General features: G+C 38.1%; 1 protein-coding gene across 1 annotated transcript; it reads right to left on the bottom strand.

Moving 5' to 3' along the window:
* Window positions 1–27,350: 27,350 nt before the first annotated feature.
* On the bottom strand, window positions 27,351–47,663 carry cnr1 (cannabinoid receptor 1). Its single transcript, XM_039748005.1, has 2 exons — window positions 47,455–47,663; window positions 27,351–33,204 (listed from the first exon to the last, which is right to left on the bottom strand). Exon 2 carries the CDS (start codon window positions 33,144–33,146, stop codon window positions 31,719–31,721), a length of 1,428 nt encoding a protein of 475 aa, XP_039603939.1. The 5' UTR covers window positions 33,147–33,204; window positions 47,455–47,663; the 3' UTR covers window positions 27,351–31,718.
* Window positions 47,664–72,089: the final 24,426 nt, after the last annotated feature.

The raw sequence follows: 72,089 nt of genomic DNA, 5'->3' as shown, positions 1-72,089 counted from the left end.
GGTCCCACTTTGGCGATGTCCATAAAAAGCTCAAGGTAATGCTGCAGGAGAACACAAAAAATGACAAACAAAAGTAAAAACGCTTTGAAACAAAATTTAAATGTGGCCATTGAATCCTAGGGCTTCAAAAACCCCAAAATGAGGTTTAGAGACCTAGTAACCATTTAAAAAGTGAAAAACAATTGTCAAATTATGACAAAATATATAATTAATTCATGCAAAAATATGTACATGTCAAGAAACAATGAATCATGGAAATATACAAATTAAATATTATTAATGGATGGGCTTTTAAAAGGGATTTTTAGATTTTGTCTTTCCTTCTTGATGAAAATCTTCATGCACAGCAGTTCTTGTTGTTAATGAAATGATGAATTTTATGCAGATATTTTACTTTTTGTTCTGTTATCATGCCTCCGCAAATTTTGGAGAAATTATTAAAGTTTTTAGCAATCTCCAGTCAGTCTGTTTTCTTTCTGTAGGTTAATTCAAGCCTTTTTAAAGGTGGTCTTTATGATGCACACACATTAATGAAAATGGATTGCCTTATTTATGTCTAATTCTTAATGGGCCGGTGTTTAATATAAAAACACTTTAAGAATGTCAAAGTGCTGGGAGTAACTCTCTTCCCATTTCTTTTTCTTCTCCATTTATCTTTATTCATCTAATAAACTCATGAATTTATGTACTTTTATTAGTTTTGAGTTTTACTCCGTTGGCCATGCTCTCTTTCTCAGGGGTGGGGGTTGATTTGTATTCAATCCAATTTTTTGTTAAAATTGATCTAGTTGTATGGAATGATTACTGATAAAATCAACAAAATTAAAAAAAAAAAAAAGAATGTCAAAGTACTAGCAATCAAAGGAATTTAAATGAAGTCAGAATGTAAAATCTAAATAAACTCATGATCACTTAAATCTGTGGTATCAATAAACATCTTTATTGATTTGTAAATAAAGTTTAAATTACATAATTATTCAGTCCTTGGATTGCAGATAGAGAGACTGAAACCATTAGACATTCAGTTATCAACAAGAACTGACTTAAAATTGAGAAACTGGTGAAACAAAGGTCTTCAGCCATTTCTGTGTCAAAAACACAGAAGGCCGTCTAATGTTTTTATGGCTGTCGATGTCTTTAGTTTTCCTCTTTTTAGAGTTTGGATGGACTTTTCCTGATGGGCAATTAATATTCTCTGACTGCCTGCTTAGCGTAGCATGCCATTCTTGAAGAAAAAGTCGCACTTCTTTGTCTTGAGCTTGATTCCACTCTGTTTCACTCTCTGTGACACACAAGGTTTCACAGTGTTAGTAGGCAGCACTTGAAAAAACCCACCATCTTGTCTTGATCTCCTTCTTCTTCTTTCGACTGCTCCTGTTAGGAGTCACCACAGCGGATCATCTTTTCCCGTATCTTTCCGTCCTCTGCATTTTGTTCTGTTACACCCATCACCTGCATGTCCTCTCTCACCACATCCATAAACCTTCTCTTAGGCCTTCCTCTTTTCCTCTTCCCTGGCAGCTCTAGCCTTAGCATCCTTCTTCCAATATACCCAGCATCTCTCCTCTGCACATGTCCAAACCAATGCAATCTCACCTCTCTGACTTTGTCTCCCAACTTGAGCTGACCCTATAATATCCTCATTTTTAATCCTATCCATCTTTGTCACACCCAGTGCAAATCTTAGCATCTTTATCTCTGCTACCTCCAGCTCTGTCTCCAACCCATATAACATAGCTGGTCTCACTACCGTCCTGTAGACCTTCCCTTTCACTCTTGCTGATACCCGTCTGTCACAGATTACTCCTGACACTCTTCTCCACCCATTCCACCCTGCCTGCACATTTTTTTTCACCTCTCTTCCACAATCCCCATTACTCTGTACTGTTGATCCCAACTATTTAAACTCATCCACCTTCACCAAATCTGCTCCCTGCATCCTCACCATTCCACTGACCTCCCTCTCATTTACACACATGTATTCTGTCTTGATAATTTCACAAAAACATTTTGTTTCTCTTTCCAGAAAGTTAGTGAGCAAATTGTTGATCAGATTAAAACCTGTCACCAGTCTTACCTTTAAGGTTTGTGTCTCTCCAAGGAAATAAAAGTTTTAGTGGCTAAGTGAAACAACAAAGGTGCCATCATTCATAAAAAAATAAGGCTTTTTGATTCATTTTTAAATAGTATGCTGTTTCCTCTACACTCACTAAGTTTTTTTTTTGATTCAGCCAAATGTTTTGGGTATTATTTTGCCAATATGCCCAATAAATATAGGACATCCCTTTGAGATGCTAAAAAAGTGATTTTTTTTGTGTTCATAAATGGTACTTTAACCAAATTTTTAGCCTTTATGTGTATTCCCTGCAGCTCTTACCTATGTGACTTACAGATCATAAACAAATTAATAATACGTAAACAGAGGTCAATGGCCTATCACTGCTGCTGGTTCACTTCATCTGAAAGGACTAAACTTCAGAATACTTTGGCACAGGCCAAGAGCCACTTTAAGAGCTGCACTCCTGCTGGGACTTCCCAGATCATTACCTTTGAAAGGGCTGTAATTCAAACAGAGCAATATGACTGAGGCTGGTAATCTCATCTTCAATTCCCAGGCAGTGGCCAGAGGCTGGCAATGTCATTGTTACCCCTAAAGGAGCTGCACAGTTCTAACAGAATGAGCACAGCACACAGTTGAATGAATTTACAAAATGTACTCCAACAAGGCTAGATCGCTGCCTTTGAAAGAGCTACATCATTTGAATAAGCACAATGATATCAGTAATCAAGGAAAGTTTTAATTAGGAAATATTCAAACTTATGGGCGGCACGGTGGTGCAGTGGGTAGCGCTGCTGCCTCGCAGTTTGGACACCTGGGTTCGCTTCCCGGGTCCTCCCTGCGTGGAGTTTGCATGTTCTCCCCGTGTCTATGTGGCTTTCTTCTAGGTGCTCCAGTTTCCTCCCAAAATCCAAAGACATGCAGGTTGTCTCTAGTGTGTGCTTGGTGTGTGTGTGTGCCCTGCGGTGGGCTGGCGTCCTGACTGGGGTTTGTTTCCTGCCCTGCACCCTGTGTTGGCTAAGACTGGCTCCAGCAGACCCCCATGACCCTGTAGTTAGGATATATAGTGGGTTGGATAATGGATGGAATATTCAAACTTTAATTTAATCATTACTTATGCTTATTTGAAGAGAAAATAGGCATAAAATATTAGAAATCAAAAGTAGAAGAAAAGATGCAACATGAACGATTCAAGTCAATGTCCATACAAAAAGCTTTGTGTCAGTATAACCAGGAGAGAGATATAGAATTCCATGTAATTTAAAGGATCCAACCTCCTTAAGCCAGGGGTCCTCAATCATGGTCATGGAGAGCCACAGTGGCTGAAGGTTTTTGCTCCAATCTAATTGCTTAATGAGAAGCACTTATTGCTAAAGTAACACTCCTGCTTCACTTTAGTTGTCTTGTTCGTTAAGATTTTGAACGCTTATTGCTTATTTTAGTCTTAAACAGCTGTATTCTTGGATTTTAATTGCTCCTAATTAGCAATAACATGCAAATGACCAAAGAGACCAGTATTTCTCCATTTAGCATGTTACCATTTACACCAGGGGTGGCCAACCAGTCAGAGACCAAGAGCCACATTTTTTACTGTGTTACCGCAAAGAGCCACATCATACACATGCGCACACATGAACATCACCCATCCCTTCCTCACACACACACCCCTCTGCTCAGCCAGATTTATTGTAAATGTCACATACCAACATGATAATGACAGAAATTGACTCCTACAGTACTAAAACCACAGGCCAGTCATTTTCAACAGTGAACATTGTGTGCACTGTCTCACACACACAAACTCTCAGTTCAACCAAGTCCACAAACAAAAATATAATAATTTACAATAGCGTTTTTCTTTTACTATTCATGTTGCTTAGTGGGACTTCTGGCATTCCTTGCCTTGAACAATCCTCTTCAAATCTGGCTTGTATTCCGTTGTTGCCACTTGAAGCAATTCTTTTACATGGGTGTTAGTCAGAACAGATCGATGCTTTGATTTCACGTGTTTCAAGGTAGAAAACACAGACTCGCAGACGTATGTTGATCCAAACATTGACAGTATCTGTTTGACATTGAGGTATTTTTCCATTGGCACACTTTTCCAGAACTCAATAGTCCCTTCCCTTAAAGCAGGTTTCAGTCGGTCCTCCTCACAAAGATTGATCATCTCCAACTCAGCCGCAGCCTCATCTGTGACTAGCGGGGCTTTCAAACAGTCAGTCTCTGCATTAAATGGGTCAACGAGGAACATAATCTGTGACCTTTTCAGCTGTAGATCACGGAATCTGGTCACAAAGCTTTCGGGCAGGTTTTCAACCAGTGTTGCATATCTGGCTCTTTGCTTATTCAGGGCGGCACTAGTGACTTGCCCGCTGGCTTTTAGAAGAGTGGGAAAATACGCTTTACACCAGGTCAGGCAGCATTTTTAACTTACCCTGCAGGGTCAGGTTCAGTCTGTCCAAGTGACACAGCATGTCGACCAAAAAGGCCACATCCATAATCCACTTAAGGTCAGAGAGCTCGGGATAGTCCTTGTCCTTCTCTTCCATTAACAGTTTCACGACATCCAAAAGCTCAAAGAAGTGAGAGAGTACTTGGCCTTTTGACAGCCACCTCACAGTGCAGTGCAGCGGCAGGTCACCTGGAAGCCCTTGGTCCAGTTCAGCGATGAGATTCTTTAAATTCCTGTGGTTAAGCGCATGTGTGTGGATGTAGTTGACGATTTTCATCACAGGCTTCATGACGTTGTCTAAATTCAATGATTTGGACACGAGTTGCTCCCTGTGGATGATGCAGTAGAAATACCAAAACTCGGGAAATGTTTGGTCAGCTTTGCACAGCCCCACAAGCCTGTTCACTGATCCGATCATGGCTGGCACTCCATCCGTGGCTATTGCAGTTAGTTTCGGTATGGGCAGATTTGCTTTCGCAAATACTGTACAGCCATCATTGTTTCTTTCACATCTATGCCACGGGTTCTGTCTTTTAATGGCACAATATCAAGGAGTTCTCCTTTGATCACACAATCGTTTGACACATATCGTGCAAATATTGCCAACTGAGGCTTGTCTTGTATGTCACAATTCTCATCCAATGCGACACTAAAATACTCACATGCTTGAAGGTCAGAGTGCAACTGTGATTCAATAGCCGTGTTAATGTCTGATATTCTGTGTTCAACAGTGTGGCGGGACAGTTGGACGTCTGATACCATGCGTTTTAGTTTGTCGTTTTCAGGAGACAAGATTTCAACAATGTCACTGACGCATTTTTTAACGAACTCCCCTTCATTGTATGGCTTTTTAGCCCGTGAAATGTTCCAAGCCAGTTAAAATGATGTGAGCGTTACGATTTCTGAGTGCTTTGTAAATTTTTGGAAAAACTGTATCTGCTTTTCTGCCTGAGTTTTCAAAGTGACCAACTCATGCTTGCGAAGTTCAGTCCCTTTTGAAAATTCCTGGTCGATGTTATCATGGAGTGAGCTGAAGTGGCGCTGAAGAGTTGAAGCTTTGAAATGCGCTAATGACGCCTGACATATAAGGCAGAATGGCTTGCCATTACGTTCAACAAAAAAATATAAACTCTCCCACTCTGTTAAAAACGTCCTGTGTTCATCTTCATATTTTCGTTTTGCTGTACATTTTATCCCTGCCATTTTGAGAGCGAACTTGACACAAATTGTTTACTTAAATGATCTTGCCCCTACTAGGAAACTTTGCGGTATTTTCATGTCACACACATGCACATTTGACGAAAATACTGTAATGAACTCAAGCGAAGCGAACACGAACATTAAAATAAAAAACACAAACACAAACTTCGATATGAACGTAAGAGCCGCATGAAACCAGGCAAAGAGCCACATGCGGCTCAGGAGCTGCGGGTTAGCCACTCCTGGTTTACACCTTTGAATATTTATCATGCACTATTGGCTTTAATGAAATAATGAAATACTTGGAAGGAAAATGAAGAGAAAAAAGTGAAGGCCTGAGAATTACTCCTTCACATCTTTTGGATGATATCCTTAGAAAAGGGAAGAAAATCTATCATATGAGAATTAACCGACATAGCAGAGTTAAAGCGCTAACAAGCCATGAAATTAAATTATTGGCAAGAATTGCTTTCTGATTAAGCAATGTGGACGAAAACAGACAGCAGGTGTGGTTATAAAGCAGCTTTATTTTTCAGAGTCACGGTGAGAAGAGTTTCAGAAAAGCTGACAATCAAATATACATGACAGCGTCAGAGCTCTTCTGAACCCCGTCTGTTGGGTGGGGTCCAGTTTTATACCCCTAGAATGCGTGATTTAATATCATTATAAAATGCAACAGTCAACACTGTATTATACACAATCCTTGAGCCCCTTCAATGTCCCTTATGCAACTTGATTTCTTGGCCCCTTTTGTTATGGCGTTCAGATGCAAGCTAAGGGAAAACGTGATAAGGCAGACTCATGTGTGGAATGCTCAGACCTTGAGTCCTTTGCACAAATATTTTTCTGTTTGCTAAAACAAAGCATGCTATTACATATTTTTGTAAAGCTTACTTCTCAGACATGAATTAGTACAAGGGAACAAAGAGAACATTCGTCTTCCACAGCAACTGGGTTAGAACAAAAACCTGCAGCCACTGCGGCCCTCCAGGACTGTGATTGAGGACCCCAGCCATAATCCAACTAAGGCATTCACTAAAAGAATGCATCATCATGGCACTGTTTCTTTGTTGGAACACATTTTGCTTTTGGACCACACAATGTTTTTGGTACATCTTCTAAACAGCCCAAATCATCTCTCTCTCGCATACTAACGCTCCATTTCTTATATTAGAAGCTGCATGTCATTCCTCCATTTTATAAAGACATATAGTATGTCCCCCTCTCAAAAGCTTTTGAGTCAGCTGCTTCAATAGCTAACTATATTTTCTTTAATACTTTAATGTTTCAGCCAGCATTTCTTTCCTGACTATACAGTTTACAATACAGTTTATTTTTGTATAGCCCAAAATCACACAGGAAGTGCCGCAATGGGCTTTAACAGGCCCTGCCTTTTGACAGCCCCCCAGCCTTGACTCTCTGAGAAGACAAGGAAAAACTCCCAATAAAACCTTGTAGGGAAAATGGAAGAAACCTCGGGAAAGGCAGTTCAAAGAGAGACCCCTTTCCATGTAGGTTGGGTGTGCAGTGGGTGTCAAAAGTAGGGGGTCAATACAATACAATATACAGAACAGAACAATTCCTTAAGACAGCATAATAATAAAAATTTTAGAAGTACGGTTTCACAGTAGATGATATGACATAATTAGGTTTGGATATTTTTAGAGTCCTGGAGACCTCATCCATCTAGCTGCCTCCACATTTGGCCATGCCACGGCTGAAACGTTGCTCGATGAAAGGACCCCTCTTTCCCATGATTCCTGTGATCCTCCATCATGGATGACTTTACCATAGGCAGGCAAACAACTTGGCAGGTGGGCCGTGGCACCAATGGCCACATTTGGGTACCGAGAAAGAAACAGAATATGTGAGGGTTAGTATTCAAATATAATTATCATGTTACTTATGTTATAGTGCTAATGACTAACAACAGAGATGCAGTATGTACAGTTAATCAGCAGCTCTAGTCAGGATATGCTAAACTGAAGTAGTGAGTCTTCAGCCGGGATTTAAAGGCTGAGACTGAAGGGGCATCTCTTATGGAAGCAGGAAGACCATTCCACAGTTTAGGGGCCCTGTAACTAAAAGCTCGACCTCCCACTGTTATTTTATTAATCCTTGGAATCCTAAGCAGACCGGCATCTTGAGATCTTAATGTGCTCAGGTTTGTAAGTCATGATAAGTTCAGACAAGTAAGCGGACCTTGGCCATTTAATGCTTTATATGTTAAAAGGAGGATTTTGAAATCTGCCCTAAACTTAACTGGGAGCCAGTGTAAAGATTTAAGAACTGGGGTTATGTGTTCATATTTTCTTGTTCTTGTAATAATTCTTGCAGCGCATTTTGGATTAACTGGAGGCTGTATAGAGAACAGTTTGAACAGCCAGTGAACACCGCATTGCAGTAGTCAATCCTACTAGAGATAAATGCATGAATTAATTTCTCACAATCCTGTTTATTTAGAAAGCCTTATTTTCCTAACATTTTTAAGATGGAAAAAACATGTTTTGGACGACTTTGTAATATGCGCTTTAAATGACATGCTAGATTGCGGGCTGATTCAGTAAAATTAATTGGGATTCCAACTGAGTTAAATGACGACAAAATATTGCTGTGATCAGCGTCAATTCCCTCCAACAATTAACATCTCTGTTTTATCTGTATTTAAAGACAAGTAGTTCTCATTCATCCATTCCTTTAATTCACTAACACAACTAATTAAAGACAACATCGGAGAAACTTCATTTGATTTAAATGAAAGGTATAACTGGGTGTCATCTGCATACGTGTGAAAATTAACATTATGTTTCCTAATGAGAGATCCCAGTGGAAGCATGTAAAGTGAAAACAGTAAAGGTCCCAGTACTGAGCCCTGCGGACACCATATTGAACTTCTGTGTATAATGATGGAGTACTGTCTGCACATTTCTGTACATACTGGAATCGATTTGATAAATAAGAATTGAACCAAGCGAGCACGGGCCTGTAAGCCCAACATCGCTTTCTAGCCTGTGCAGTAAAATAGAATGGTCAATGGTGTCAAATGCTGCACTTAAGTCCAACAACATAATTACAGTGGAATTTCCTTCATCAGAGGATATCAGAATGTCATTTACAACCCGTGTTAGTGCCGTTTCTGTACTATGACCAGTGCGAAAGCCAGACTGGAATTTCTCAAATAAATTGTAATGCGTAAGGTGTGACTGAAGCTGACTGGCGACTACTTTCTCTAGTATTTTAGAGAGAAATGGTAAATTTGAAATAGGCCTATAGTTATTTAGTATGTGTGGGTCTAGGTCTGACTTTTTAAGTAAAGGTTTAATGACTGACACTTTTAGTGCATCAGGTACGTGCCATGCAGTAATGAACTATTGATAATGGTTAGAATAGGCTGCAAGAACATCCATTGCACTTTTTACTAGTTTTGTTGGCACTGGATCTAGGGAACAAGTAGTGGGCTTCATTTTAGTAATTAAAGTTAAGACTTCCTGGTGAGTTACAGGATTAAAATTATTAAAGTGCTGAATGCAATGTGACAGGGTCTGCTAAGCTAGTATTTGGTTTGTACTGTGATGCTGAGATCTGGGATCTTATATTTTTAATTTTCTCATTGAAGAAGTTCATAAAGTCTGTACTGCTAATATCTGTTGGTATTTTGCACTGTTGATCTGAATTCCCATTTGTTAATTTAGCCACTGCTCTAAAAAGTACCCTAGGATTTTTATTATTGCTATCTATTAATGTAGAATAGTATTCTGAGCGAGCTTTAAAGAGGGCCTTTTTATATTTATTAACACTCTCTGTCCATGCAATTTGAAAGACATGTAGCTTTGTTGTTCTCCATCTGCTCCAGTTTTCGACACTCTAATTTAAGAGCTCGAGTATTTTCATTAAACCAGGGAGAGTTTCTATGTGCTTTGATCACTTTTGTTTTAGGGGAGCCACTGTGTCCAGAGCATCTCTCAAGGTCACATTATAATGTGATATTAGCTGATCTAAATTGTTTTCCACGTTTACATTTGATGTTAACTGATCTAAATGGTTTTCCACAATTACACTCGACTTACTCAAGGTATCTATACATTTTGAAGCAGAATTACAATCTAGATGTCTCACTGTCTTTGTTTTAATCTGCGAGTGCGCAGCATGGGCAGAACTAAATCAAACGTAATTAAGAAGTGATCGGAAATAACTTCATTTAATGGAGTAATATTTAAATTTTGAATTTCAACTTTGTAAGTTATAATTAAATCTAATGTATGGTTATGATTATGAGTTGGACCTTTGACAATCTGACAAAATCCTACTGAATTTAACAAATAAGTAAAACATTTGCTAAAAGTGTCAGTTTCCACATCCATGTGTACATTAAAATCCTCCATCAGAACTACGTGATCATAATTTATAGCCAAATCAGACAGAAGGTTGCTAAATTCAGTCATGAACAATGAATATGGCCCTGGTGGTCTGTAGACTAGCACTATAATTGTGTTGGAATCTGTTTTAATATTTAAAATGAATGCCTCAAAGGATGTAAAGTTGCCTAAATTTTTAGGAGTGATTTGCATTTTGTTACAATGAATTATTCCAAGGCCTCCTCCTCGACCAGAATCTCTAGACTTATGAAGGAACGAGTATCCATCTGGTGACGCCTCAGCTAGGGAACAGTGTCACATTTACTAAGCCAGGTTTCAGTAAGAAGACACAGATCAGATTTTGTACTTAATATTATATCATTTACCAAAACAGCTTTAGTGCCAAGAGAGCGAATGTTCAATAAACAGCATTTAAAACTGCATGGTTCTTTCTGAACTGCTGATATATTTTTGTTTTAATTTGAATTAAATTTCTATTACAGATGCCCCTGGTGGAGTGTCTGGTTTTATCCCTTGGTCTAATTATACACCTTATTTTTGGTTATCAATTAATTTATGGTTTGTATCAAGACTAAATTTACTGGATGCCCCACAACAGGGATTATGGGTAACAGCTTCAGGAAAATAACAGGTGGGATAAAGAACAGCCTGTGATTTAAGATCACATGACTGCGGCCTGGATGGTGCTCTAATCAGTCAACCAGGCAGTTTTGCTGCCATATTTTGGGATAATACATAAGATCCCTCCAGTTAGGATGAAGACCATCTCTTCTGAAAAATCCAGGCCTTTCCCAAAAATCATCCCAATTGTTCACAAATGCTATGCTTTTATTTGCACACCAGGTTTCTAGCCAGCAGTGAAAGGAATGCAATCTGCTATAAATCACATCCCTCTATATAATCTTGGTAAGGGACCAGATACAATTAAATTCCGACATTTTGTTTTAGCTTTGGTGCATAGAGAGATGAAGTTCGCTTTAATATCTCAGATTGCTGTAAATAAATATCATTAGTGCCGACATGCAGCAATAAGGTAGATACTTCATCGTCGGCAACACGGTCCAATGCGGCCTTTATGCCAGAAATCTTGGCCCCTGCAAGGCACTTAACATTAACTGCTGGTTTAACATAGTTTGGAATTCTAACATTCCGCACTATGGAATCGCCAATTATGAGCACTTTATTATTCTCAGTTTCCACAGGCGCTGGAGAGCTGAGAACCTGTTCTGGGTCCGAATTGGTGACCTGGGCGCTGGGGGACTAAATTTTGGATTCTTAGACCCCGTCTTACTGTTACCCACTCGCCCTGTGGCTGAATTGGTGCTGCTGATTTCGGCCTCGCACTGACTACAGTGGGACCTGGAGAGACTGAAGCCGAATCAGATGTAGCCGAATTGTCTAAACAAACCGAGTCGATCCAATTTTCGGTTTGCCTAATCGCTATCAGATTCCTAACGCGGTCCTCCAATTCGCGTATTTTCCCGACCAACTCTAAATTAACTAAACATTTTTGGCAGGTGAAGCTATCTGCACTGTCGGCCGGAAAACCTGAGCTGTACATACTGCAGGACACACAACATATAAACGTGCCCTCGATGGGCAGAGAGCAGATAGAACTTACATTAAATGTTGAAGTCATCTTTGCCGTTTTTATAGGTGCTTCGGCGCTTTCCGTGTTCAGCTGAATCACCGTCGCTTTAAGTTTCCACCACCCGCTGAGCGATCGACTTTAATTTCTCACTGCCGGTTATTTCTACTGGCCAGCTGCCGGCTTTACCTCAGGTGAACTTGCTCGGGTGCTTTCGAAGGGCTACGTGCCTGTGGGAGACGCCGCCGCTCTCTGCTTCCGCTCGCTGATCCGCTCTCTGCTTCCGCTCATGACTAGGGTTCCAAGTCATGTTTCTGGTCTGCCTTGTCTAATTTTGTATCATGTATTTGTATTTATGTTCCTTTTACTTATCATGTATATCTTTCGTTGTGTTTATTATTATGTGAGAAAGGCCTAGGTTATGTCCCATTTGTTTTGTAGGTGAATCCCCAAGGAGTGTGGCCACTGCCAATCACTGCCAGGAACAGCCCTCCACCAAATTTATGTGAGGGCTTCAATAGTTCCTGGTGGTTCGTTTGTTTCAAACACAGTAGGGAATGGAGAGTTCTGTGTGAGTATCTGTGCATTTGTTTTTGCCTTTTTTTTCTGGATTTTTGAACATCTGCTCTGTTTTTGACCAAGCCTCTGGATTTCACACTGGGTCCATGTTTATTGATTTTTCGAACATTTGCACTGTTTTTTAACTTCAGTTTTTGAATTCTGTTTCGGGACCTTTTTTCTGTATTATCTTACCTTCAGGCAAATCCTTTGTGCTCTTTGGAGCTTTTGTGCTTGCACAGTTTTGTTAAAATAAACCTTTTATTTTTTTTTACAGATTTTGCAATACCTCTTTTAATGTCTAGTTGGGGTATTAACAGTGTTGTCCCCCTTCTAGTGGGCAATTAGTGAAAGTGTTTTTTGGTACTTGCACTTTTGGGACTCCCGGGTCATGATAAATATGGTGTCTCGATGGCAATTTTTAGTACAGTGGAACCTCTAGATACGATCACCTCTGTATACGAGAAATTCAAGATAAGAGGAAAGTATAAGTGAAAAATTCGGATCTAAATACGAGCATTGGCTCGCGTAATGAGCCACGAGCCAGGCTGTGGTTATGCGTGACGCGTTTCCCCAATCCGCCTCGACTTGGGGATTCACCCAAGCTGACGCTGCCAGCCCATCAGCTCACTCAGTGTTCCTTGTTCTCCCGTAGCGTGAGGATCTACGCGTTTGTGCGCTTGTGATTTCATTGTTTCGCTGTAGCAGTTCGCCGTATAAGCGTATCCAAAAATATTGCGGACATGCAGACGGAGAATAGGAGACGATTGCCCTCAAGAGGAGTACTAGGTTGTTGTACCGTGTTAGCCATTATGAATGTAGAGAAAAGCCAAGCAAAATGACACCTTTTATTGGCTAACTAAAAAGATTACAATATGCAAGCTTTGATTACATCTTGCCTAAAGAAGAGGCCTGAGTTGCCTCGAAAGCTTGCATATTGTAATCTTTTTAGTTAGCCAATAAAACGTGTCATTTTGCTTGGCTTTTCTCTACCCTCAAGAGGAGAGAGAGAGGCGCGTGAGCGAGCAAGAAGGAGAGAGATAAGGAGAGACGAGTGAGCAAGCAAGAGAGATAAGGAGAGGGAGACACGCACAAGAGAGAAGAACCATCAGCTCAGTTATGATCACATGACGCTCAGCAGACAGTGTATCCAAACTTATTTATCAGTGGTATTTGTTAGGAAAATTTATTTTTATGTTGATATTTTTTGGGGTGCGGAATGGATTAACTGGATTTCCATTATTTTCAATGGGGAAGTTTTGTTCTAGATACAAGAAATTCGCTATACAAGCTCAGTGCTGGAATGAATTAAACTCGTATCTAGAGGTTCCACTGTAATTGACATTAATAAAAAAGGTAAACAACAAAGAACCCAAAGGCCTTCATTTCACATCTTCTTACATGCATATACACACTGGTTAGTTTATCTGAATCTTAATATGGATAATAACACTTCTTCCTAATGTTTGCTATACATTTGCATATTTCCCAGAGTTATTGCCTAGTCTGCGTATCTATTTTGTATCCAAGAATTCAACACTCTGTTCAAACACATTGTTTATCCCCAATAATTTGTTTACCTGATGGTTCAGAAAAAGAGCATCATTTTTTCTAGCGTGATCTCAAACTTCTCAAACTTTTAGTTTTCATTCAATTCCTTCACATCTCCATTTTTATTTTTTGTTTTAAATATAAATAATTAAATGTAAAGTTAATTTTCCATTATGAGCTCTGTAATGTAGCTATAGTCTTGGTTACAGAGTTTATTCACTTAAAAGGTATATGTCATCCAAATAAAACACTCATATTAAACAATATAATCTTATTTATTAAACTAACAAAAAAAATCAATTTCACCCTTATAACAATTGGCCACATGGAGTCTAAATATATTTTTTAAAAGTCAGTAAATCTCCCTTAGTCTATTCTAATTGGTGTACAATTTCTCAGTAAGGGACACTCTTCTCCCTAAGAGTATTTGAGTGATGAAAAGTTTTCCACACTTGTATTTGAGAGCAAAGACATGTTCAGCTTCTCTTATTGATGAAGCCCTGATAATTGGCCATTCCTTGTTCACAATAAGTCAATAACTACATCCGACATTTTTCAGCAAATCCCATATTAGAGATACAAGTAGGGAGGTAATATTCTTCACTGAAATAATATAGGAGGTTATTTGCTGTATACAAAGACATTTACATTACTCATACATATGACAACTATAAAGAATATAAATAAATCCAGCATTTAAAGCCAGCCTTATATAAGGTACTGTGTTACTTGTATACTTTAAACGGCATGTTATGCACTGGCTGGAGATGTATTGCTATGTTACAATGCTACCTATAACCACTTTCACACTGAATGTTCATAGACAACTCAAAGCATATTTTATTTATGCTGCTGAATAATATGTGAACAGTCCTTTGCTTGCAAAAATTATGTCTGCTTCAATTCTTCACTTACCTTGTACACTTTTTATTTTCAGCGCCTTTATGGTTTTTGGTATTGAAATGCTGATTAATATCACTGCATCCTTCATGGGATATAGAACATCTACTTCCTCATGATTGACATATCAGTTTGCTGTTCTTGAAACCAAAAACATATTTTTTCCAGAAATTTAAATTCTCTCTGAAGTTCTTTCTTACCAAGTACAAAAGCATACTTATATTGATAGATTAAGCACATGGCTAAAACAAGCCATCTCAGGGCTAAGAGCCTTGATATTGCATTTGTACAGCTCCCAATTTGCAAGCTTCTCTTCATAAATATATAATATCTGATTGGTCTGACAGTTCCTGTTTTGAATAGAATTGATATGATTGGTGATTTTTAATGCACTTATAGATGTATGCTACAAAAGTGGTCTTTCTACAACAATTCGCATACTGCACTGTTGATGAACTGAGGAAAGAGCCATGCTTAAAATACAGAACATGTTTAAATATTTAAAAAATAAATCAGGGCACCAAAATCGTGCAAGAAATATATGACTGTCCCAAGAAATACAGGTCGTCTGGTAACCCTGCATAAAAGATAATAGTCAGGCAGTATGTCTTTGGTTTGTAAATGTATGTGAGCACTTACCGACATAATCTACTTACCTTTGTCTTCAATCACAAGATGGATAATCAGAACATGACTTCAGGGTCAATTTCCCTCTCAGTGAATCCTACATGCAATTATTAGAATACGGCAATGTATGCCATTTTGACTGCTTTCTTACTTTTTAATGAACCAATTATGTAATGTCCCACTTCTGTCTTAAAAACAGAACAAATTCAAAAACCCTTCAGCAATTGTTGATCTCTGTTTTTCCAATGAAGAATACAGAACCCTTCAGTGTGTATCTTATAGTCCAATCTAACTACTGAATAATGATTTTAAGATCCTGGTGCAAGATTTATGTATAAACCAGAGAAAATGCTCAATTCCATAATGTATTAAGATCAAGCTGGGTATTGTTAAGGTAGTTAGCTGTTGTCTAATCTTCAACAACTATTTGATGAAGCTATATATTTTAAAACATTCTTGTTTAGCATGTGTCACACACGTGCGCATGGGAGACAGCTAAAGAGTGTGAATGAGAGTAATTCCATGGCAGACCAGGGGGTGGTGGAGTGTATTGACCCTTTCCCTTTTTCCACTGCAGACCGATTATGGGAAATTCCGCCTGGTCCCGACGATACCACTTCCAGGTCTGGGTCCAATGATATCACTTGCAGGTCTGGGTCCAATTATATCACTTCCAGTTCCAGCCCTGATGATGTAATTTCCTATCCTCTGCTTTAAAACTGCCATCTTTGCCTCATCAAGACAGTTCTGTTTTGTACTCGAACCTGTACACAATTCAACCAATTTTCAGCCAGTGAAAATTATACGGGTGGCTACTCCAAATCTTTTTTGGCTCATTGTCTCGTCATTGACACATGGCGCCAGACAGGAAGAACGGAATAAAACTTTCAGGTAAAAATGTCACTCTCCTATGTACTTCTACTGTCTACTACATTCTTCACCTAGCATATTGCAAACATTACCTTGTTGGTGAAATAGGTAATGACTATGCTTAACAGGTGATTTTCAACTTTCAGTTTAGGTTTTTACTTAAAATTGAGTCTATGCTTTGTCACTTGGGCCTACCTTTACCTTCTCCTGAGTTTGTTCTTCAACTGAACACTATGCTTCATTGGGGCAGATAATATAGAGTGCCTATGCCCAGCAAATCACTGTTGTATCCTGAAGTGAGGCATAACATTCTGATATACGAGGAGAGACACAAAAATTACCGGATTGTTAAAAAAAATATATTTATTGATGAATTACAGCATTCTAAACATTGTCACCTTCTATATACTCCCCCTCCTAATCTCTACACTACTCCATATGTATCTTCCACTGATTGAAACAGTGCTTGAAGTCTTCTTGCTTGAGGCTGTTCAAGAGGCTTGCCGTTTTTGTCTTCACTTCATCCATTGAAGAAAAATGTGTTCCCTTCAGCTTACTTTTGAATTTCGGGAACAAGTAAAAATCACAGGTAGCTAGGAGGATGATCGAGGACAGGAATGTTTTTGTCAGTCAAAAACTGCTTTACGGAAAAAGAGAAAATTCACAATAAATTTGATGTTGAGTCGTTGTTCGATTTTTTTCACCTGACATTATCATGGCAACTCGTGTCGTGATTGTTGTGTAAATACTGACTGGGCCATTCACAGCATATACCTAGCTGGTCGGCAGTTTGAGAGGGCGCGTAGGAGGGAATATAGTTCTATGATTCACGTCGGTTTTCCAGGAATGCCCCAAGCTCAGTCAAGTTATTTTTGTGCCTTACCTCGTATTTTTTATGAGAAATGTGCTAGCATCTTTATCATAATGTGGCTGCTGAACCACCAGGAACCTCCAGTGAGATAGGCCAAGGGTTACTCTCTTTTAAGATTTGTAGCAACTCTTTAACACACTTCAAATTGTTACGACTCAGATTCACCAGTTTGCATTGTTTGCATGATTTCAAGGTGTCTCAGCTTGACAAATTTTAATTTTGAACAGTTGAACACTATAAATACTGTTCTAGTCTTCTTCAGTTCCTCTTCTAATACTATCATTGGACTCTCATAAATGATCTGTAGACAGTGTATACTTTTGCAGAGTCAACTCCTAAATTCCTATGAAGCTCATAAGGGGTAATGCTGACCAAGAATAGTTCTGACAAATGTCTGTTAGTACTGTTTCACAGTCCAAATTCAACTTCTGCTCAATGCTTGCAAGAAACAGAACACTTACTCTAATGAGACTGAGACCTCCTTCATCAAGCAAGTTGCCAGCAGGTCTAATTTATTCTGGTTTTGAATTTTGCAACCAATGATTGTCCTTGTGAAGTTTGTACATTCCACTTGTGTCTTTGTGGGTTATTCAGTTTCCTTTTGCATCTCCAAAAACATGCATATTATTATGAATGTTAAGCCAAAATAGACAAGTCAAGTCAAGTTGTGGAGCATGCACTGGTACAGTGTGCCGCCGCACCCACTACATGATGAAACAACTCGGGATCCCGGTTTGCAACCCCACAGGCAGACACGCAGTCCAGTCCCACCCTCCGGGAAATTACCCTCTATCTGCTGTAGCCAGGGGTTACTTGGGTGACCCCTTGGCCTAGTCCAGCACACCGGTTCTCAGCAATGAGAATCTGTGAGATGGATCTTCCTCAGGGAAACGCGCCACATGGCCCTAGTGCCGTAACTGACGCTCCCTCATAATGCAGGTAATGTGCCTCATTCGGGACTCCATGAGCAACTGCTCATTTGACAGAAAGTCAAACCAATGGTACCCAAGGATTTTCAGGAGAGACACAGTACCAAAGGAGTCCAGTCTTCGTCTCAGGTCACTGGATAGTGTCCATGTCTTGCAACCATATAGCAAGACAGGAAGCACCAGGGACCACATGTATAACGCCGTGTGTAGAACTCACACTATAACATGGCGTATGCACAAAAGCGTACGTACAGAAAAATCCAGATGCATAAATCTGTGCGTACACAAACTTTCATGTTCTTCCGCTACATAAATCCTGGTCAGCTTGAAAAGTAACACACGTGCCTGTGCCTGCTGTCCTGCCCCAACTCCTCCCAGAATTACACCTCTTTCAATATGCAAATCAATATAAATAGCACTTAAGCTCAGCCTTCTGTGAAAAGATAATGAGAAAAGTGCAAGGAAAAATAGAAGAGTTTCAGCAAATACCAAGTGGAGGCAAGGAAAAACATATTATTTGTTGGTTTAAACAGTGGTATAATCAATAAAAGGAAGTTGATCGAGTGACAAAGTGTCGAAGAAACTCGAAAGCTCAAGTTCCCCAAGTTGGACAGCGCCCGAAATAAAAAAGTCGGCGTGAAAAGGCGAGTCGTAGCCCACCGTATGAGTGTCATATGAAAGCTTATTAGGGTACAGACAAAAAAAATATAGACACACAGTGGGAAAAAAGCACAAAATATCAACTTTAATCTCGAAATTTCCACTTTAATCACATAGTTTATTTTGTCATTAAAGTAGAACATCATAAACTTCATCTTAAAATCATTTAGTTTACTAGTTTCTCAAATCCCATTGCAACTAAAGTAGCACGTTAAATGCTTTGTTTTGTATTTGATCTTCTATGTGCTCTATGTATGTGAATCACTACGTACTTCCGGGCTTTCTTTTCCTCCGACAGGACACAAAATCCATTACATTTGTGATATTACAGCTCTCTGAATAATTTAAATACTGAGATGTATATGTGATATCATTTTCATGATGATAGGAGTTAAATCATGTCATTAAACATGGGAACGCAGTGGCGCAGTGATTGTTCATGTGTCACGCAAGATGCTTGCTGCGCCATGCGCGACCTTCAATGAAATACTTTATTGTAGCAGTACTGTCTCTTTCAAATGTACTAATCCTCAATTCATGTCCTTACTTTTCTTTCTCCAAATACCCAATCACCACACAATCAGCTCTGTAATAGATGTTAAGCTCTCTGTAAGCTTACAACGCCGATTCTTCAAAACTTTTAACGAACATTGAAATATCTTCACAGTACATGTTTAATTATTCTATCCATCTATCCTTCCAGTGTTGCTCCAGCCCCAGCAAGAATACATTGCGAGGCAGGAGCAATCCGTGAACGGAGCTCAAGCTCCTAGCTAGCGCTGCGGAACCGTGTCTTGTCATGTTTAATTATTAACAATATAGATTACTGCGGTGGGCTGGCGTCCTGCCCAGGGTTTGTTTCTTACCTTGCGCCCTGTGTTGGCTGGGATTGCCTCCAATATAGATTATTTAAATGAAGTTAAAGTTTTATCTGTATAATATAATAAACATATTTTGCTGCATTTCATCTTAAAAATGATATCATCATCATATGTAAATACATGCTTTATAAAGTGGCTCAGGTTGTGCAATATTATAACTGTAGTGCAAGTTTACAGTGAGGTAATTCTACTTATAAGTACAAACAGTTCTACAAGGAGAAGATGATTGAGTGCGTTTATAGTTTTTGGGATGAAACTGTTTCTGAACCGCAAGGTCCGTACAAGAAAGGCTTTGAAATGTTTGCCATGTGAAATTAATTCAATAGACAGCATGGCTGAGGCAGTGTGTACTTGATGCTGTATACCAATAATTCTCTTTCCAATCAGCTGCTATACAGCTGTGATTCATACTCAGATACAGTGATATAAATACTCTGAGTGGTGCAGTGAGAGTAATATGGAAAAAGATGATCCGATGTGGCAACCCCTTACGCGAGCAACTGAAAGAAGAAGAAGAAGGTGCAGTGACAGTAACAACGCTAAAGCAGCTATTGTATTTAGAATAGTTTGATCATTCCATGGACCATTATATTGTTACTGGTTAATTACAATCAGATAAATTAAACTAATAAACAATATGTGGTTAATTTCAGTGTATTTATAAAGCTACGTCAGGGATGTGTCTTGTCTTTTTACATGAAGCCCCAGGACTCTAAAGACTTGGACCTTCGTCCTTTTGCATAGATATCGGGAGCGCCACACACCCCTTTCCAGCGACCTCATGACCCCCCATGTTCTCCCAACCCGTCTACTGACTTCATAGGAAGAGTCACCAGAGACATGAAGGTCACTGCCAAGGTAAATAAACCTCTTGACAAAGTCAACACTCTCTCCACAAACAAACACACTGTTGATGGCTGTGCCCAAGAGGTCATTAAAGGCCTGGATGTTGGTTTTTAAAATAGACATGGCTTGTTTTATTGACAATCGAACTAAGGTCCCCCCACTTGGAGTTTTGAGTGACTTGGTTTATTTGCGATCAAACTAAGATCTAGGGGAGAAGTCAGCAACTTAAATAATTGATGAGTAGCATTTATGAAATTAAAAGGTTGGAAGGAGTCTTGATTCTGAATAGGGAGGGTCTGGTTTCTGAATTGGGGGCTGACCCCCCTTGCAACTTGCTCTTGATGTGACTGTGTGCATGAATATGCCCTTTGATGTACTGGTACCCTGTCCAGTTCTGTATTCTGATTTACATGCAATGCAGCCATGATATTTCAGGCCCCATGACTCTGAATTGGATTAAGCAGGCTTGGGAATTAATTAATTCTTTGAGAGTAAACATTACCAGAGGTATCTAGATATCTTTAGGAAGGCTTAATTTTGTTCTTTTAGAAACTGGAAACATATTATATGTAAAGATACATTTTCTTAGTGAGAGTGACATCAGTGTTGTCTGAAGTTGCCTGCAGTCAACTGTCCACATTTTTATACCACTTATTCATATTAATATTTATATGATTTATTATATCTGTTTTTCTATGTGTTGGTTTGTTAAAGAAGAATGGCCTTTGTTATGCCCCTTATGTTTTGTGGGTGGCTTCCCATGGGACATGGCCACCTGCCAATCCCCACAAGGAAAGGCCCTCCATCCTATTTAAAAACCCCACATAGTTCCTGGTGGTTCATTGAATGCGCTTGGGAGTGGAGTGTTTTCTTGTGTTTCTGTGCTTTTGTTATTGCTTTGTAATTTTCTGGATTTTGAACCCTTGCTCTGTTTTTGACCTCACCAATGGATGTCACATCGGAACTGTGTTTATTGTTATTTTTGAACCTTTGCTCCATTTTATGACCACGATTTTTGGCTATTGTATTGGGACTTTGTTTGCTGTGAATTGCCTTGCCTATACAGGCAAATCCTTGTGCTCAACTGAGCTTTGTACATTTCAGAGTCTTTGCAAATAAACCTTTTATTTTGTTAAGAATTGTCTAGTCGGACGTTCTAACTGTGTTTTCTCCCCCACTAGTGGGCAACATTTGAAAGTGTTTATGATATCTATGCTTTCGGGACTCCCCAGATCACAACATTGGCTTCACTGAGTCTATTCATGTTATTTTTAGAATTTTGCAAACTTATTTCATATTGTTTATTATATTTTTATTCTGGCAAATGCATTTTGTGTACTGTTTTTTGGATAGTTGTTGCCATTTTAAGACAAACTTTGCATGGCTGCAGCCAATATTGCTTGTGGTCATTATATTTGTTGTTGGTCACTTGTCTCATCATATCTTCCCTGTAAGAAATGCTGATACAGCTATTGATATGTGGGCATTTGATCCTTCTTTAAAACTTTTGGTACAGATAGTTAGGGGAAGAAACCCAAGATAGTGTTAAGAGCGTCTTTATTTTTTGACTTTTATTTTTGTTTTCTGAATTCTGGTTCTGATGTATCAATTTAATTTGCCTCGTCTGCTTTTGAATTTCTCTCCTGTGCTTTGACTATGAATTTGCCTTTTCCTTACAGTGCCTTACATATCCCAGTTTTCTCTACTCTCAGGAAATATTCTTGAATACCTATAGCAGTCCAAGGGGTTCTCAACAAAGAAAAAATAGATTTCCGTTTTTTTTTCCATTTTATTAGCTAATTTGTTTGTTCTCTTTTGTCGAAAGGGATTAACTTTAACACTTTGTGGGATGAATGAAACTGTTAAATATTCTGCTGTGAGGAGGATCTGGATAGGTGACGTCATAGATGACTCTGTCATGTGTTTTGTACAAAATTAGCAGCACAGCAAGAGTAACTTTATTATAAGGCAACCGTACAAGGTGTTCAATGCCTAAAATCAGCATGCGTAACATGCTACGAATTGACTTCAGGGAGAGAGACGACGAGAGACACTGAAGTGTGTATTCATCCATCTATTAATTACCTGAACTTGCTTCTCTCAGCAGCCCTGGATGTAACTCAGGAAACAGACTTAGCACCCTGACACACCAACACTGACATACACAGAGCCAATTTAGCAGACACGGAAACAGTGTGGAAACCAAACAGAAAGATGAGAGTATGATAAAGCATAATGTAGTGGATTACTGGTGTTGGTTTAGGATCCAGTTGTAGTGAAGGCCTGGGTTTGGTAGAACAAGGAAAACAAACAACGGGACTCAAGAAAAAAGACGATACATTTTTTTTAACATTTCTGACTTTATTCATAGGCTTCTGTAAAGACAACATTTTATACATGAAACACTTTAGACCAATGGCCTGGGATGTAATTCTTTTTCAACAAAGTATTTACATGCAGCCTTAGCACTGAAGCCACTTCACATCTGGGATTTAGCTGAACACTGAAGACAGTGACAAGAGCAGATAAAAACTGCTTAGAAAAACAGTCCATTATAATTATGACAGTTAACACTAACTTAATATACTACAGACCAAGAATCTCTAATCTACATATTTAAGTTTTCTAAAATGTACGTCAGTACTTCAAATCTAAAGTTTTATTTTTGATCAAGTCTTACAAATGAAACACTTAGTTTATCAGATATTCAAATGAGTTGTTGTTTTTTTTATTTTTATTTAGGCAGCCTTGGATCTTTTATAACCTCTTGTTTAATTAACTTCTTGATGCCATTAATGGAGCTAATATTTCAACAAACAGCTGCTGCAAGTGTCAGGCTCTGTGAATATCACCCTCCAAATGTTTTGACTAGCAGTCTTATATGTTATTTTTTAATGAGTAACTTCCAAAATCAAGTGCCCTCATGGAATTTGCATTCTAAAACACTTGAAATAGTACTTAACACGAAAGGCACCGTGTAAAGGTTGATTAATTTTTTTTTTTTCATTTTCATAGTAAATCCTTTCTGTTTTCAGCAAGACAACCCAGACTATTAGAGCACAGGTTAAAATTATTGGCTTGTTTATAAGTTAATACTTGGTTGTCTATAAACTGTTTAGCTCCCCTGCCAGCTAAACTAAAATATACCCTTTTAGGTGGAATTCAAACATATGATTATATCATTAATCGTAATGTGCTTCAAGCTGAGCGTTCACTAATCTTGTATATTTAAAAGGGAAGCACACATACTTGAACAATCTGCTGGTAGCATCCACACGTATGAAAGAAACCGACATATAGCAGGCACTTTGGCCAAAGGGATATGGCAATAAAACAGACTACTGATATCAGTAAGAAGTCACCTCATGCAACAGTTGTTTGCAGCTCCAAGCTAATTTTCTATTCAGATTTATTTAAATATATTCCTCTTCCACAGCCTTGCAATTTTCATAATTATGTTGCAACTCTTTTGACTTGCTAATATTTACAAATGAATCAAAGTGTAGGCACAGTTGCAAAATAATTGCTCAAATTAGTCACCTCGTTTGAATATCTGGTTCTTTCAGTGTGAAGGCCAAAACATAACTTTGACTCTGACAATTTTTAAAATTAAAGAGAAAAAAAATTGAGGCACCCTGGCAATCTAACATTAGCATACTGTACATTTCTAATTCTCACAAAAGTCTATTTTACAACTGCTCTCAGAATTACCCCTTGGAGGTACTCAGTTCCTTTAAACAAGTTAACAAAATAAATATCTAAACAAAGTACTAATTTTAATAAATATATTAAATTTATCACAATAATAAAATATTTAACCATACATATGTTCATCAATGTCTCAGTTAATAGAACACACACAAGACTGAGACAGTAAAACTAGACTTTGAACAAATTTAAACATATTTATCGAATTGCCCTTTCTTGGAGCATATTAGTGTGACCAGCACACTAGCTAGGGTCAGTATCTGGAATTCCTTAAGTTCATTAAATATTCTGAATGGATTCGAGAATATATGTTGCTCCTAACTGAAAAGTTTAATCTGAAGAGCCAAAAATAAGCTGCCTTTTAAATGCCTACATTTGAGCTAAATAGGTTTGGCCTATTAGTTCTAGACAACTGGCTTACAGACAAGACAAACAAAACAAGATCCTTGTACGTCCATCCACTCTTCCCCTAGTACATCTCCGTCAAAAGTGTGTAGCATTTCCCATATTATTATGCACAGCTATTTCTAAAAAGTTGATTTTGACCGTTTAGGGGTCCTTAGAAATGACTACAGAGACTTACAAAAAGTTTTTTGATGTTCAGTAACACTACGAATCAAAATGTTCCTCAGATTCTCGAAAACTAGTTCGATGAACAAGATCATGAAAATGGCTGAAAAAAAAAAGGATAGATCTTTTGTTTCATTCTTTCATTTTCTAAACCTATTTATTCCTGTTGTAATGTTGCGGGAATCCGTAGCATATCCCCCCAACAAGAAGTCAAACCAGGAACCAACCCTGGGTGGGTCATCAAGTCTTTTGTTAATGTCAATGTGCTTCTCAGGTTCAGAATAAAAAAAACACGTGTGGCTATTATGACCAACATTTTATGAGGGCCCAAAGTCAATTTGCCAATCTGTGTCTAAAATCTTTACTTATATGTGCCAAAAAAAAAAAATAGAACAAGAAACAAAACTCACACAAACACAAGCGAGCTGTAGTGTCCTCATAATGTGGTTAAAATGTCAAGGCTGATAAGAAAACAGGATGTCTGATTAGCACTTGAATTAAAAGGTTTAGGCTAAGGTTAAAAGGTGTCCGATAATATTCATAAATTGGTAATTCTGTTATAAATACTATTTAAACTTCAGGCATTGCAATTTCCGCCATAAATGTTTTGTTTATGCTTTATTTGTAATTTTGCTTTAGACTGTAAATTTGAAACATATAATAAGCAGCCCTTAATTCCAAAAAGTTTTCTGTAATGAACACAGGGCTTGTACAAGGACATTATGTTTATGAATGAGAAGCTATTCGTTCATTTTAAATAAACGGGTGTTTTATCAAACACACAAATGGAGCCTATGAAATCTACAGGGCTCTGAGGACATATTCCCCCACAATAATCTTGGAATACTGGGATGCAAACATAAGCATTCACTAGAATATGATCTGACCATCCTGCCATAACAGCCTCCAAGTACACTTTAATTTTACAAAGTGATGTGCTTGTGTCTTTAGATAATAATTCGATAAGAAATATATGTAGAATTGCTTATATTAGTATTTCATAAAAAAACTCAGACAACTACATACAGCTTTGTGCTTCTGAAGAAACGTGTTTTGTTCAATATGCTGCCATTTCAAAAAAAGATTTTTTGGCAATGAAGTTATTATCTTTTATTATAGGTCATATAAATCTAGTCTTTCAGAGTATTAGAATATATTCTTTAAATGACTAAAAGCAATAATTTTTAAAACTAAGGACAAAAGAGATGGTTGTCAAAAGGCAATGATTAAGTCATAGAATTAAATGTAATGTCAGCTTAAAGCGGTCTTCAGTGAGATATCTATAGAATTAAAAATGTTAGTGTGGGCAATGAATAGCACAGAATATTTTTAATTAATGTCCATGTTAAAAATGCCTAATCTGGTAATAACCTGGCAACTACAAATACAGATAGCCATTGGGGGCACACTCATGATAAACCCATTTAGATATGAAATACGGGAGTGACAGAAATTGCCTGCAAAAAATACACAGGCAAGGGAAAAGTAGAAAATCTTAACATGGACAACAGTCAGGCTCGGCTTTGATTCAAAGACTTTGGAGCCGTGAAGCTGCAATGCTTACTAATGAATCATCTTATGACCCCTCACCTCTCCAAGACAACATAATTATGAAAAGCTAATAGTTGACTTTAATCTACAACATCATAAGCCAAATAGCACTAATTGTTATTCTAATCAGTTAAAGAAAGTCCTTGCTAAAACAGACTTCATTATTGGTGAATCATGTTTAACTTTGGAGAAGAACCCTAATGAATAATAATGTCATACTGTTCATTAATTCTTAACATAGTTGAATTACGAGGTGGGCTTTAGCAACTTCTGCCAAGACAGAAATAAACTGAGCCATTCTTCCATTTTAATCTCACATCTTTAAGCTTCTGTTGTTATACTTCAGCTGCTTCTCATATTTCATTTCAAACTGTGACTTCAGTATCCCTCAGGTCTGCTACGCTTCCTCAGATTCTATCTGCATTTGTCATTTGTTACATTTATATAGCTACAAATTTTTGAGTTTACTCTCTCTCCATAACATTTGGATTTGCAATTTGTGTTTTTTCCCACTCTTACTTCTGACCAAATTGTATTTAAATATATAATGAAGTCCATAATATATCCATTATGCTTTCCAAGGTTTACAAGATGTGGAGGTGGAGGATCTCTTACTTGTCAAGAATGCTACAAGATTTTAAATAGCTCTGGAGATGGTCAGCCATGCCTTGCAGTTAAGGTAGCTAAATAAATTAGATATTTCTTATGCTTTGCTCTTGTACCATGGATTCTACTTGGCACCTTTGATAAAATGCATTTTTTAAATATCCAAATCTCCATTATGACTTATTCATTTCTGGCAGCCTCAGGCAGATGGCAGCAACCACCCCTAGACTGCTACACCCACATCAACAGCAACAACAACAACATTTATTTCTATAGCACATTTTCATACAAATGATGTAGTTCAAAGTGCCTTAAAAGATGAAGAAAGAAAAGTTTATAAAAAATAACAATATAGAAAAATATGATTAGGCAATACTAAGTAACAAAGAATAAAGTAAGGAGAACAGAAAGAAAAACTCCAGAGGGCTAGAGAAAAAAAAAAACAAAATCTGCAGGGGTTCTGAGGCCACAGGACCGCCCAGACCCCAGTGGGCATTCTACCTAACATAAATGATCTAAATCAGTCCTCATGGTTTTCAGGCTTCACGTGAAAGAATTAGATGATGATAGTCATGTGGACATCTGGCCTTCAATCCATCAATGAGGGACTGCATGGTGCCAGATCAGGTGGACCACGTTTACTTACCAGCTATTAATTTTCTTCAATTTAACCTAACTTGTATGCCTTTAACCCTGGTGCAGAGAGGCAGTGGTGCTAACTAATGAGCTTCTAGGCTGCCTTCGCATAACACAGGTTCTCCTATGTACCCTAACTCTTCCAAGGGTTATTTAGAGCTGCGATTACATAAACATGTGCTGGTGGTAAATGTTACTGGGCGTACAACAACTTAAGGACTGGCTTAAGGATGTGCCTAAAGTGTCTCTAGTCAAGGTCCCTGCAAAATCATGAGTGGCAATGACCAGGTGACACCAGAATCACAGTCATTCTGACCATATGCCAGAAGCACCAGTCAAACAGCTACAAAACCAAAACTGAAGTAAGAGAACCTAGCATTCCTGCTACTAAGAGCAGCAAGACCCTCATAATGAAAAGCAGACCCATTCTAAATGGACATCACCACCATTGGTTTTAATCTTATAGTTGCACATTGTGAATTGAGGGCAGGGTATTGTGTATGCCCTTTGCTTTAGGGTGGTCCCCATTTAAAGCATATATTCCTATTTACTGTTAACAGCTAGGGATTTATCATGGGGCAGAGATGAACAAAGAGATTGCTAATAATAAATGTTAATAAAACTAGAAGACCCTAACTGTTCATTTGACTTATTGCTTAAAAAGTGACATCAGAAAAAAGGATCTGGCATATTTCAGCTTTAAACTGAGCTCCAATATCCATCACAGAATTGATCATTCATGTTTGCTTAATCTGGTGCTAGTGGGCACATTTCAGACTGAAAGCTGTCTGCAAAATTTGTTTTTTTGAGTAGCTGAGAGGATCTTTATCAAATTGAACAAGCACTGTTGTGAGCTCCACAGGTATATTATGTTTTTGTTTTTTTTTTTTTCACTGTGTGGTTCAAGTATCATCTTAAGCAAGTGCAACTTAGTTACAAAAACCAATATACTCAATTTTCTCATGTCTGTTTCTATTGTGGAAATCATTTGTTATCAGACCGTGCCTCATGAGTGGTTCAAGCCTAATCCTTCCGTTTCCGTTCTGGATATTAAGGCTTCATCCTTTCTGAAACCTCATTATTTACCTACTATTCCTTACACACACATAAAGCTCTGAAAAAAAAATCTTATATGCAAAGAATAAGAAAAAAAAGCAATTTTGTTAACAGTATTCTCTAGCGTAAAAGACTGCTGCTATTATTTCTAAAAAGCCATAAATGTCATCAACTTGAGACTATTGTAGTTTAGCTCTGAAATGAAAAACCACTAATGTTACATACCGCTTGCCATTTATGATTGAAATACTTCATTTTGAGCACAGCAAGGACTTTGCATATTGTAGCAAATCATTTTTTTCAGAAAAGATATGGTTTACTTGGTTGTCTAAGTAACTTAATTTCAACTAATATTTAGGTTTAGAAAAATAATTCAGCAATATATATTCAATTATGAATGTAAAAAAGAAATTAGCTTAAAAATATGCAAGGTATAGAGAATTACTTGACTGAAATGTTTTGAATGTCTGCAAAATCAATAAAAAAGTAGATTTTGTTTAAAAATACAATATTTAATTACAATGTAACTACTGTATATTTCATTACCACTGGGATCCTAACATTTCTGCAATGTTTTCTATTTGAACACTACAAAATGACGGCCTATTCTAATCTTTTATAGCATTCAAGATGGTTTGGATTTGGCACTGTGGCTTCAAGATTTGTATCCCGTCTTGCTAATGTTTGCATGTTCTTGCCATGTCAATGTTGGTTTTCTTTAAGTACTGCAGTTTCTTCTGACATATCCAGTAGAAATACAATTTAGTTAATTGACGACTGTAATTTGTCTGCCTAGGGAAAAAACTTTTCTTCTGTCCTGTCCTAGCCTGGGTCTTCTTGAGGCCAATGTTGTCAGATAAGCGCTGCCTTTCTGAACCCTAAAATTAGACTAAGCGGGTTCAGTAACTGGATGGGGAATGTTATTGAGTAGAAGAAAACAACTCTAATACTATAGCAAAACTTTCCTGCTAACGCTGTGGGTGTCATTATGGCTGCTGCTATTCGCTGCAAAAAAATCTCTTAATTAGCAGCTACTTCCTGCTAATTATAAAACTCGTGACTTTGGTCTTGAGTGTGTCCTGTGTTAAATTATTGTGCGTTGTAGTGTTGGTTCCTAGTTTGTGGCCAATGCTGACATGACCAGCTCATGATTTCTGTGATCCTACATTGAATATAACCAGACTGAAAATATTTGCCGTCTGTGTATGCTCGTAAGCGCTAACAGAATATAGGCTAGTGCTACAGTAAATGAAAACTATGTTTAAGGAACAACATGAACAACCAGTCAAAAGTGAACTAACTTTAACAAATCATTAAAAAAGGAAATAGGTTTTACCTGTGCATGATATAGTTATTTTGGAACTGTCAACACAAACATAGTGCTAGGAAGTTGGGTACAACATAATTAAGTGTTTCAGCATTTAAGTATGCATATATTTGCAAAACTCATGGATAACTTGAAGAAAAACCAATATATTTCTGGATTAACCCTAACCCAGCCCTATCTTTAACCACTTATATTTAAGAAGAGACAGAAAACTGTCATTTTTAAAAAATTATTAAATAAGCAGCAGCTTTGCCAGAAGCCATTCTTCTTGGTTCTTAATGGCTACAGACACCCATGCCCTCTTCTTTTTAATAGTGTCTAACTGGTGGAACGTAGTTATATCTTCTATAATACTTGTGTATATTCTCTTCGTACTTAAAGGCATCTGTTCCTCAACTACCTTCTGCTAGAAAACAAACATGCAAGGAGGAAGTGGTGAAAGTACATTGTGAAATTACAAATCTGATTGTAAATAGTTCCTGTGAAGTGTTACATATTTTGATATTTTAAAGTGAACCCAGCATGAGTAATATTTGACCTAGATAATCTCTCTTGTGAACGGTAAAATATTGTAGTAGTACATGAGTGGTCAAAAAAGTACTGCCAGCTCTGTAATCTGAAAAGATGGAATTTGAAAAAGACATTTCTAAACCACTCATATGACCTCCTGATGCTTCAAAACCTTCATAAACACAAGTCTGTTGACTTGTTATACAAACATTTTCTTCTGTTCAATGTGAACGCGCAGCAGGAGCTCATTAGCCTCTAACCATACAAGATTAATATCATCCATCAGTGCTGTAAATTAGCCCCTTGAGATGCCAAAACCATTACATCTTAAATTTGTACAGTGCTAATAGCAAAAAAAAAAAATGACATATCTATTAAAGAGAGCTTAAAGTTTCTTCTTTTTTTTCCAAGCACCACGGATGGAAAATTTGTTAACATTCAACCTTTCCAGCAAAAAGAGAAAAAAAGAAGATTCACGCAACCAGGGTTGGAATTTCCTATTTTCACAAAAAAACATCAAAACTGACTCACACTTCAAAATACAGGTATGGTAATTACACTGTAATTACATTGTACTTACAGGCTAATTATATATCATGCATTATTTACATGATATGTAATTAAAAGACACTCTTGTCTCCCAAAAGTGTAACTACATTGTGTAATTGCAAGACAGGTGTCTAAAATCCCTGTAAAATGATTCTGTAATTTTATTTAAGCCCCCACCAAATTTTTCTCTTTTCACTTTCAAACAACACACTTTGACAATGCGGTAAATGTCAATACTGATGAGCGAACTTTTCAAAATGATTAACAGTATGAGTTTATCAGCTGCACTTTAGTATTTATATACCATATTTTCAGTTCAAATATACATAAACACATTTTACTACAGAATACCAAGTGCAATAGCCCCTTTGCCCCATGTTTCATTTTAAAATATAAAATATGAATAGAACAGACCTGATTTCACAGTTAACAAATGATGTTGTTTGTATTGTTCTTTATATATGCGCTACTCAGAAAGAGTTCACTTATTACAAATAAATTGCATTTATACTTCGCTCAAGTTCACAGCCCGACTAATCATGAAAACTTTATTTACATGTTGTTCTTTTTAATCCCCCCATGCCCCCCTTCACCATCCTCTCTCCCTCTCCCATGGACAGTGCTCTCTATCGTGCACAACTCAATTTGGCACTTGGAGAAGGACCAAGAATTTCATGTTTTACAACAACATCAGATATGATGAATACTTTTTAACTAGAACAGTCCCCATGTGATCTTTATATATGGGGGTTTAGAGTGTGAAATGATTAAAACTACAGTAAGTGCTGTATGTTGCTTCTACTTGTATATCACAGCTGATAGTAGCTGAGTAACTCACACTGCCTCGGCGGATGTTTCCGTGGAGACAGACATGGTTGCTTTGGCTATTTTCACAGTGCTCTTCACACAGTTCTCTGCAGCTTTTTTGGCACTGCCAATGTGGTGCGATTGCTTGTTCTGACAATCAGATTCCACGCTGTTATCAAAGGGCAAGGCAGACTCTTTACAGAAATGGAAAGTGCTACGAAACGCATGCCTCAGATCTTTACTGCGCAAAGCATAAATGATTGGGTTTACTGTAGAGTTCATCAGACAGAGCATGCTGCAAAAGGCAAAGATGGTCTTGGCGAGGTCATTCATCTTCCAAAAGAGATCATACAACATTATTGCCAATACAGGTCCCCAGCAGATTATCAGGACCACCAAAATAAGAACTAGAGTTTTTGCTAGCCTAATGTCCATGCGGGTTTGCTCTGGTCTAGTAATTTGCACTTTAGTACCATCAGGGGAGTACACAATCACACTCTTTTGAGTTCCACGGCTTAACATTCTGACGGCATGGGTGTGCGCCCTCCACAGAATGTACACATAAGCATAGATTATGAATAGTAGCAACACGCTGGTGACCCCAATCCAGAATAAAAGGTAATTTTCATCAATCAGAGGGAAAATATCTGAGCAAACAGAGTTGAGTTTTTTGCAGTTCCATCCTAACAGAGGGAGCACTGCTATGATGATTGAAATAGCCCACATCATGCAGAAGGCAATCACAGCCTTTGTTCTAGTAACAATCCGTTTGTAAGCCAGAGGCTTGTGGATAGAGATGTACCTGTCTATGGCAGTAAGGAAGAGACTACCCACAGAGGCGGTGAATGAGGCTGTAACTCCACCCAGCTTAAAGAGAAACACACTGGGACTGTCCTTGCGGTGGAAAACATGGAAGTCAACAAAACTATACACAAATATGACACTGCCCAGCAGGTCTGCCACTGCAAGGCTACCAATGAAATGGTACGAAGGTCTGTTTCTGAGGGTACGTGAGTGAAGGATGACACACAAGATGACAAAATTCTCCAGCACTGTGAAAGTTCCAAGTGTCAAGGCCAGGACAGCAATTGCGAGCTGCTGACTGGGTGTCAGGATCATAAAACACTCCATATCCATGAAGTTCTCCCCACACTGTATGTTGCCTTCATCCTCCATGTAGGCAGGGGTCGATTTGTTTGTGTACAGGTCGGTAATGTTTGTTGGATAGAATGGAATGCCTTTTAAAAGAAGATCATCTTCTGCTGTTGACTTCCCATGGAAGGAACCACTACGGAATGCAGAGAAAGACAGTTTTTGGGATGAATATCCTCCCTTGGTAAAGTCTGTCTCAATGCCTGCTTCATCATAATTTACATCATTCGAGCCAAGGTACTGTAAACCTGTGGTTATTGTTCGAAACGTTGTGTCTGCTATACCATCCAGGACTGACTTCATGACTGCACTGTTCGTTTTCAGAATATGCCACAGCTTTTTTTGGAAAACACACAGAAACCTGGGAATAAAAGAAATGATATATTTATCATTTTTCTTTTTTCTAAACATGCATAGCATTCGGCTAGGGTACTTTTGAGTTCTGTCCATGTATTTTAGATAGTAGCTGGGATACTAGCTGGCTGGGACAGAAGTTTCTAAAAAGAAAAGTTCTCTGTGTCATTCATTATTTCCTTCATTTATGACAGACAAAATATTTATAAGAAAATAAGCAACAATATTGAAGTTCAATTAAAAAATCCAGAAATTTAATATGAACTCTTTTGAAATAAAACAGAAACATCTAATAGAAAATTTCAAGATGCTATGTTAAAGGAAGGTTACGATTAAGTGAATATTTAACAGATTTTGGTGGGCTAAATGATACATATTGTATCACCAGAGCACATTGATTGGTTCTTGCAAATCAGACATACCAAATATTGGGACTAGTACAAGTATGTACAGACATACACAGATACACATGGAAGCCACATGCTGAATTGCATTTGCCCACAAGTCTTTATCAACTCATCTAATACAGTAAGTAAATGGACAATGTTCTTCACCTCTCCTTAAAAATACTTCTGAATTGTATGAGCTGCAATTCTGACAATTATAAACACAGACGAACAACACAGGCCACATTTTCCCACATGACAATATCTTGTGCAGTATTTAAATATTAAGTTCATATACCTTACAAAAAATCTTAAGCAAATGAAATGTACCACTTTCAAATGCCTCTTTCAGAAATTAATTAGAAAGAATAGAATTTCTGAATATTTCTGCAAATCAAAAGGATTCATTTTAGCTAGAAAAATATATACAATATTTCTACAATTCTGTTATACACATGGAATTAAACATTTTGCAGTGATGTTCACCCTCCAGTACATATAGTAAGCAGAATGGGCTGGTGTTCCATCCTAACATTCTCTGTAAGCAAAGCGTCTCTAACTACACTCGGGCAAAGTTCCTTTATATTAAACAAAATTCCACATTACAAAAATAATCAGTAATTCTCAAGGACTATTAGACTTTCTGAGGTGGTATGATTTTATTTATCTCTCACTCACTAAAGAACTGAATTCTGGTTTATAGGCGACTCTGAGTTGGCTCAAGGATAAGTAACTGGTCTCCTGCAAAATACTCACTAGTATCAAGAAGGGAGAGACTATGTCCCACTACAGCTTGACAGATATTAGCAGCTACAGAAGATCAATGAATGAGCATTGTTTTCAAGTTTTATATAATATAGTGTGTAACAAAAAAATAGATGTTTGCAATTCAGTTTTCCAAAAAAAGCTTTCCTATAATATATTTTATAGATATCTCTCTGCAAAGTAAATGTGTTTCTTCCTACATTTTTTGTAATTTCTTAAAAAATACTTACTTTTACATCATCTGATACAATAGTGATTTAGTTCATTAGATCACGATTGAAATGGCTAATCATATTTATATGCTAGCCGATCCAGTCCACAATAAATTGTGTACCATTGGTTTAGGACTTTAATCTAATTGCAGAAGCATCATCTAATTGAAATTAACTCAATAGAGAGTAACTACAGTCCACAAATAAATAGAATTTTTCATTCCTACAGATGACATATACAACTGACACTATAACCTAATAAAAATATTAAATAGAAATAAAAAATATGATAGGGAATAAGAAAAAGGCTGACAGAGGAAGCACTAACGCCATACAGCCCATTCACACAAATGGACATCGCTAATGGTAAGAAGGTGGGGGTCTGAAGTTTGGGTCTATGGAGGGTATTGTGCCCTTTACATAGCTGTTAGTGGAATTTGTTATTTATTGATATAATTTATTCCAACTCTGATTGAGCTACATTATAAGGGCAGATCATCAGAATATTTAATAGACTTGAAGAAGATTAATGCTCCTTAATATTATCCATTTTTATTTTCTATTATTTTTTTCTATTTAAAATTTCTTTTGTTAGGTTATTGTGTTGGGTACATATGCCATCTGTATAAATGGGAAGAGATGCTAGTTGATTTCTGTAGAGAAAATAAATGAATGGTTGTTAATACATGGTTTAAACATGAAAAGAGATGAAAAAACACATATAAAAAGCCAGGAGACCCAGGAAGATATCAGACTGACAATATTTTGGTAAGACAGCATTACTGAAATAGTATAAAGAATGCTGGTGGCTCAACCAGGGGCAGATGCAGACACAGACCACAATCTACTCGTAATAAAACTAAGATTAAGGCAAAAGAAAATTAAAGTAAATAATAAACAAGGGAGATGAGACCTTGAAAAGCTGAAAGGAGGAACAGTGGAGAAATTGATATCGGAGGTAGAGCAATACCTAGAAGATATGGGAGATAAACAAGAAGGGAGGACTGATGAGAAATGGAACTGAACAAAAACAGCAATAATAAGTGTATCGAACAGCATAGGTAAAATTAAGTGGAAAAAGATTAAGAAACCAAGGATCTCTGAGGATATGATAAAAGTGATAAATGAAAGAACACCATGGAGAACTGTGGAACAGAAGAAAGAGTGAGGAATTGTAAGTGAGCAAAAAATAAATAGAGAAGAATAACAGCTGAAGCAAGAAATAAATGGTGGAATGAACAGTGCAAAGAACTTAAATCCATGGATTCCAAGGGGAAACTTGATCTGGTGTATACAAACGTGAGAGACATCACAAAAGCCTTCAGCAATATGGCACAATATGGTACAACAATAAACAGTAAAACTCAAGAACGACTAACAGAACCAGAAACAATAAAGGGAACATGGAAGGAATATGTAGAAGAATTGCATGTTGCTAATAAGAAACCAACAAAGGAAGATATGGGGCTGGATGACGTAGAATTGGAATAGAATTGTTGGACAAAGTAATAGAATATTGGATGAAATAACTCAAAAATGATAAAACAGCATGCACAGACACTATACCAGAAGAAATTATTAAAAAATCTTACAGACGAAGGGAAACAAGAATTAAAAAGAGATTGTACAAGAAAAATTAAGAAGAAGGAGAATGGCCAGATGATTTCATGGAGTTGTGTTAATACCAATACTAAAAATGACAAATGCAACAAATTGTCAAGGCCATAGAACAATAAGCTTATTATCACACACATCAAAAGTCATGTTAAAGTTGATAGCAAAAAAATTACTAACAGAGGCAGAAAGCCATATAAAAGAACAATTTGGATTCAGGAAAGAGAGTGGAATTAGAGATCCTATCGGAGTGCTGAGGATGCTGATTGAAAGAAGTCTAGAGATTAATGAAGAACTATATGTCTGCTTTGCGGACCTAGAGAAAGCACTTGACTACATAAACTAGGAAGCACTGCTAGGAATATTGAGAGACATACAAACAAACTGGTGGGACAGAAGCCCAGTTTGAAACCTATAAAATTTTACTAGAGTTGTATACTTGAGGGGTACAGGTGTGAGACTATGTGGCAATGGCAGCAGTGCTGGATTCAGCTTCTTTAATGAATGTAGATGGCAGATAACAATAAAAGGTTTACTTACATTTAAAAGCAAGAAGATATTAATCATTCATTATCTCATACACTCATAAGATCTTATACCAATTTAGTTTTTTCAAAGTTTATAGGCTTACAAAGATACCCAATAAAGATTGTGTGGCATCTAATGCCAGTGGTAATGATAATAAAATAAAAATAGCAAAGTATAATTTAATGAGAATCACTTTCTTTGCATGTGAAAACTGGTACACCATGACATACTGAAGAAATACATTTGAAAAACTATATTCTTCACTAAGGAGAATAACTCTTGGAATTGAGTTGAGCTCTCCACACTAATTTACCCTCTGAATTTAGGCAAATGGCCATATGAGCTTACCTCTAAATCATCTCTATATATATAAAATCCAACATCTGTCTGTCCGTCTGTATGTCGGTCCACTTTTCACAAGAGAACTACTTAACGGGTTTTTTTCTATAATTTGCTTGAACATTCTGGTTGATTTTGCGACTTCTGTCATCGTGCTATTATAATTTGGTTGCGGCACCAATTTATTCATCTGAATTCAAGAGACAGGCTGCCGGCCAAGGGGAGGGGGAGGCGGGACCTCAGGAGTAGGTAGCCGGGCGGGGCCATCCTCACGCTCCAGCCTCCGTTCAAGTCGCTCTACCTCTTGCTACTTGTTGGAGCATACCTTGCCTCTGCTTAGCCAGCGATACCTGTTTGTTCAACAGACATTATCATCTACAGATTGTTAAAGAGTAACTTTTGATGTTTTGGAGAGAGGGATCACAACTATGTGAGTTTTAGAGGGTATCTGCTCATTGGTAGAGATATGATAGCTACGTGCTCTTCTCCCCACGTGGGGGGCGCTCTTCCATCAGAGCTGAACACGATCAGATACAGTGGCAATGACTGACGTTGGAGCGTACCTACCTTCCACTTTGCCAGAGATACCATGCCAACTTTTTACATTTTTGGAAAAGAGATCACAGCTACATTCTCACCCCGATAACAAAACCAAAAATATTGTATATCAAGAGGTCCTCAGATACGAAAGCTATTAATAAAAATTCTTCTCAATACAAATTATTACATTTTTTTTTAATTCTTTAATGATTTTTAAAGATTGTCACTGTTTCACTATTATGCAGGTGGAGCTGCGGGGGCCAGCTAGTACAAGATATAAAGGTTCTAACTGAACAATGCTTTCTGAAGGACAAGGTCTACAAAAACAGGAAAGAAATAACAAATCTGAGAACTGAAGTAAAAATAAATTAAAAAGTAGATTGCAAAAAGAATATCATATTTTTGTCGGTGGAATCGCTCAGGGTGTAGCTCCTCTTCCCAGCCCACATCAACATTGAGATGGCAAGACTGAGACATGAGCCTAAGGCAGTGGACATTACAAGCAGCATGTTCTACTGCTTAGCTAAACTACTACTTAGCTAAATACAGAACTCTATTTAGACATTGGCTGATCTGGCCACTTAACTAAGACATGGCTTTCAGCAATGCAGCGAGTGTCTCTTTCAGCTTCGCTGTGCATATGCTGCTGGTTACAATCATAAAATGACCAAGAAACATCTCAGTCCTAGTTGATCTTGCAGTCATGTCAGACATATTCTCTGTTATAGAAACAGTAATGTTGGTGAACAGGTATGGCTTGAAATCACTACAGGTACAAGAGCTGAAATCAAATTTAGTCAAATGAAAATGTGGAACAAAAGCAGTATTACTAACAGACCATAAGATTTCATGGCAACAATGTATTTTTAAACTTTGTAAAGCTGTTTAAAGTAATGACAAATGTATGAAGTGAGACTTATAATAAAATGCAAGTGATTTGTCTGAGTTGAAAACATATTTCATTGATTAACAGGTCAATGTTGGACACATACATACCAGCTCTGGTTTTCAATTATTCCAAACTTTTTTAGTACCCTGATGAAGTACTAATGAAACATTTAAAAACAAAGATGACAGGCATGATAAGGCTGTCAACCTGATCTGCCTATAGGCATGTGATTAGTGAATGGTACCACACCAACGGCACCAAGGACAACTATTACCATGTTAGGTCATGTATACAAGAACAAAATTACTCATTTAGTTTAGCTGACTCACTGGTGTCAAGACAGTTACTTTAAGGGAGTCAGTTAGGTTGGTACAACTTATAGAAGGGACATCCCAACAGTTAGGGAGGTATTAATACGAGAGATTACTCAACAATACAACATACAACAAAAGCCTTGCTACTGACAAAATAGTAAAATCTAGTTATTCTATTACCGTATTCTATCTAGGATGCCTGCACCACAAGGCTAGTGCTAGTCAACCTTGAATATGTGCAGCCATTTTTAATTCAAAGTTCAGTTGCCATCTTCAGATCTGTAAGTGATGCTGAACTATTTATGGTTGGGATAACATACATTACTCAATTAATTATTTGCTAAATCAAGCAAAAATGTTTAGCAGCAAACACAGTTGACTCAGTTGACAGTATTTAGCCATTTGAACAATTTTCAATTAAAAAGCAAATCGGGCATCAAAATGTGTTTGAAGTTTACAACTTGAAAGTTAAAAATAATGCATCAAATATGTTCATGAAGAATGCCACATTCTCAGAAATGGGGTCAATTGTTGGCTCTAAACTGTCCCTAGTCTGGATGTGAGGTGAGTGTGGGTGAAGCCCAAATAGACCCTGTGATTAATTGTCCATAGCTTGTTTCCTGTACCACTGGGATAGGCATCATCATAGAATTGGATTAAATGGGTTTGAGAATGAGATGAGATGAGAAGAATTACACCAATCAGTGTTGTTTAGTTCAAAAATATTTTTTACACCTGATAGAATACAAAAAAGAATAAAACTGCACACCAATAGCTCTGTAAGAATATTAGTAACACATTGCATGAAAAAGACTACTAATTCCATCTAACTTGCCTGAATATCTGCAGTAGTCCCAAACTGCTTTTTTAATGCAATGTCTTTAATTTTACATTTATGTAATGTTCTTTACAGAAAGGAGTAAAAACAATAATTATCATAACATAAAATAAGGCTTTCAGTGTGCAAACCAGAAGGCATAGGTGCACAGATTTTAGCACATTAAAATAAATAACAGAAAAGTAAAAAAATGTAACTATGATACATTGAATAATTAAGAGTGCCATAAACAAGCAGCCTCAGTTTGAATCCTATGAACAAGGAACGTTCATTGACAGACATAAAGTCCGCAGAGAGTTCCAGAGCGTGGGTGCTTTACTGCTATGTAACAGTTTGGAAAGAGTAGTGAACCAAATGATTCAGTCAGCAAGAAGTCCAACACTAGAGTATCCCAGCTGCTGCACAGTTTTATAAGGGGCACATAGGGTAGTCATCTAATCAGGCATGATTAATTTCTGCTGGTTGTGTGTAAGAGCTTATAGGCGATTATAACATCATCAAGACATCAGTATGCTAAATTTTGAGCTATGTTCAGATGCTGTGGTTCAGACATTCAGGTGCAGCTTTTTGTTAAACGTAGCTACAGTTACTTGCTTTTATCTGCTACTTGAGAGATGAACAACACCAAAGGTAAGAGCAAATGAGAACGTGGGAGTGTCAGAGTGAGACACATAAAGTGGTGCTCTTGGTTTCTCAAAATTACCATTGTATTTGATGCACAGCAGTGCAGTGTGGGTGTATACTTGCTCATTCTTCCCTCTGTAGTACTGAACATAAATTTAAATATAATTGAAATCAATATAACATTGCAAACACTTCCCTACCATATACTGTACTTGCTTGCATCATTAATTGTATTGCAGAGATCCTTTCACAATTCATCAAATAAATACATATTAGTCACATAAAGGCAAAAGGAATAATACATCCCCGTGACCCTGTAGTTAGGATATAACAAGTTGGATGATGGATGGAATAATAAATCTTTCCCATCTTTAAGCACTTAAAGGTTGCATTAAGACAGCATTTGCCCTGTATTTTCTTTACACTGATTTAGTCATTCACATGTTATTTGTAGTATAAACACGCATGAAGAAATTTGCTGTATGATGTTTAAATGAACACTAGTGGATATATAACTTATCATATACAATGTATTATTCATAGTTTTCCCTTTGTATTGCTGTTTTCCACCTACAGCACACAAATATGCATATTATGCTAGTAGAACACTCTGTGAAGGATCAGTGCACCTTTAGGGTTGCATTCTGCCTTACGTCTAATGCTGTCAGGGCAGGCTGTGATCCAGAAGTGAAATAAGAAGGTTTTGACATTTATGGATGATCTTGTTAATTCTGAAAATAAAAAAATCATTCTGATAGCAGGAAAAACAGGCCCAGAATTAGTGAACATAATGAATGAGAGGAGTGTGAAAAAAAAAAAATGAAGACCATATGGTGGTGCAGTGGTTAGTGCTGGGTTATCATGGATCCAGCCTCCTGGGTTTACATTTTGCATCATTTTGTCTTTACAGAGCTTGCATATTTTCCCCATATTTTTGTGGGGTTTTCTCCATTTTCCCCCATTAAGGACATATATTAAGTTAAATGGAAGTTTTTGACCTCACCCCTCTCCCTCTCTCTCTCCCTCCCTCCGTCTCTCTCTCTATGTGTGTGACTATGGGTGTGTACATGAGTGGTATCTGAGATGGACTAGTGTCCAGTCCAAGTCTAGTTACTAGCTGATGCCCAATGTTGCCTGAAAAGGATCCAATTGCCTGCAAACCTGAACTGGATTAAGTAGGTTTGAGAATGTTATATTAAAAGAAATTAGCAGACTGAAATATTACAAACTGGGAATTTTTAACCTTATCTTCAATGGAATAAATAACACATAGCAACACTTGTCTGCCAGCACCAGGTTGTTTCTTCGCACATTATTCCCGGGGGCATACATGAAATTTCTAGGAGTAAAGAAACCTATGTCTGGTTCAATGTGAAATATGAAATGTGGTTCTGTGAGGTATACGAGGGATGCAGATGAGTGTAGGAGAAATATATCTTAACTCAGAATCTGATGATGAAACAAATCACAAATGAGCTTTTAGCTCTGATCAGCAGGCTGAAGAGATGTGCAGAAAACAAGAGCTAAATGGGTGGAAGAGAGAGAACTGCAAAAAAAAAAAAAGATTTATGCTATAACATTTGAACTGGGGAATCTTTGCATCATTGATTCTCACACCACAATTCAGGACATACACAAGTTATGACCGTTCAAAAGGAAATTAAGACACGCATCTAGGTATCATCCCTTTGACCTATCCTTGACTCCATAAATGCACTTCCCAACTCATTTTTATGTCTTTGTCTACCAGATTTATTTTATCTTGTGTTGCAACATAAAGTGATTTATAAAATATCTTTAAAATTGATAGTTTTTTACTATCTAAAATACATAAGTACCAAAGGTTGGATGGATTCATCTTCAGCATGAAATAGCAATTTTAGTTCAACCAAAAAATCAGTGCCTGCAACACTCTGATCGTTCATCCATATACTAAACTCACTTAGTCCAGTTTTACACCAAAATAATAACCTGATTTGAACCCAGCAAAAATGAAAGGACCCAACCATTGACCATAAGACATATTATTGTGATTTCAGATAGAAGAAATCATGAAAGATTATATATAAAATTCAGACATTAACTTATACTCTTATAATGATCTTAATATAATGAAAAACAGTTAAACATTGAGATCTCAGAACCAAGCTGTTTTTCTAGTAACAATCTGCTTTACAATATGAATATGTTTCTAAAGCATTCTGTCCATGTAGTCACTACAAAAGCCAGCATAAACAATATGTAAAAATCACACTGGCTACATGTAAAGCATTAGTTCCAAGCTTGTATCCAGTTAATGCAGACAGACAGACACACACACACACACACATATGTGTGTGTATATATATATATATATATATATATATATATATATATATATATATATATATATATATATAATTATTATATTTTAATAGTGCTTATAGTACTCACAGCACCACATGAATGTTTCAATAAATGCAGGCTGAAAACTCCATTACACTGGGGCTTGAGATGGTATTTCATAATTGATCCTCCTTTGCAAATGTAGTCTTCTGAAAATTCAACTGTGAAATTCTAATAAGTTTTAAAAATATATAGTTTGCACTAAGGAATATGAATAATTTTAGATAAATTTGCACAATGTAACTTAGACCACTACTATTAATCTTCGTAAAGATAAGCAAATGCGATTTAATCTTATTACAGTACACTGCACAATATTTTAAGTTCAGAACAATTTTAAACAATTTCTGAAGCAATAAGTCAGTCCAATCTGATTACCTCCTACAAGTTTAATTTCTCACACTCATGAAAGCTTCTTTGAAAACTGACATCCAGAGTGCACAGACATGTCAGATCAAAGATTCAATGACTACAGTACTGTGATTTCTGCTCCTTTGCTCAAAATTAGTGCAAGTGATGAGGATTTGACAGAATGGAAAAGAAAATGCTGGACTGAAGGACTTAAATTATTAATATAATGAATCAACAAACAGACATTATATCCCTTTGTAAGAACAAAAGCATTTTGAGCAATGAAAGAAACATATATACGCATACAGGGTGCTATCACAAATGTTGTGTGTCTGTGAATGGAAACTACAAGTGCCATATAAAGAGCGAGCCATGTGAATAGGGGATGAAACACCCCTGAATTGTAAATAAAACAGCAGCTTAATTCAGTTTAGGAAGAATCATCTCATTTATTACCATATTTTTCTTTAAAAATAAATTGATCTTTTTCATCAACTAAAATGCAACCTAAAGCAAACAGAATACATCTAAACATCACTGAAGCCACAGTCAGGGGTCCAGCAAAGACCACCTCACATCCTAACAATATCTTGCAGAACGCAGCCCCGGACGGGTCAGTAACAGAATACAAAATAACCTAACACAAGATTTGATGACAGATTATAAAAGAATTGTAACAGAAGACATGATGCAGTTATAAATGGTGGGTCGGGCACCTTAACTTGAATGCAGTAAATCTTTTTTAAACGAAGTTAAGTTCTCTGCGACATGTCTCCCTTGAGTTTAAAGAACAGCTGTCTCATGCATTGTTCTCTTATCGGACTCTGCATTCAGCTGGCTGAATTTATTCTAATGCAGAACCTTAAAGGGGGTGATAAAAACCGTCTAACTGTGATAAAGTAAATTGCATCTTGATAATAGCCTGTAAATCATATATGGTTATATAGCTTATGCAGCAATCAGATAAACCAAAGTATCGTAAAATGGCACAATACATAAAACGGATTGGGGTATGCGAAAAAATACTTAATAGGCAGTTTCCAGAAAATAGTAGGAGACGATACAATCTAGTATATCTTGTACGACCGTTTTAAAATGGACATCACTGGTAGATTCTTTGATCAAAAGCAAACCAAAATGTTTCCTTCGTCCTTTGTCTTGACAGGAATATCTGCGTTTCCTTTGTACAGGCACTAGCTCATTAACATTAAATGGACCACCATTATGTATGGTTGTTTCTCTTAATTGCTTTGATCATTTCACTTATTTTATATATATATATATATATATATATATATATATATATATATATATATATATATATATATATACACATATATATGTGTGTGTGTGCGTGTGTATCACATATTACACAACGTGTTATTTTTCTCAATTAAAAAACAATGTACTCATTTCACATACACTATCGCTCTATTCTTGACCTGATCGGCGTAGACCACTCAACGTGATAAAAATAAGTAAAGGAGTCAATAGAATTTGAAATAAAACGCCAATCGTGTTCGAAACTACTAAATGAGCTCTGTGTATACATATCTTCGTGCTGCGCTTTGAGAAAATCGTGTAAAACAAAAAGAAACGAAAGAAACTAAATATGGGTGAAGATGATGTTATTGTCAGTGTTCGGAGTAATAAAAAATTAATTCATGTGTGCGTAAGTTCCAGAAAGCACCAGTAGAGGGCACTGCTAACCGAAAATGGTTGGCTCACTCACCGGGAGCATATAGGATCTGTTCCTCTTTATACTTTACCGGGGTTATCGTGCAGCTCTTTCTTACAAACTATAATCCGACATTATAGTACAGTTGTCCAGTTCACAAAACATACGTAATTCAATAACGAGAACTTCGCCGCTGGTCTGAAGCTATGCCGGTTGCAATTGCAGCAAAGAGCGAGAATCGGCGGATACTCGCTCACTGCGGGTGACCAGTTTTCTGGATTTAAAGCAGGAATTAAAACGCGATTGATTTTCAGCGATGACACCCAATTACTTTGTAGTTACTGACAGTGGTTACTTCCAAAAACAATAATGCATTAATCCTATTCATTTGGCTACGAGTTCCCGATGTCTTTCTGTTTTGCACATTCACCTGACTCGGCTTTTCTTACATTCAAACACGTATAGGTGGTATTGGGTCGCTCAAAGCACAAGTTGCAATAAACAGGAGCGCTGTGTGACTTGCCAGGCACCTGACGGCATCTTTCCATTTTCTGCTAGTGCAGCACTTGTTGCGTGAAGAAGCTCGCCTCTTTGTAAAAAAAAAAAGCTCAGCCAGGTGAGCCAGATGTCTTGGGACTTCGCACAGTCCTACTCTGCGCTGAGAGAGGGTGGCCGCATTCGCAGCCGCTCGCTCGCTCACAATCAAAGTACACCGTACAAACAGACAAAGATCTCAGACTTATTTCATACTAATACAGGCTTTTATCTCAGGCGATGGATTTCCAAAAACTGAGTTAAAAATATAGGTTTTTAGTATTGGAATGCAATTACCTAAGAGACTGCCTGAAGTTTTAAAAAATAAGATGCACTCATGGATGGATGGCAGCTCAGGGGAATATCCCCAAGATAAACCGTAGCCAAACGGAGTAGTAGCAAAACCACACTCATACAGCCGTTAGATGTCATCTAATTCTACACGCCCAGTTATAGGTTCCTTTTATTAATTGAGTCAGTTTTTCCTCCACTCGAGTCTAATGATGTATTCTTTGACTTTTATTAGACGTTAGACAGTGCACCCTCACTTTACCGAGCATGTTTGGACAATAACGGCACACAAGATTAATTTGCAGCATGCATTCCTTTTACGCGATTGCGGCATCGTGCGCCAATGCAACCAAGAGTAAAAATAGGATAAAAGCTTTCTTGCTTATTCAATACACTGAAGCGCAAATGTGTCTTCGGTGAAACTTTAAAACGCCGAGGACAGAGTCAATCTATATTCATGCCACGGACTGTGCGCATCGTGTGCGACTACAAACCTACACATCTCCTCTGCTGGAGGGCAGCTCCATCACTATGGGAATTGACAGAGAAAAGGAAAAAAACTGAAGTAAAAACACGGCCGAGTAGCTTTAGGCACGTTTTCGCTTCGCCGAGCCTGGCGTGTAGCAACTTCTAGACATACATAATAACAGAGTCTTATTATAGACTCACATCTGCACATTGCAGTTTATAAGTCATGTATTTTTAAATGTCTTCCTTTATACGACCGGAGATATTTGAAAACGGCATGGAATTATATGTTTGTAATAGCGAACACATCTATTCTTTGATGCAGATCTCACATCGAAACAGTTCTTGTGCGTTTATAGTGTTTAAAAAAAGAAATGGAGAAATTGAGTCGAGACGAAAGGGAGTTAACAGAAGTGTTAAAGTTCGCCGTGTGCTTCATTAAGAACGCCACGACAAGTGGGACGTATGGAGTGAGGCTGGTAGCGGGGACTCTGCGCATGTTTATTATTAGTAGCAGCAGCACTTACACATTTTTGACACCAGTGCTTTGTGTCTTTGCTAAGATCAATAAAATCTCGATTTTTTTTACGCCGAGACAAGGAAAGCGGGTATACTCAATTTGTTAGAATGAACTATACGATTAAAAGGACACCCGCACAATTGATCTCTGATTACTGTGATGTAAAATTCGATGCCTTTCGTAACACCTTTAAATACATGCTTTTGCCAATATCGTTAAATAAGATTAACACTTGTAATATAATCAGTTTGCACCATTGAAGGTGTTGTTGAAACTAGCTGTTAAAGGGGTCGAGGAGGATGAAACCCTGCCTCTGGTGATGTGCAGATGTTAGCTTGCTGGGGTTGCAACACAAAAGGAGATTCGGGTTACAGAAATTTTAGATAAAATGTCATCTTGCATAAACAATACTGTTCTTTGGGAGGTCAAAAAATCAAGGTCGGATGAAAATCAATACAGTTGTAAGCTAAAGAAATCAATGGGACATGAGTAGGGTGTTTGATGTTTCCTTTGAGTCCGCGCTTCAGGACCTCGGGGCTAAAGGATACTGTAACATTTGTGTGCGCAGAATTGCTCATTAACTCGCAGCCCCAACTCCGGCAGAGGTAAACTACGCAACGCAAAGAACAATTTATATAAGCGTTTCTTTTACGCAGCGGTGCTTCCTTTATTTAAAAAAATAAATAAACAATAAATCTAAAAATTAATTTTTCGACAACAGTATTACACTAACAAAATCTTGTAAAGTTTGCATGTTGCATTGGTAAATTATTATGTTACGCTAAGTAATAAATACAACTAATAATATTATAAATAACACGCGCACCTTCCGTTTCATCTTTGGTTTTTGACGTTAATTTTAATTTACCGTAGATAATTTTTGCTAACATTCTTAAACAGCGCAGAAGATCCGTAATTCCAGTTATATGACATTTAAGAAGCAAAGGAGCGCACTCCCTCAAAACTTGCGTTGTACACTACCTTCCGACAGATTCGTTAGTGTCCAGCCATTGTCCGATACAGGTGCTGCTTCTCCTCTCTGAAACCCATCATCTCGTGCAGTCGAGCAAATATAGTCCACAGCTCAAAGCGACTTCAAGAAAAACCTGTTGTGCTGCACGCTGTAGTCCACGGTCCGCCCGCCAGTTTGAGGTGGAGAATCAGATCGAGCTCAGCCTTTCTGACCACCAGGCGCGCCCCCCTAAGATGAGAAGTCAGTCTTCCTCGAGCTTCTACTCTGTGCATATTTATGAAGAGCTGCGTCACGTGTTGCCAACTGTCACAACACACACACACATACATATACACACACACTCGTGCGCGCCTGCGTGCGCGCGCACTCAACTTTCTATTCTTTATTCTCCTCCCTCACTCAGGGTAACATTTGCTAGACGAAAAAAAAAATCCGTCTACCGTGTTATCACACCAAAGAAGCTTACTGTTCAGAGAAAGGGACCCAATATTTCACTAAAATAATTAACTGTGAGTCGACAGAAACGGCCTACAGGTGTATGCTGGATGTGTTATTGGCATTAATTACTAAGAGCTAAAACCACTATTTGCACACAAAGCCCTTTTGAAAAATCTAAATTTCTTTGGGTTCACCGTGTACTTGACTATTTTTATTTTTACCGTGTAGTATTCATATGTCAAAGTCAAAGTACTACGAATTACTTTTATTGTAAGGTATGCGTAAATGCTTATGGTGACAGGCATGAAAATGTTCCTTTTAGATGGTGTAATCTAACAGGCAAGCAAAATATCCTAAAATTTGTTAAACCTGCGTAATACGTCTAGTTATACCTATCATTTAAAAACATAAAATGTATCGTTTCTGCATTGTATTATTGTGAAAATCATGTGTAGCTTGACATAAAAAAGTTCAGTTTAACCTTTTGTCTGTTCGACCGCCACGACAGAGCCAGCGTTCTGGACTCGACTCCTCTGCACATTCTCCCCGTGCCCGCCATTGTTTTCTTCTGAGTCCATCTGGTTTTCCCTTCTTGTTTGAAAGGTTCTAAAGGACGTGCATGTTAAGTAGTATCGTTCGACTGGACCGCAGTGTTAGGGTGGGCGTATGAGTGAATGGGCCCCGTGAAGGACAACCGCTCTGGTCAAAACTGTTTCGTGCCTTACAGCCACTGATGACGGGATAGGCTCCGGCCTTCCGTTAGCTCAAGTAACGTAAAGCGGGTGTGAGAATGTTAAGTATAGTTAAAAAAAATGAAAACAAAACAATACGGACCATACAGGTGTTTCGATAGTTTTACATATCAACAACAGCAATACTTCTGCTGCTAATGTAATATTATATTTGGTCAGTTTTGACATTCTACGCCTTTAGAAAACGTTTTACTGAGCACACAAAATGTAATACTAACGTGCACATGTGAGCGCACTGTCAGTATGAGGTACCAGAGAGCACAGAAGACTCGATATCGTAAAAGAGCCGTGAGTGAATAAAACATCACGTACTGTTTGTTATTAGACCTTTTGTCCTCCTGTTTCTTTTCATTCTATTTAAATATGCTATAATATATGTAGGGCAGACCTTTTCTGTTATTATAGTACACGTGTCAGTTTCTGTGATGTGTTCAGGGCTGCTATTGACTATACTAATACTAGTAATAATATTCATAGTAATAATACACAGTGATGGCAAAGAAAAGCCGGCGTATTGCCTACATGGTCTCTCTGTGAAAATCTGCCATTTTCCTTCAGGTGTTTCTTCTTACTCCCCCGAATAGCGGCTCTTAATGGTAGGGGTGGGCGCTGTTGTGCCTTGCAATTGACCGACGTTCCGTCCAGACTGACTTCTTGCCTTAAAGCTTGCCTAGAACATAAAGAAGAGAATGCACAATAATGCTAAAACAGATTGCGAATAGTTTTATGTTTGATAGTAATTTTCAGGGCACTGAATGCATCAATTAATTAGTAGTATACATTATGTCAAGTTCTAATGACCATGGTAATATTTTATATAGTTCATACTGTATATGGCCATGATAGCAGTCATTGTTCATCTGCCTGAAATTCTAAATATTCTTTATATGAAAGTTACCATAATGTGGGTGGAATGACAGTGATCTGTGACATCCTAAATGGAAATTTTCTTTTAGCTGTAAGTATTTACAAATTAATGTCTATAGTGCAGAAGTGTGTTTAGCTCAGACTCATAACCACTTATAGCAATAACAACACAAATAATAATAATAATAATAATAATACATGATTCACAGGTGCACTCTCCGTTTTAATGTAAGTACTCTCGGCAATGATACATTCTACAAGCCTAAAAATATTATATTAGTTCTTTAATGGCACTTCACTGTGTGGTTCATTGACTTAACAAGGTACAATTTAATTCTGTGAAAGGTTCTTTGCATATGGAACTGGTTCTTTGTGCTTTGAAAAGCTTCCTAAAATGTGAACAAAACAGACATTTTTAAGGTATGGTAGGCTACCTAACAGGATTACCCGAGCCTAGCCAGTGTTACTGTATGCAGTGAGAATCCATTTCAATTCAGAAGCCCATTGACATTTCACCAAACTGTTATGGTCTGTTCATTTATGGAGCTTGATACAGACCTGAATAAATAAAGGTTCTTTCTGGAACTATCGCGTGGATGGTTCTTTTGATAACCAAAAATTGGTTCCCTTATAGCATTGTTCCGAAGAACTACTTTGACATCTATGACGGCAAAGTACACAGCAGCCTTTTTATGGAAGGCTGTACCTATCTTCAAATTAAGAAGAAAAAATAAAAAAAACAGGTACAGATTCACATAACAGTATCACCATTTTACGTCTTGTTTTCTTCCAGAAAATGAAAGAATCATATGGGTATTTGTAGCAGGTTGTGACGACATGGAGGCGCAGGGTTTAGCTCTGACGTCTGTGTGCAGTAATGTAAGTTCTTCATTTATTCACGCTGTTTTTTCTCCGGATACGCTAGTTTTCCTTACAGATGAACCTTAAAATAAAAAAAAAACAATAGGCAAACGAAAATATCCATGGATTAAATAATGCTTGTGAATTAGCCCCGTGTGATTGTGTTTTTGTGTGAGTTGACCCTGCGATGGATGGGCGCCCCATCAAGCATGGTGCCAGCATTAGCTCCGGCCCCACGTCACCCTGAACTGAATTAAAACGTTATGTCAGTAGCGCACATCACTGGGAAATGTCATCACATTGCGTATATAATGTGAGTTTAGGGCCTTAAGAGTCGACTCAGGCGCTATTTCTTCATTTACTCTGGCGCGATGTCAGCAGTTGCAGGTGCCTCATATCAATACGGCAATGAATTATATTACTACTTAGATGTTGAAGCCTTCATCTTTTCCCCTGTGTTTATTCTGTCAGGTCGAAGTGTTCATCAGGTGGACATGGCAGTGATCGATCCTGACCCGCAGCGAGATGATAATCTTTTTCCTTTTTTCTTTCTTTCTTTCTTTCTCTCTTTCTTTTCTCTTGGCTCATCGATGGAGGCTGGGCCAGTGTCTGATTGCCCCTGGGTCCTCTTCTTTCAGATGTGTGAGAACTCTTTGGTTGCTATGACACGGCCCCTAAGGCAGCAATAACCTTGTACAGTGACGGTGGAGAGAAGGTTTAATATGTGCCCTATTACCTCCCTGGGCTATCGAGGCTTTCCTTTTCCAAATCCACTTTTGTCCCTGTAGAGCTACGATTCCCCAAGGATCCATTATTATCAGGGAAAAGATGCCCTGCCTTAAAGTTCTGCGACATAACTGCAACTTGATGAATAGAAAACCAAAAAAAAATTATCTGTCTGTTTTTATTTTAATACCTCAATACATTCGTTTTCCTTCGCACCTTGTCCAGATAAGCAAAAACATCATCTAGATGAGTCAATTAACCAGAATCATTTCACTACATCTCGCACGTACAAGTCTTTATGGAAATTTGCACTTTACACTAGACACAGAAATGCAATTATCATACAGTAAGGTGAGCGAAAACGAGAAGAGACAAAAAATAAACACTAGATGATCCGAACAGCAGGCTCGTATTCAGGAGTGCAATCAGCATCAAGAAGGAAATGAATGAAGAGCTAAAAAATGAGAACAGCACCCAGCGCATTGTAATCAGCGACCCTAATTGCCGATTAGCTGCTTCCCCGGTTTTAAATTAAAGGACACCTGTTATTTAACTGGTGTCTATTAACCCATCATCCTCCTAATAAATGAGTTACGGGGAGACGCGCCGCCGTGCAGGCGGCATCAAGGGACAGGCTGCGAACTTTTCTGCAAGTACTGAACAGTTCCAAGTGTTGCTTAAAGTGTTTAAAAGTGCAGCAGAGACTTGACACGAGTCCTACTGGGATGATTAACTCATTGAAGTTAACATTTGCAAAACTAAACGCCGCTGCTTCAGAGTTCAACTCCCAGTCCGTTCACTGTTTCTTGTGGATATGCGTGATCGCAACATGGCTCTATGGGTTTGTTTTCGGGTACTCGGGATTTTCTTTTAACAGCCCTGTGGTTAATTTGTGACACTAAATTAGGGATGACGTTGACAAATTTCTGCGAGTGTTGGTTCTTGTCTTGGGCAGGAGTCCACATATAGTTAAAGGCATTTATATTTAACGTTCAGGACCGCCCCTTTCTCATGGGATCATACGTCCACAAAGATGCCCGTTTAAATTTCAGGGAGGTCCTACCCTTCCCACCTTGCGTTCAAAGCCTCCGGTACAGATCTAGACTCTGACTTGGATGAACGTGTGTACTGAATCGTAGATAAGAAAAATGTAAAAGTACTGTATGTACCGCTGTGCGAGCTAAACGCCTAGTTCGTTCTCACTAGGAAGCATCACATCCGTTCCTAGTAGCTTAAGATGGTTTTATTGTGTTCTGATATTTTTTATATATCATGATGTTTAATATACAAAACACTAGTTTTATTGTTCAAGATTACTGTTTTACCTATTTGTGTGCGTGCTTTTTTCCCTTAATTCATACCTAAAATCTAACTTATTTATCCTTTTCCTATGAGGTGTCAAAGCCAATCCCAGCAATGCTGACCATAAGATGGGAATCGGATCTAGACAGGGTGTCATTCCATGGTAGGTCTACTCATGAATCCATTTTCATTTGCATGCAGCCAATTTTAAAATTGGTAGAATCTTATTAGGAGGTAAGAGCAAAACTGGACTCTCAACATCCTGGGGATAATAAGTACTCTTTCCCAGAGGAACTGTATTGGCATGCCAGAATTTTCCTTTGTGGAAAGACTTCTTTTAATGTTCACATTAACTTAATTAGCTCATCCAGTGTCTGTCCCACCGCTAGATGGAGAAATTCATGGAGAATTCATGTTGCCACCACCAAAAAATAAATAAATGAATAAAATTAAGCAATGGGATGCTGGTGCCCAGTCATTTTAATACCCTCTGACAGTCTCTGAGGAAATACAGCGATATTGTGTTAAACATTTAAATAAAATGAGCCTTGTAACCACCTGTGGCCCAGGAAAATTGCCATGAACTACCTTGGTTGAGGCAGCGATACCACAAGTTTAAAATCAACTGATTTTTTTGAGATGAAAAAGGACATTCCACTATCATATGGGGAAAAAAATATGCAGACTACACCCACACTGCATGACTCAAACATAACATCCTGGGCTATTTAGTAGCAGTGCTGAGCACTGTGCAGTTAGATGTTCCTGGACAGTGTAAGACTGTCTGAAAGTTGAAAAAATGATTTTCAATATACTTTGCTTAGTGCACTTCAAAAGAGAGGTATACTATATGTGCAAACATATGGATACCCCTCCAAATTATTGATTTTTGCATAAACTCAATCACATGGCTATTCAATCTCGATTGACAAGCATTAGCACTACACTGGGTTGTACTGAAGAGGTCAGTGAATTTAAACGTGGCACAAGTCCTAGGATGTCAACCTTGCCACAAGTCAGTAATGAAATTTCTGCTCTGCTGGATATGCTCTGGTCATCTGTAAGTGTTATTCTTGAGAAGTGGAAGCATCTAGGAGTAAAGACAGCTCAGTTACAAAGTAAACTGCAAGGGGGGCTTGCCAATGTTAAAGTGCATGGCGCATAAAAAGTGCCTATCCTATGCTGCATCATTCACAACAGCGTTCCAAATTGTCTGTGGAAGCAACATCAGCAGAAAAACTTTGTCGAGAGCTTCGTGAAATGGATTTCTATGACTGAGCAGCTGCATGCGAGTCTAAGGTCACTATGCACAATGTAATGCATCAGCTGGAATGGTGCAAAACACACCACCATTGGACTCTGGAGTGATGAACATCGCCATCCAGCACCCTGATAAGTGAGTTGGGGTTAGACAGATGTAATGAAAACACAACTTTCCAGACTGCATAGTACCTACTATACATTTTGTATGGTTTGGGCTAGGTCCCTTATAGTTTCTCTGAAGGGTTCTCTTCATGTAACAGCATACAAAGACATTTTAGACTGCTGTGAACTTCCAGCCTGGTAGCTGCAGTATTGGGAAGGGCCATTTCTGTTCCCGCAAGACGTGCCCCTTTTGTACAAAGTCAGTTCCATAAAGGCATGGTTTGATGAGTTTGCTGTGGAGAAATTCAGTTGAGTGATCTGTATAGAGCCCTGCTCTAAATGTTTTTAAACACCTTTGGAATGAATTGCAACACTTATTATGAGCCAGATCTTCTTCTTGTCCAACATCAGTACCTGGATTCGCAAATAGTCTTTTGGTTGAATGGGCACAAATTCCTACAGACTCACTCCAAAATCTGGTGGAAAGCTATTCTAGAAGATTGGAGGTTACTGTAGCCACCAGGGCCATCTTCATATTATTGCACATGGTTTTGGAATAGGATGTCCAGCAAGCTTATATAGTTGTAACAGTAAGGTGTCCACAAACTTTTGGACATAATGTATCATAATGCTGGCTTGTATTTCACAATGAGAAAGGAGTTTAAGATACTTCCTTGTTGGGTGTGTCAAATTGTCTTATTGAATGCTGGCTGGTGCCCCTTCTCAGTGGTGGGTGATGATCAAGGTACCACTCTGTATTCCTCATATTGAAGTGCTGTTTTTTTCCTATTTTGCAAGTTACTGTGGTTACCTTTTCAGGCAGCAAAAGTTATTCCACTTTTAATCCATTTTCTCTGGCTTGCATTGCATGTCATTGATTGGGAAAAACTCAAACTAGAATGTCAAAAGTGTAATTACAAAAAAAAAAAGTCTGTCCTCCCATTCATGCAGGGAGTAAGGGTTGTAGCCTTAATGTGCCTTCTCTAAACTGGAAAGTTCAGGTTGTGTGTGTGTGTGTGTGTGTGTGTGTGTGTGTGTGTGTGTGTGTGTGTGGCGGGGGCTGCAGGGCCAATTGAGCTAGCGCTGTGAGCCAAAATGAGGCATGCAGCACCAGACACACAACTATGTCACATACTACAAAATATTTTTCATGATATGAAATTATAAAATTTGGAAAACAGTTGCTTAAAAAAGGTAAAATTGAGGATTGTTATAAACATTTTAGTAAAATTAGTGTGGGAAGCGTATTATTTTGCATAACATCTGGTTGGACTGGGCCCCATTGGACCTTAATGCAGGAATGTCCGTGACTGATATGGGATTCCAACCCAGAATGATGGGCTGTTGTAGTGGTACTATCCACTGTGCCAGTGAATTGCCTGCTATGTTTGGGGTTGGGGGCAGGATGGGGTACTGTATGTGAGTATTTCATTAAAAACAAAGCAATATCATCACCTGTAGGGGGTGTAAACATATCCCTAAACCCAGATACAATTGCACAGACACTGTCCCTGGTTATAAACATGCATTTCGTTTATTCAAAACTACCTTTTTACAGGCTTCTCCCTAGCAAAGGCAAACATATACAGCAGTACTCTCTCTCCTCTACTTTCCTCCCAGAGGAGTGTTGTCCAGTTCCATCCCCAACTTCAGCTCACTTTGTGAACTCGCTGGCCTCCTTTTTCAGCTCAATCCAGAAGCAGCTCTGGTGTCAAATTTGTCTCCGAGAAGCACTTCTGGGTTGGGCAGAAACTCGAATTTTCACCTCCCAATAGCTTTCACTGTGGAAACCAACAGGGCAGTTCTATGGGATCACAACTCTCAAGCTGCTTTGCCCGTGACCATGCTGGGGCTTGCCATAAGAGATGCTGCCCACCAGCATACAACTTGCACTTGGGAGAGCAGTTTCTCATTGCTCCATATGTCTGGTCTCCAGACCAGGAAAGGGACTATTTCTTATCCCAGTTGGGATATTTCATCCATTTTGTCCGTCCTGCATGTAGGCATCTCAGCTGTGGATGAGATTCCCATCAAATGTTGCTGGGATACTTAAACTGCTGCACCTTTATTCTGCATCCTTCATAATGTTGGCCTCCAGGCCAGATAAGAGAGGAGAGTTCATACCAGCTGGGATGCTGGTCTGTCCATTACAATCATTAATACAAGAAGTAGCACAATGTCGTGTGGATTGATTTTTTTTTTTTTTGGTTTGTGATGCACGTTAAGTTTCATAAATATATATATTCTGTTTTTCTGTTCTTTCTCTTTGGCAAATTGTAATCTAGTCTGTTCCTGGTAGATTTCTCTTTGGTTGAAAGACATGGCCTTGGATTGGCACTCTATCCAAGGTATGTTCCTGCTTAGTATGGTAATCACTGATGGTGGTGAGAAAGCGTCCCCATAGCACTGAATTGCAATATATGGTTCAAAAGTTAAATGGGCAGCCATCACTGATTCTACACAGGGGGCACTGTGACTGACATTTCTCTACACCGCCAAATAACTCATTACTCCACTTTTTTTGTTTACTTGGGAGGTGATTTAATGTGTCTTGTATTAAGCAGATCACTTGTTACAATACTTGTCACCAGAGCAAAAGCTGGTTAATTGATGTACCAACTGTCACATGCTCAGACAGGGGTCCAATTTAAAATTATAATCTTGGGACTTCAAGTTTCATGCTTTAATCACTGAACCTCACTGTGTGTCATCATTTCTATAAAGAGATTATTGGAATCACAGCTTGCATGATTTTATTTGAATGAGAGGTTCATCAGTTTTAAATAATTTAATCAAAAGAAAATTACTGTTAGAAAACTTCCTACGTTTTATATCATCTGTTGGCATTTTAGTGTCTGTCAACATATGACATGAGCGATGCCTGCAGTCACGGCCATGTTATTGCTGATTCATGGAGAGATCATTCAGAAACTCCATATACAAAAATGTGTTTGAAGATTGCTTATAGTGAAACTGCATAAATGACAAACATCGTTTTTTAACACATAGCTGCAGACATTACCAGATTTAATCTGATGTCCATTAAACCAGGCGCACACCATGCAATCTATAAAATCTTAACGTCAGAGAAGCTCTCATATTTCTAAATAAAATTTGAGTCCTTACTTACTAGACATTACAATGAGATTGATTCATTTACATGTTGCACAACAGGATTGCAAGGTCAAAACAATGTCACGATCAGATTGCTGCAGTAGGCTTGTGTTTAATTTTCCTCCTTGAAATCTTTGCACCAGTCTGAGTGCCTATTGCCTATTTTCAGTACTATTTGATCAATTTCACTCAGAACTCCTCACAGTGTATAAGTCTCAATGAAATATATCTCTTATGTCTGAAAATTTGTTGGGCTGTCATAAGGTCCTTGGGAGACCATAAGAGCATTTAAATGATGGTCACCTCTAAGTTGTGATGCCCTGATTATTGATTACAGCATTAACATTTCACTGCAATCATGAAAATTCATCTGTGAGTGCAGAGAGTCCGAGGAGTGGTTCAAGCTGCCACTCCAGCCTGGGCATTATCTTTTTGTATTTTTGTAATTTTTTTATTTACTATTTAATTACTTATTTTCTTAAGATTCCAATAGAAGTACATTAGTCTGACTAAAGGGAGAACTATACTGAAACAAAGAGATCAGAAAAAGCAATTAACACTTTGCCACTGCCCCTACCTTAACACAGATTTTACCGTGTCTATAAGATGGGGTAGTTGACCTCTTTTCCCTCTACAGATGCCTCTAACATCCCTTTCTCTCTCTCTCTTTCTCTCTCCTTCTGTGCTTAAGACTAGAGGTCTCATGTATAAACAGTGCATACACATAAAAATGATGTGTGCCCATTTCCACGCACACTTCAAGAGGTATTAAAATAAAATTTGGAGTAAAGTTACACACATTTTCATGGCAGCCTCACACCTTATGTACTCATGTTTCTGCTCAGTTTTGCAAACTGGTGGCACCCAGCATCAAGGTAATGCCACTGTTTCTGTGTCATCTCCCTTCTTTTTCATATTTGCATCCATGACACAAGATTTGTCAAGTACACTGAAATTAATTACATATCGTTTACAAATTTAATTCACTCATTCTGTAACAATATAATGGTGCACAGAATGGCCAAACTATTCCAATTACCGTAGATGCTTTAGCGTTGCTAGAAGACATCACCAATGGAAGAATTAGAAGAGAGTGCGTATTTATAAATAATGACGAATGGCTTGTAAGCTGATTTCAGTTTCAAAGAGCTATCCTCTTGGAGCTGTGTGCTGAACTGGCATCAGGCTTTACAAAGGCAGACTTTAAGGAATTGCGCTTGCTGATGATCGGGTATTTCACAAACATCACTGAGTCATGCTATGCCACTTGTATTAGGATGGCATTATCTGTTTGTCTTCCAGATATGTAAGATTTCCTTACACTGCGGTTGAACAGAAAAACACCAAAGTGCAATTCACAGCAATGCCCAGTTTTCCAAATATATTCAGAGCAGTCAACTTCACACACGTTGCTATTGCATCGGCACGACAAGTTGCATCAGCCAGGGATGAATCACAAAAACGATGAGCTGGCATTACATCATCTACAGCAGGACAGCCTATTGTCACAAAACTCACACAGAGTCATAGAAAGGTTTGGGGCAGCCACCCGTATAACTTGGTTTCCTGGCTGCAAAAGTCGTTTAAATGAATACTGCACTGATGTGCACACAACCGGGTCCAAGACAGAACTGAGGGACTAGGGAAAAGGTGTGGGGTTTTAAAGGGGAAGACAGGAAGTGAGATCATAGCGATTGGGCTCATAGTCTTCAGCCATTGGTTCGAGTCCGGAAGTGGCATCACAGGGGCTGGGGCCGGCAGGGTCTTCTTCCATTGGTTTAGTCCCTGAAGTGACGTCAAGAGAGCCAGGTGGGATTTCCCGTGAATGGTCTACAGGAAAGGGAGAAAAAGAGTCAGTGCACTCTGCCACATCCTGGCATGCTTCGGTACCGCCCTTACTCAGGCCCTTTAGCTGCCTCCCATGCGCACGTGTGTGACACTATAAAAACAGCAACTCCACACTATAGTATTGCATGTGCCTTTTTTCCAACTAGTTTGGCAAAAGGCAAGAAGTCCTTTTAAAGATAGCGAGTCACCTCAAAAAGCCATGTAAGGAGCAGAACAAAATGCAGAACAAATTTATGAGAAGGACTGGTAGAGTTAGAAGTCCCTTTTAAAAAAATCAAGATTCAGTAACCAGGAAGCACCTAACAAAAATATCCACACCAAACACTTTTTGAACTCAGATCTTAGATAAGATGAAATCTTGAATGACGGCCTAAATGCTGTCACACTGTTGACATCAGCAACAAGTGGATGATGGGAGTGTCCTTATAGTAATGGGAACATTATTCCTTCAAGATGGCAGCAATAGTACCAAAACAAAAACTTTCAAACAATAACTCGAAAATTTCAAATGGTAAATTTAAAAACTAGAAAAATATATACGTTGCATTAAAAAATATAGAAAACTCATAGAAAAATTAAAGAGAGGAAGCTAATCATAATATGTGGGGGTGTCCCCATGGAATGAACCTGAAAGATTTAGCTGTTATAATGCTTCATTCACAACAGTCTCAGTATAGTAGGCTTGTGTAGAAAAAGAGGTACCCATGAAGTCACCTGCAGAGTGTATGGCAAACCCTGCAGCATCATAGCAGCGTTTTTGCAGCCTCAGTAATATTACTACAAATCACTGACATGTGATGGTACCTGATGCAAACTGGAAAACTGACAGAATCTACAGAAGGCCAGAAACACTGGCAGAACTTTGATGGTGGGGAAATGGAGGAAAGAGAAAGAGTGAGAGCGAGTGAGAAAGAAAAAAGACAAACAGTATGAAGACATAGTTTAAGAGCCCCTGGACCTGATACCCTCAACCTCACTACCCAAAATTTATTTTCAGATATTGCTAAATAAGGATTACCCTGAGAAGTGCCTTATTTGATTGAATGAATTACCTTACAGATTAATCCAGGACATTCACTGCAATGCCAAGATCAAGGCTGCCTGAATTCTGGAGATAAACTAGTGTAAGTGGTACAGCCTGTGGCTGAAGTGCACTCAGACTTTGGAATTGCCTACCTAACAATATCAGAGTAGCCCAATTAATGTATACACCGAGGGCTGTTCAGGTTTCTTATGATGCTTTTTAAATAATTTTGTTTGGCCATTACTGTATTTTTTCACATTTACTTACAATGGCTATGTTGGCACTTGGTGTGCTTTAGAGTGGATGTATCACCACAAGTGATGGACTTATTTTTAGATATCTTTACTTTACTTGTGGTTGTTTTCCTGTGGAGTAATTTCACTCATCATGTTGCTAATATGGAACAGTTGGAATCTGAACTATGATTATATGTTTGCTTTTTTTTTTTAGCATATAGTTCTTGTTGTTTCTCTTCTTATGTTTCAGCATTATATTATTTGCTATGAACAGTGTCTTTTGTAGTTACTCTGTAGCGTGCTGGGGTCTCATTTCTAAAATTGCATGGATTCAAGCATGAAAATATGGTTATGCTGAGAAACAGAAAAACGTGTACACCAACAAAAGAAAAATCAGATTTATAAGACCTGGTGTAGGCATATTTCTGCTCAATTTACCTTTATAAATCACAACCATCACGTAAATGTGCCTACATGAAAGTGCCTCTAACTCCACCCAGTTGTCACCCTGAAACAGTCATACATGGACTATATTAATGAACCTCATACAAATGCAATTCCATTTCTGCAGCTCTTCATTTGCTGATAGAGCAGCCTCCCTCCTAATGCATCATGTTGCACCCAGCAACTCATCTCGCCAAGAGCATGGCACTGTATTGTGGTGCCTCTCCTCTGTGCCATGGGGCCGGAAATGCATAAGGAGCCAGTGTTTGAGTGGGTAACTGCTATTACCTAGCATATTTAATGACATGATTCCTGTTACAGTGATTAGTACACAGCTAAATTAAAAAAGTGAGAGTTCAGCCACTTACCTATCCAACACACCATTCTCCACATACAGCACCATCAGCAAGTCATCTGTCAAAACCACTTTGCCTCAAAATAAATGAATCACGGGTTGACCCAGGCCACTGAGCCACATTGTTTGTCAGTCTCGTCTTGACATCTCAGATGACTGTCTGTTAATGGAATGTTACTGCTTTCAGTTAACAAAATTATCACAATATGATTGCAAGAAATTGCTCAGATTACATGAAGAATATCAGATACTGCTGCAAATTGCCTTTTTATGTCAGCAAAAACCTGTACATTTTCCGAATGTACATACACACCAAACAAAACTGGATGTAATGCCTCGCCAGTCAGTTAATTGCTTCTAGCACAGTGGCTATGATGGAGTTAACTTTGGCTGAGATACTCCTGACCTGCTGCCAAGTTCCCTGAGAAGTGACGCCAGGTAGCCGATATAAACTGATAAAAACCCCAAACCATTTGGGCCACCTGAATGGGAACTAAAATATAGTCATAATCATCACTTTTGAGGTGTAATGTTTTTGTCACGTCAAAGCACAATATAATAACGGTTCAGTGATGTGAATTATTATACACCGGCATCTTCATGTAGTTGGTTTGGCTGCATTTCCCTATTTTATTGAGGATGTCACCATTTCCCAGTGTCTCCAAAATGTTGTGTACAGATGGATCACAGTTGCCATAAATATACGTACGTTTTCCTACCAAGGGCCTCATGTATAAACGGTGCGTACGCAAAGAAATGTTGCGTAAGAACTTTTCCACGTTCAAATCGCGATGTATAAAACCTACACTTGGCGTAAAGCCACACACTTTTCCACGGTACCTCATGTCTTGTCGTACGCAAGTTCTCCGCTCGGTTTTGCAAACTGGCGGCACCCAGCGTCAAAGCAATGGTACTGTTCTTGTGTTATTACTCATTATTTTCATGACGCGGCTTTATAAATACACAGAAACTAACCGCATATTGTTTATTAGTGTAATGCATCTGATTGTAATTAACTCGTAACAATATAATGGTCTAGGGAACAGCCATAGTATTCCAAATACCATAACTGCTTTAGCGTTGTTACTCTCACTTCTTCTTCTTCTTCTTCTTCTTCTTTCAGCTCCTCCCGTTAGGAGTTGCCACAGCGGATCATCTTTTTCCATATTACTCTTACTGCACTCTGAGTTTTTATATCACTGTATCTGAGTGTGAATCACAGCAGCAGCTGATCGGAAAGAGAATTATCGGTATACAGCTTTAAGGACACGCTGTCTCAGCCACTGCAAAATGTTTTAAAGCCTTTCCTGTACGGACCTCGCGGTTCAAAACAGTTTAATCCCAAGAACTTTAAATGCACTCAATCAATTGCTCCTTGTAGAACGGTTTGTACTTATAAGTACAATCACCCCACTGTAAACTTGCACTACAGTTATAATATCTCACAACCTGGGCCACTTTATAAAGCGTATTTACATATGATGACGATATCATTTTTAAGGTGAAATGCAGCAAAATATGTTTGTTAAATTATACAGATAAAACTTTAACTTCATTTAAATAATCTATATTCTTCACTGGGAGTGTCGTGAAGGATAGAATAATTAAACATGTACTACGAAGATATTTCAATGTTCTTTAAACGTTTTGAAGAATCGGCGCTAAGCTTACAGATGGCTTAACGTCTATTACAGAGCTGATTGTATGGCGATCGGTTACTTGGGGAAAGAAAAGCAAGGACTCTTGGGGGGCCACGCCAATATATATTGAATATAAAACAGAAAGATAAAATAACAACACAGCTAAAAACGCAGACAAATTTCGACAAAAGATAAATGCTTGTCATGAGCACGAGGCTCATGAAACACTTGTTTAATAATGTGCTTTAGCTCCTATCATCATGAAAATGACATCACGTATACATCTCAGTATTTTAGTTATTCAGAGAGCTGTAATATCACAAATGTAATGGACTCTGTGTCCAGTTGGAGGAAGAGAGCCAGTTTAAGAAGCAAGTAGTGATTCACACACATAGATCACATACGAGTAGAAGATCAAATACAAAACAAAGCATTTAACGTGCTACTTTAATTACGATGTAATTTTGAGAAACTGGTTAATTAAACGATTTTAAGATGAAGTTTATAATGTTCTACTAAATGACAAAATAAACTACGTGATTAAAGTGGAAAATTCGAGATTAAAGTTGACATTTCGTGCTTTTTCCCCACCGTGTGCCTTTTTCTCTGTACCCTAATAAGCTTTCATATGACACTCAGACAGTGGGCTTACAACTCTTCTTTTCACGGCAACTTTGATATGTGACTTCTTTTTTATTTCCGGCACTGTGCGATTTTGTGAATGTGAGCTTTCAAGTTTCTCCAACACGCTATGTCACTCGATCAACTTCATTTTGTTGATTATACCACAGTTTATTTGAACAAATAGTATGTTTTTCCTTTGCCTCCACTTGGTATTCGCTGAAATTCTTATATTTTCCCCGTGCTTTTCCCGTTGTCTTTTCACAGAAGGCTGCGCTTAAGGGTGATTTATATTGATTTCCATATTCAAATAGGCGTAATTCTGGGAGGATTTGGGGAGTTACATAATGCGCGTGCACGAGCGTTAGTTTTCACGCTGATCGGGATTTATGTAACGGAAGGACGTGGAAGTTGGAGTACGCACAGATTCCTGCATCTGGATTTTTCTGTGCGTAAGCACATTTCGGCTTTTGTGCTTACGCCATGTTCACGACGTTATACATGAGGCCCCAAGTTTTCTTGTATACTTCTTATTGAATGTTGCATAAGCGCATTTCAAGCCTCTTTCTGTGCATGCATAAATATTATAAATCTCATCCCTTGAACTCTTACAGGATAATTTCAGTATTTTTCATTTTGTTACTTTTTCACATTCACAATACATGAGCTTTTACTATAGGAAGCATTATTTTTAAACATTTTAAGAAATGCTGTGCCTGTTCTATCTGTGTAATCTTAAAATTGCTGTAAAAAAAGGTGGGAAAAATTAAGCAATTTTAAAGGGTAGTGCAGGTTCTCCGTCTTTTTTTGTTTTAAATGAGTGCAGTGAAGACCCCGTTTCCCTCTCGTATCCAAAATGTAGGCTCATGTGCAGAAGCATTCCCCATAAATATCATGGATAAATCAAAGGTTTTTCATTATTGACGTGTTCAAGAGAGTTTTGAGTGATGCTTGCAGAAAAGTATCAGGGAGCAGGGTCTGATGGGCTGAGAGCACCCTTTTATCCAATTTAAAATACTAGAAAGTAGTTTTTTGATTTTTCATTTTCTCTCCCATTTTAAGACACAGATTAGAAACAAATGGTAAAGGATAAGTGTTCTTTGTAACAGTAAGGCACTTAAGAATCTGCCTGAGACTATGTTTTTGAACCGTGGGAGGAAAGTCATGTAGACATGATGCATGAAGAAGGCAACCTAGCCAAGATTCAATCCATGGTCAAAGCTACCGTCAGATGTTAACCAAGCCAATAACAAATAAATAAATATAAATCTACACTGAATTTAATAGCCAGTATAAAATGAACCACTGATTGCACAAGTTATTTAATAGCAACGATAAAGCCAATCATAATTTAGCTTTGCCAAGATGAAGTGCAACAGCTGCACAGTGTATCCTATATAAAGTTCAAAACTGTTTAAATGCTGTGCAGAGAGCTAGCTGAACTAAACAGCATTACAATGCTAATGAAAACTTTTGCCTCAGGTCATCCCTAAATAGAAGAAAACCCACAAAAAAATGAAATTACTATGTTTGTCTTGAGTAATTTGCTTCTGTAATGAATATGGAATGGCATGGCTTTACAAAAACCAAAACTGTGCAAATGCATCTTTAATAGCAAACACATTTCAGCTCCCATATTTTTATTGCAATCTTGCACTTAATCATATTACTTTTATGAGGAATCCCAATTTACAACAGGAAAATAAATCTAACTTCTCCTCTCTCTCTCCACAATCTTCCTCAGATGCACTTCAAAGAACACTGAACAGGTGTCGGGCAATTTTCATGAAATTGTCATATTGTTATATTGATAACTTTTTTTCACATTTACAATACATCGAAAAAGATTTGGGGACAATTTTCTTGTATGTATTTATTTATTTATGACTTTTCGATGTTGCATAAAAGAAAATCAAATGGAATCAATCAGATGTACTATTAAAGATTTTTGTTATAACTTAAATGATGGTGTTTATAAACGCACTCCAAAGCATTTTATAAGTATTTTAATGCTGGATACAGTATTTTAAAACCTGAAGATATCCCCTCATTGCAGGGATCTCAGTTTATGCTGTCATACACGTGTGCATGGGAGGCAGCTAAAGGGCCCGAATAGTGACAATTCCATGTCTGACCAGGGGGTGGCAGGGGGCACTGACTTCCTCTCTCAATCCTCTGCAGGCCATTCACGGAAAATCTCACAGGGTTCTGGCGTCCATAATGATGTCACTTCTGGTTCCGGGGCCTGTGATGACGTCACTTCCTTTCCAGACCTTTAAAGCCGCCATCTTTACTACATTTCATCAGTTCTGTTTTGGAAATTCATCCAGACACAGTGCTCCAAAAATTAACCCTTTTCCAGCCAGGGCATAATACATAGGTGGCTGCCCCAAACCTTTTTATGTCTCCTGTGTATTCTTGTGACAATGCATTAATCAGGAGCACATCAATAAATATCTGTAGTTCAGTAGTTCACAGTGCAGCCTCCTAGCTTGTGGGATCAGGATTCAGTTCCCCACAAAGTCACAGTGCAGAGCTGGTACATTCTCTTTGTGTCTTCGTGGGCTTTCTTTAGTGTTCTGGTTTACTGGCCCTCTAAATGGGGTGTGTGTGTGTTGTGGTATAGCGGGTCCATGGCTTCCAATAAAAAAGGACAGTAAATTTGAAATAAATGAGTGTATGAATAAATAACTAATTACCAAAACAGTAAATGAGAATAAATAAATATGCTGTTACATAATACAGATAAACAATTAACAGATTATAATTGTAAACCTTAATTATGTAATAATTATAGTCTGTAATAATTATAACAACATGTCCAATGCTATGGTCAGATGGGCAGGAAGGACAGAAAAATAAAACTCAGGTTGGCAAGATGACGAAGAAAAAATATTTACTGGGGGCTCCAAGCCCACACAGCCACCTCTACCAAACGAATGTTCTTATTGTTTTTAAGTTTCACCTTAAAAAATTCAATGCTGTAGAACTGGTCGACAAGCAGAGTGTCTGTATTTCTTTCAATATCCCAGGAAGATGTACATTACATGAATCTCGAAAGGCAGTGCCATAAAATGCCACCACAGGGAACCAGAAAGCAAAACAGAGAACATTAGCATTTGACAATGATTGCAAGAAGTATATAATATTGCAATAAATATATGTAACCAAATAGAAGTGTAGCTAAAAGTGCCTATGAAAAAGCCCATTAAGAAGTAGGTTTTTAGTAGTTTTCTTAAAATGTTAGCCTGGTGGATCTCAATTTGTAAGGTGTTCCAGATTTTTGGTGCTTAACAGCAAATAGCCAACTCATCACTTCTTTCATACTTATATTTTAGGGTAACTTTAACTCCTCGAACACTGGGTTGGTTATTATTCCAAAATCTAAGAGAGAGCAAGATTATTCAGAATTTTATTCACCATTAATAGTATTTCACAATTCTTGCTGCTGCATTTTGAAATTTCTGCAACTAAGTGATGCTTTTTATAGGCACTCCTTTTTTTAGTGCACTACAGTAATCTAGTTGGCTAAAAGCAAAAGCGTGAATTGCTTTTTCCACACCTGTTGTAAGAAGTTTCATATATGCAATGTTCTTTAAATGAAAAACAGCAGTGGTAGTAATATGATTAATATGCCTCTATTTTTGCAGACCCAAACCTGCGGTTAAATGTGACTGTTCAGAGGACCCAAGTTTCCCTTTTAGCAGGTACTAACCTGTTATTCAGTGAGCATAGCAGGCAAGGAAGTTATTATAGATTAACCAAAATTTACAGAGAAAAGGTTACTCTTGTAAACCTTCATTTTTATTTTTTCTATAGTACATTATTTACCATTGTAAGAATGCCAGTTACTACATCAAAACAAAATACAAACAAGATAAAGCTGCTCTGGTAACTCATGAGGGCCCTTATTTACAATATGTACATTGCATTTAAATCACACTTTTCATGAAGATCAAAGTGCTTTACATAGAGGGAGGCCACTTCCACCACCACCATTGTGCAGCATCCATCTGGATGATGTGACGGCGGCCATTTTGTGCCAGTATACTCACTGCACATTAGTTATTAGGCGATGAAGAAGTGTGAGAGAGAGAGTTAGCCAGTTAGGCACAAGGGATGATTAGGATGACAGAATGATCAGGCTGTGATGGCCAATTTAGTCAGGACATCAGGAAACACCCTGCTCTTTATGAAAGATACCCAGATATCTTTTATGACCGCAGAGAGTCAGTACCTCAGATTTATGTCTCATCCAAAAGAGGTATAATGTCCCTGTCACTGCACTGTGGCACTGGTATCCATACTCAGACCACAGGACAAGTATCCCTTGTTGGCCCCTGTAACACCCCTTCCAACATCAGCTCAAACTTTTCCTCTATGGCCTCCCACGGAAGTACTGGCTGGGGCCTGAATATGCTTAGCTACAGGTGGAACACGAGTTGAAGTGCATGTGATATGGCTGCTAGCTAGATGATGTAGATCAGGGGTGTCCAACTCCTGGTGGGCCACAGTGGCTGCAGGTTTTCATCCTAACCCTAATCAGTGAGCAGTTTTCACTGCTAATTAACTCCTTTTCCCTTCATTTTAATAGCCCTGTTTTTAAGGATTCAGTCCTCTGAATTGATTTGTTTCTTCATTAAATGGCAGCCAAGCAGAAATGAAACGTGAAACGAGTGACAGAGAAACAGATGACTAGCTAAATTGGAACATTAAACTCCAGCCAATTTCACTCCACCCAGTTTCTTAATGAGAAGCCAATTCTTGCTGTTAATTAAAGCCATTATTGAATATCATGACTTGTTGCTGCTCTCATTCTGCCACAGCAGATTGTTGATTTTCTATTTTTCTAAGACCTCCGTCAAGACGTTTTGGTGATCAGAGTACATTAACATGACCAAGATCTTCACCTTTCTTTATTTTTAGGTTAACAGGTCATGTGGCAAGTTGTTTTGTGTCTCATTATTATTTGGCTGCTCATTAAGGAAAAACAAAACAACTAAGGGTTCTGAGCCACGTCAATTAAAACTAAGGCAAAACAAGTCAATCAGCGTCAAAAACGGCAAACTAATTAAGAAGATGGTTCGAATGAAAACCTGCAGCCACTGCTGCATCCCAGGACCGGAGTTGGACACCCCTGATGTTGATGATTTTATTGGATGCTACTTTTAGCTTTATCCCACTCCATCATGTTTTAAAGGATTAATTTAAATGGTGTGATAGACGGCCAGGACCTTGCCCCATCAGGAAGCCTGGAGAAGCAGGAGACCAGGAGGGGGCAATTCCTACCTTGGGATGCAAGGGCAGCCCTCCGGGATTTCATGGGAACCATGGAGCAGAGAAGCTTAACCTTGTGGGGACCAGTGGCCACCACCAGGGGGTGCCTGGATGGTTCAGAAGCCATGGTATGCAGCACTTTCACCACACCAGGAAGTGATGCAGGAAAGTCATCAGGGAGCACCTGGAGCATATCCGTGTGCATCATTAAAGGGGTCGCCTCACTCCATTCAGGGAGCCAGACTTGGGAGGAGGGAGACAAAGCTTGCCGAGAAGAAAAATTGTGTGGGACTGTGTTGTGCCTGTGGGGAATGGGGAAGGCATTGCCCACAGGCGAAGAAAAGAAATAAAAACATTTATTTGTTTTTATAAGTGTGCCCTCTGCGTCTGTCTGTTTCAGGTTAAGCACTGGTATAGTGGCATTGTTACAATGGGCAATATTTATCTAAAACCCTGGACAAGGGTTTACTTTTTTTCTCGAGTATATAGGACTGACTGCCACCCACTGAAGATCCTTGGTAGGTTTGCAATTTGCACCTCATTAAAAATAAAACAAAAAAAGGAGGTGACCCAATTTGATGATGGCAAACCATAGGAAAAAAAGACCAAAGGCATAAACACCAATAATATGTTAAGGTTTGGACTAAAAATGAAAGAAATAAAATGGCTGAAATTATTTAAAAAAATCTTAAAACACAAATCCAGCCTATGCCTGGCATGAAGTCCCTGATATCTCCCTTAATGGCACCACAGAGTGTCTGGCTACAGGAGCATTTGTTCATCCAAATATAAAGGGAATTGAATGACCACCCAAAAACTCTAAAAGGAGACTTTGGTTTAACTGTTGAAATGTAAAAGAGAAATTAATTGCTACATTGTACTGAGACATTACACCAACATCTGTTGTATTGCCTCTTTCTAGCATTAAGGAATATGAAGGAGGACAAAACCATGTCATGGGAGACTCCTACCCAAGCAACATCACTGTGTAGGTAAATTGGTATCATCATTGTATTATGTGGATCCAAGAAATCACACAGATCCTAAACATGTTTAAAGGTTTAAGACCTACAGTATAGAAAACTACGAAGAAATTTGAAAGAGATGACACTTCAAGCACTGCTTTGCAAGATGCAGGCTCCACCATTGCCATGGAATCAGGAATAGTGGTCCCAGTCCCAGTAGCTCATTCCGATAAGTCCTGGAGATTAAATAGTCCTTACTCCCCTCAAACAGACTGCATTACAAAATTGCAAAAATGGAATAAGGCAGTTGGAATCTTAAATTGGGAGAATAAACAAGCAGCTTCAAAGGAAGACCCAGATTGAAGAAGTGGTAAGAGGAATGCAGAAGAATTCTGAAGAGTTGAAAGACCACCTAATACAAATGTGGACTGCCACCACCCCGGTTCCTGTCTCTAGTGACCGTGTCTCTCTACATGTTGTAAAATGATTAGACTCGACACCCTCAAAAAGTTTTGAGGCAGCCATCCGTATAATTTCCTTTGCTGCAAAAAGGGTTTGAAAATAGCACAGATGTGCATGGATTGGAGTCCATAACTGAACTGAGGTTGGTTGGAAAAGATGGCAGTTTTAAATGTCCAGACAGGAAGTGGCATACTTCTGGGGTCACCACCGGAAGTGACAAGTTTCCAGGTGCCAGAACCGGAAGTGATTACTTCAGAGTTGGATCACACAGGTCTTCCTATTTTTTTTGTCTGCAGAGACAACAGAAGAATGTTTATCGCACCCTGCCACACCCTGTCCTGCTTTGGAATTACCCTCACTTGGCCCATACAGCTCCCTCCTATTCGCACGTGTGTGACAATGTCTTTCAGTCTTGTGCTTTTGTTTCCCTTGCTACACCAATTTCAGCTTTGTCTATTCCTGCACTACTAAACCAAGCTAAAGAAAAACAGTGAAAGATAAAGAAGAACACAAAGGAATGTTTGCCCTGAATAACTCAAACAGCAAATATCTGAAACTGAAGAGACTGTTACAGCTGGCCAGAGGATGAAAAAGGAACAGTGCCTTAACAAAGATGTAGTGAAAAAAATCAGACTCTCTTCGGCATCTTGTTTTTTAAAGCCCATAGCAACACAGAGGGATAAAGAATCGAGTTCACAGCCTCAGGGGGGACACTTAGCCCCAACAGGTGGGCTATATACACCGTAATGAGAATAAAGAAAAAAATACAGCAAATCCATTCATCTGCAATTACTTTTTTATGAGAAGCATGTTAGTTAAAGAGCCAATCAACAATATAAGATAACTTGCCTTAGAATTTCTTTAGGAATTTAATATTTATTTTGTGTAACGTTGCGCATTGTTGCTTTTTCTTAATAATTTCATTCTTGAGTTATTTGCTTTTATTTATCACTATATTTTTTTCTGATTAGCTCAATCAGAACGATGCATCACCCCCAATCCCACAATGCCACTCCCCGACTTACCCCACAAGTATCAATAGGCATATCACTCACCAATGTGCTCAACCAAAATCTGGGCCAAAGGTTGTCCTAGCAGAATAGTGCACAAGGCACTAAAGCCACAGATTTTAGTAATTTAATCCATAATTAAGGATTCCAAAGTTCTACATAACTAGCACACTTTTGGGCAGGTGGGAGGAAAACCTGCAAACTCCATAAAGTCAATAAGCAGGTATGGGATTTGAACCCAGAACAGTGGGTCCATGAGGTAGCAGTGTCATCCACCCCAGCAACAATGGGGGTTATAATTGAAGTTAGAATTGTTTCTATTACTTTGTGCATTTATTGGTTTATTTGCAGACATTCATTGAATCATTTACTTGGCAATTTGGATATGCATACATATTGTTTCAGCTTATTTAGTTATTAAATTTAGCTCTACTGTTACCCTAAAAATGGATTAGACAAGGCTCGCTAATAAAAGAATGGATGGATATTGATTTCTCTAAGAAGCTGAAAGGTGGATTAAATTAATTACAAGTATAAAATATGTCTAATGACAGAAGGAGTTTGCTAAATGAGTTCAATAAAATAGTAGATGAAGTATACAGTACTTCATTAGAGCATTAAAAATGCATTCAGAGTGTGTAGGCAGTATTAAGACCTCATTATCCTCCTAGAGAGCTGGAGTTGTGCTGCTGCAAGTTCTCACTGTCCATTAGCTTCTCAAGAATTCATCCTCCCAATAAAGTAACACAGCCATTTCAAATAAGGTTGAGTCACTGCAGAAAAGAATATAACAGAACCCATCTCAGCCATTAAGGATGAAAAATCCAGTCTATGGATCAGAATAAATAAAACTTTTATATTTAGAATTAGTTCCTCATTTAATAGCAGCGGAAAACTCCTTCCTCTTCCTGTATGAAGTTACTCTATGTACTTCGATTTGGTGTCTTTGGTTCCAGAACTGGCAGAGAAATGGGTTTTATGAGCCCAAATAGAAACAAGTTCAAAATTGTCAAAGCCCCCTTAAATGACACAACAAAAAGCACCCAGAGAATCCAGAGAACAGGACAAGGAATCCAATTCTAAATTTCTGTAAGAAACAAGACATGGATGTCCTCAGTGGTAGAATAATTGGCACTTCATGAGGTAAAGTAAACAATTAACTGAGTGTTTAGGAACAATACCACACTATTACAGATAAGGAGCCACTTAATGTAGTTGAAGTTTAACATTTATTCATAACTGACTGACTATTGTCAAACTATTTCTATACACATAGAATAATCAGAATATTAAATTACCTTCCACTTTTTGTTTCTTCAACCTAACACAGAAAATG

The sequence above is a fragment of the Polypterus senegalus genome, chromosome 3 (assembly GCF_016835505.1).
Source record: "Polypterus senegalus isolate Bchr_013 chromosome 3, ASM1683550v1, whole genome shotgun sequence".
NCBI classification, from domain to species: domain Eukaryota; kingdom Metazoa; phylum Chordata; class Cladistia; order Polypteriformes; family Polypteridae; genus Polypterus; species Polypterus senegalus.
Note: the sequence above shows the minus strand (reverse complement) of the source record. Positions and strands in the feature narration are given on the sequence as shown.

Excerpts from the sequence above, each read along its gene's own strand:
- cnr1 (XM_039748005.1), bottom strand. The coding sequence starts at position 33,146 with ATGAAGTCAGTCCTGGATGGTATAGCAGACACAACGTTTCGAACAATA.